Source organism: Carya illinoinensis, chromosome 4 (assembly GCF_018687715.1).
Source record: "Carya illinoinensis cultivar Pawnee chromosome 4, C.illinoinensisPawnee_v1, whole genome shotgun sequence".
NCBI classification, from domain to species: domain Eukaryota; kingdom Viridiplantae; phylum Streptophyta; class Magnoliopsida; order Fagales; family Juglandaceae; genus Carya; species Carya illinoinensis.
This window is the reverse complement of record NC_056755.1, coordinates 39,655,824-39,727,912: the sequence shown is the minus strand read 5'-3', so window position 1 is coordinate 39,727,912 and position 72,089 is coordinate 39,655,824. Positions and strand designations below refer to the sequence as shown.

The 72,089-nt window shown below is 38.4% G+C and overlaps 5 protein-coding genes across 6 annotated transcripts; 1 reads left to right on the top strand and 4 right to left on the bottom strand.

The window, feature by feature from the left end:
* Positions 1-19,872: 19,872 nt before the first annotated feature.
* Positions 19,873-21,639, top strand: LOC122308341 (GDP-fucose transporter 1-like). The gene has a single exon (XM_043121613.1). The coding sequence runs from the start codon at positions 20,416-20,418 to the stop codon at positions 21,430-21,432; it is 1,017 nt and encodes a 338-aa protein (XP_042977547.1). The 5' UTR covers positions 19,873-20,415; the 3' UTR covers positions 21,433-21,639.
* An 11,715-nt stretch (positions 21,640-33,354) lies between these two features.
* Positions 33,355-34,679, bottom strand: LOC122307756. Of its 2 annotated transcripts, none has more exons than XM_043120838.1 (3): positions 34,307-34,679; positions 33,727-34,075; positions 33,355-33,621 (listed from the first exon to the last, which is right to left on the bottom strand). In XM_043120838.1, the coding sequence occupies exons 2-3, from the start codon at positions 34,050-34,052 to the stop codon at positions 33,567-33,569; spliced, it is 381 nt and encodes a 126-aa protein (XP_042976772.1). In that variant the 5' UTR covers positions 34,053-34,075; positions 34,307-34,679; the 3' UTR covers positions 33,355-33,566. The 2 variants fall into 2 exon arrangements, with proteins under 2 accessions (XP_042976772.1, XP_042976771.1); XM_043120837.1 differs by having other exon boundaries at positions 34,271-34,676.
* A 14,202-nt stretch (positions 34,680-48,881) lies between these two features.
* LOC122307079 lies at positions 48,882-49,593 on the bottom strand. The gene is made up of 2 exons (XM_043119694.1): positions 49,458-49,593; positions 48,882-49,328 (listed from the first exon to the last, which is right to left on the bottom strand). Exons 1-2 carry the CDS (start codon positions 49,473-49,475, stop codon positions 48,981-48,983), a joined length of 366 nt encoding a protein of 121 aa, XP_042975628.1. The 5' UTR covers positions 49,476-49,593; the 3' UTR covers positions 48,882-48,980.
* A 3,369-nt stretch (positions 49,594-52,962) lies between these two features.
* LOC122306501 lies at positions 52,963-54,063 on the bottom strand. Its single transcript, XM_043118929.1, has one exon. The coding sequence runs from the start codon at positions 54,061-54,063 to the stop codon at positions 52,963-52,965; it is 1,101 nt and encodes a 366-aa protein (XP_042974863.1).
* Positions 54,064-58,068: 4,005 nt separating this feature from the next.
* LOC122306500 lies at positions 58,069-58,485 on the bottom strand. The gene has a single exon (XM_043118928.1). It carries the CDS (start codon positions 58,483-58,485, stop codon positions 58,069-58,071), a length of 417 nt encoding a protein of 138 aa, XP_042974862.1.
* Between the last annotated feature and the right edge of the window lie 13,604 nt (positions 58,486-72,089).

Below are 72,089 nucleotides of genomic sequence, written 5' to 3'. Positions count from 1 at the left end.
AGGGGGGGCGTTGATCACCTATTACGCGTTCAGCCGTGTTTTTGCATATGCCCCTTAAGTGGCTATTCCTGATTGGTCTCTGATAATTAGAGATAAAAGGTGGCACCGGTCAGAAGCGTTTCTCTATATATATACATATATATATATATAAAGATGTTCAATTTTTTAAAAAAATATCATTAAATTAGAATTTCTGCTAAAAAAATTCCTCCAACATTAAGACACTGAAACGTACCAAAGGTAACAATTTTAAAACACTTCAGACTCTCTCTCTCTCTCTCTCTCTCTCTCTCTCTCTCTCTCTATATATATATATATATATATTTATATATGTCTACATCTAGCTTTTCCAAACACACACCAAATCTATCATTTTAAACTATTTTAAGCTTTTGAAATAATATATATTTGTATGTATTGTGGGATGTCGCCGGCCGATTAGCTAGCTAGCTACAGTTCCTTGCACCCTTCTTTGTCTGGTGTCACTCAACACACAATTAAAGTATTATTGGCTACAGTTTGACACCAGGACAACTGGCCTTAATTAATTTGCTAATGGAGCTGTTAGCTATCATTCTCTTGAGCAAATTGCCAAATCCTAAGCCCAAAATATTCCAAAGTTATAAAGTAGTGCATGCCATGCATGCATCATGCATTCAACAAAAAGTAGTGCCAAGAAGGATTACTGATTGAAGATGCAAAAGATATGCTCAACTTCTTTGCTCCGTGGTACTCTACTGGCCACATTAAGAGAGAGGCTAACAGGGCTGCACATAACTTAGTTAGAGATGCTCTTAAGTTGAGGGAAGACTGTATGATTTGGTAGAAATTCCTTCATGTATTCAGTCTACTGTGATCTTAAATGACACGTTATAAGTCTTCTTTCAGTACTTAATAATATTACTACTTGAAAAAAACATGTTATATATATATATAATTAGGTTTCCTTACCTATACATAATTCTTTATACGTAGCCAATCTGACAAATGACATGTCGTACGCTCCTTGGACACATTATAACATGGCCAACCCGAAACGTACACACCCTAGAAGCTTAACGTATACATCCTTAATTAACACTGACCATCCAAATCGACGTATTATAATATATTGTTGGGAATAATATTGTTTACATATAATCAGCAACGTCGAGCTGTCGAGCAGTACTTTTTTCACCATTGGTACGTTCAGCTTCTTTACTAGCAAGCTAGAAGATATTAGCTCAAATGCCCACGTACGATTTCAGTTCGTGGTTTGAGGTGGAGGAAATCTCTTTGATTATTCAATATACCTTATAACGAGCTTCGACCTAAAATTAAATCAGGTCATGACCTTTTGATCTCGATTTCCTTATTATATAAGATGATGATCATCTAGTACTGTTTTCAAATCCAAAAAAGTGAAGCCGAATCTTTGCAACTTTTTTTGACGATTTACCAATCCCACCCTGCAATATGCCAAATATACACACTTTGTATGACCCAACAATGCAACAAAAAGTCTAAAGATGCTCAGCCACTCATCCAGTCTAGCTAACCACTTTTAACTGCTATCTCCAACGTGTTTGCTGAACTGTCAACAGGGATTTTCCATGTGTCTAAACCAGAAATTAAGCACATGGCACTACAAAAAAATTAGATTTTTGTGATTAATTTATTACAATCAAAAGACTATTTGTAACCAATTTTAACTGAAAATAGTTATTTCGCTGGAATTAACTAGTTACAAATAAGTAATTTTCTTGTAATGTGCATTTGGCATTGAGTCATGCACACTCTTCAAGCATCACTCCACACTCCACCTCGTGGATTACTTGTGCCAAAAATGAGTCCAATTCTTTCTCTTGAATCTCTTCCCTATATATAAGCACCACCTCTTATCCCCTTGAAACGCACTGACAGTACTTGGCTTCTATTTCTAGCTCTCTTGAAAAGAAACCCAAGTGTTCTTAATTTTCCTTCTCATTCTATCTTTGTTACAAAAAGAGAAAGGCAGACAATGTTAATCATCTCAAAGGCCATTGCCCCATGGTGCAAGATGCATGCAGATGGAGATCATGATGATATTGGTGGTGATGGAACATATGATTACAATGCCCCTGCAGCGCCAAGTACTGTACCGGATGGCGATGATGATGATGGAGATTATGACTATGCTCCAGCAGCATCCATGGAGGGTGATGATGATGATGGAGATTATGACTATGCTCCAGCAGCATGAATACTGGCATGTTTAATTTAGTACTGTTAGTATTACGTACGTACAGCTTCCTGCAACTAGATAGAAAACTCCAAATTAATCTCAATTATGTATGGCGTCCCTACCTATCTGCTACTAAATAGATTCCCAAATAGCTCCAAATATTTAATTTTGGGATTCCTACCCAATTAGATACCCCAAAGTTTGTTGGTCGTCGAGACCTATATATATATATGTACGTATGTCTGTATATATGTTTATTGCCAAGTTGATCTCTCAGTGCTAGCTAGTTCACGATGACAACAATTAAGCATGCAAGTAACTGCAATGTTTTTCATGTTAATCTGCATGCTAATTATAAATTAATGATAGATGCTCATTATTAAATATTATCCATTACTCGATTAAGGCTGCCTTGACGTAGTTGTTTCAGCTTATGCTATGTTAAGTAGTGCTTAATTGATATGAATAATAGTTGTTTCAGCTTATGTTAAGTAGAATATATCTATATACCTTTAATTTGTTCTTAAGCAAAATGAAGTTTCTCATGAGGAGAATGTTCTCTAGCTAGCTTTTCAGTTTTCAGCTTCTATGATGATTAAAATATCTGTATTTTGTGAACAGAAAATTGGAAAGTTAGCGATCTATGCTCGTAGGGACCCCAATTAATACTATCTGATCCAATCAGACTAATTTGTGAATGTATTAAATTATATATTCTGCAAATTAACAAATATCTCCCTAAGAGTACTACATGAGTTATCTTGTACACATGAATATCTGGCGGACCATGTAATATTAGATATTGCCATCCACAAGCGATAAGCCAAAGCCAACGCCATTCATATATAAATATGGTGGATCGATGAGCTAGCTAGCTTAATTGATATTGATTTCTTGATGTCGTTGTTCAGATGTAAGTATTAATATTATCATAAAGAGCTGAAGTTGCACACGATCTTCAAGATCACGATTTAAGGGATTCTTTAATTTGTATGTACATCCATGTATATATTTATGCAAATTATAACAGTACTACTCTGTTGATCAAGTACGGGTCCAGCAAAGTTGTTTAAACTTGCTCAATTTAGCATCTCTACCACTCCTTTAGTCCTTTACGATATGCGGCATACACTTTTTAATTCCAAATACAATCTAAGCAAATGGCTGCAATTTCTCTCATGGAATTCTACGATTTTTGTCAAAAGCACTAGTAGTAATTGTCCTAGAAGATTCATTTTTTACTTTTATCTGACATGTAAATCTGTACACGTCAATAGGTTTGTTAGTATTGTCCTTTTTATTCTCCGCATCAGTGTTGAGCACGCAGAGGACACCAAAGTTGTATATAATGGCCATATAGTGGTTGCTGTGTAATGGGTATTCTGAATTCTGAGTGGAAAGATTATTTTCCCATAACTATCTTTTTTCTATTTTTGTCATGGTATTAGAGAATTCTTGGGAAAAGAGTTTTTCCTTCCTTTCTTCTTCATCTTCATTCCTTTTCATGGATACTTCTAACAATCCCTCACCTCTTCCTCCACTTGCTACGAACACAGATCACCCTTCTAATCCCTATTATCTCCATCATTCTGAGAGCGTTGGTGCCATGCTTGTGTCTCAACCTCTCTCTATTTCAAGAGAAAATTAACATAGCTTGCGCCAATCCATGCTGATTGCATTGGAGGCCAAAAATAAACACATTTTCTTGATGGGTCAATATCTCGTCCCTCTGATGTTGACTCTTTCTTTGGTGCTTGGTGCCGTTGCAACAAGATGATTTTTTCTTAGCTTTTGAATGCTGTTTGCAAAGAAATTGCAAATAGTGTCCTCTATATTGTCAATGCTCAGGAAGTATGGAATGATTTACGTGAACCTTTTTCTCAAGCCAATGGTTAGCGAATCTTCCAGCTTCAATGTCAAATTCCTGGCCTCTCTCAAGGCTCTCTCTTTGTCTTTGCATATTACAAAATTCTTAAAGCCTTATGGGATGAGCTCAGTAACTATAAGCCTTTACCTGTTTGTTCTTGTGGTGCATTAAAGGAGGTTGTTTCTGCCCAACGCTGAATATGTTATGCAGCTTCTTGTTGGCTTTAATGAATCATTTTCTTTAGTCATAGCTCAAATTCTGCTTATGGTCCCTTTACCTTCCATTAACTAGGGTTTTTTTTTTTTTTTTTTTTTTGGGTTCACCAAGAGGAGAAGCAATGTGAAATTCTCTCAACCCCACCTGTTGAATCCATGGCTTTATTGTCTCATCAAGATCTTGCTTGATCAACCAAACCCCCTCCTTCTCGTGGCAACGACATGCCTCTATGCTGTCATTGTGGCATATTGGCACACACTGTGGACAACTACTATAAACTCCATGGCTATCCTCTAGGTTTTAAATTTAAGAACAAGACCTCTATAGCTTCTGTTAATGTTGCTTCAACTCCTACCATGTCCTTCACCAATGAGCAATACCAACAACTCATAGCCATGCTCAATTCCACCTTTGTGAAGCCAACAAGTGCTTAATTTGCCAATTTAGCCTTTTTCTCACAACATTTCAGGTACTGCATGTCTCTCATCTTCTCAACTTTTTTTACCTTCTTTTCCTCCCACTTGGATCCTTGACATAGGTGCCTTGGATCACATGACAAATGATCTAGCTCTTTTTACCTCTTATTCTTCCACCTCCTCACTTGTTAAACTCCCAAATAATTCTTCTATTTCTATCTCCCACATAGGAACAGTTCAACTTACCCCTAATTGCTTTTACTTAATGTTCTTTATGTTCCCTCTTTTCATTTCAACTTAATTTCTGCTAGCAAACTAGCTAGTCATTCTAATTGTTCTCTTATTTTCTTACCTCATACCTGTTGGACTCAGGACCTTATCGGCAAGAGGATGATTGGAGTGGGTGAAGAATGAGATGGCCTTTAGTTTTTCAAACCAGCAGCCTTCAATAATTCTGTTATAGTATTCCTATTGCACATTCCTTTTTTGACTTATGGCATTTTAGACTTGGACATGTTTTAGCCTCTAGAATTAGTTTACTACACAAACTAGATTCCACAATTCACCGTTCAGACTCTTTTCATTTTACTACATGTCCTCTAGCAAAACAAAAACGTTTACCTTTTAATGTCAGCACCTCTATTGCTTCTAATCTCTTTGATCTTATCCATTGTGATATTTGGGGGCCATTTTCTATGCCCACTTAATCTGGTTTCAAGTATTTTCTTTGTATTGTGGATGACTGTACATGATGCACATGGACCTATTAATTGAAACACAAATTAGATAGTAGGTCCATTTTGCATTCCTTTTTTTCTCTTATTTCAACTCAGTTTGGTCTTATCATTAAAAATATTCGAATTGACAATGGAATTGAGTTCCTCATGCCTAAATTTTACATTTCTCAAGGTTGTGTTCATCAAACATCCTGTATTGAAACACCATAGTAAAATGCTATGGTAGAAAGCATTAGCACCTTTTAAATATTGGTAGATCCCTCCATTTTCATCTAGTGTTCCACTTTCATTTTTGGGTGATTGCATTATGACAACAACATATATTATTAATAGGATACCCTCTCCTGTTATAAGTGATATCTCACCTTATGTTGCCCTTTATAAACACAGCCACACTTTGGTCACTTAAGGGTGTTTGGATATCTTTGCTATGCTACTCCCCCTTTTAGTCATAGACATAAATTTTCTCATTGTGCTAGACAATGCATTTTCATTGGTTATCCCTATGCCACAAAAGGTTACAAACTCTTTGACCTCACTACTAAAACAATTTTTGTATCTTGAGATGTGGTCTTTCATGAGTCTATTTTTCCTTTTCTAACTTCTGTTTTACCACCTCCACCATCATTTGAATATTCCTCACTTGTTCTCCCTTTATCATTACTTGATCTTCCTGATGTTTCTATTGATGAATCTCTAACTAACACTAATTCTTCATCTCATGATGCTTTTCCTGCTGATTCTACTACTTCTACTGATCCTACTGATGCTTCATCTTCCCCTTTTATACCTCCTGTCATCCCTGCTTGTAACTCCACTAGAATCCAAAAAATTCCAAGCTACTTGCCTGATTTTCATCACAAGCTCCTTCCCTCTCAGACCTCACTCCAACCTTCCCCTTCTGCCAATGGTCCTTTGCAAGTAGGTAATCCTCACCCTTTAGCTTCTACTCTTTCTTATGGTAATCTTTTACCTTTTCATAGAACCTTCACTTTAAATTTATCAAGCATTTCTATTTTTTCATGAGGCTGTGTGTCAACCTCACTGGAGAAAGGCTGTGGTAGATGAGGTAGCAACCCTAGAAGCCAATCAGACTTAGGAACTCACTACACTATTTGCTAATAAAATTCATATTGGCTGTCATTGGGTTTATAAGGTTAAACTTAAGTTTGATGGGTCCATTGAGAGGCACAAGGCCAGAATTGTGGCCAAGGGTTATACCCAACAAGAGGGATCCAATTATTATGAGATGTTTTGACTTGTTGCCAAAATGGTAACTGTTAGGAGAGTGTTGGCTCATGCTTCAGTTTATAATTGGCACCTCATTCAATTAAATGTTAACAATATATTTTTGCATGGTGAGCTTCATGAGGAAGTGTATATGAGTTTGCCTCCAGGCTTTGCTAAACAGGGGGAGCCTTAGCAAGTGTGCAAGTTACTCAAGTATCTCTATGGCTTAAAGCAAGCCTTGAGATAATGGTTTAGCAAATTCTAAAGGACCCTTATCGCTCATCGCTTCATTCAGTCCACTGCAAATTACTCTCTCTTCACCAAAGTCTCTTCACCAAAGTTACTAGATCATCATTTATAGCCTTGCTTGTGTATTTAGATGATATATTAATAGCCTCTAATGACATGAGGGCAGTTGAGAAACTCAAACCGTTTTTGGATAGCAAGTTCAAGTTGAAAGATTTGGGTCCTCTAAAATATTTCTTGGGTATTGAGATGGCTAGAACTACAAAAGGGATTACTCTTAGTTAGAGGAAATATGCTTTAGAAATCCTTGAAGATAGTGGGACGTTAGGAAGTAAGGTACAGAAATTCCCTATGGAGCAGAATTTAAAATTAAGCATAACAGAAGACAACTTGCTAGATGATCCTACAACATACATAAGATTGATAGGCAGACTAATATACCTTACCATTACAAGGCCATATATCTCATATGTGGTTCAAGTGTTTTCTCAGTTTAAGGACAAGCCTAGGCATACACACCTTGCAACATCAATTACAGTGCTGCAATACATTAAGGAAACCCCAGGGTAGGGTCTTTTTCTATCTTCTAAGTCAAAATTGCATTTAAAAGGCTTTGCAGATGTGGATTGGGCTGGGTGCATAGATACCAAAAGAAGTGTTACTGGTTTTTGCATATTTCTTGGAGATTCTTTGATTTCATAGAGGTCCAAAAAGCAGTATACTATTTCTAGAAGTTCTACAGAGGCTGAATATAGATCAATGGCATCAATAGTTTATGAATTAATGTGGCTAGTTCAACTACTTAAGGATTTGCATGTTCCTCATCCACATCTTGCATTCATGTTTTGTGATAACCAAGTAGCCTTTCACATAGCTGCTAACCTCGTGTTTCATGAAAGGACAAAACACATAGCCATCAATTGCCATATAGTGAGGGAAAAGTTTCAAGCAAGACTAATCAAGACACTGCATGTCAAGAGTAATATGTAGTTGGTAGATGTTTTCACCAAGGCTTTAGGACAGTAACAATTTGAAGCCATAATCTCCAAGATGAGACTATTAAACATCTATAGTCCATCTTGAGGGGGAGTGTTAAAAGCACTAGTAGTAATTGTTCTAGAAGATTCCATTTTTATTTTTGTCTTACATGTAAATCTGTACACGTCAATAGGTTTGTTAGTATTTTCCTTTTTATTCTCTGCATCAGTGTTGAGCGGAAAACACCAAAGTTGTATATAACGGCCGTAGTGGTTGCTGTGTAATGGGTATTCTAAATCCTTGGTGGAAAGAATATTTTCCTACAACTGACTTCTTTCTATTTTTGTCACTACGATTTTTGTCAAAAGTTGCTTGAAATACTTATATGGCTAAATTAGGACATGACCAAATCAAGAGCCAAATTAATAATAGCTTTTCTAAATCTAGCCTCTTTTTTATTTTTTATTTTTTGCAATTGTTAATGCTCTAATCAACAATACATAAGGTGTTTATAATCAAATTAGTCAGGGGTGGAATTAACCTTTGTACTTGATCAAGATTTTATCCATGTATAGTAAGTTCTAGTTCCTAATTAGAGATCATGGGTCTGTGCAGAAGATTTGGTTTAAGATTCAATGGATTTGCTTGAGTTGGCTCGTGATTATGGATTTGTAGTGTTGGATCAGGAGCTGGATGCATGCATGATCTCTTCATTTAAACGCATGCATGGCTCTTATCAGATCTTTGTGATTGGATTCTTTTGGTTATGAATTTATATCCAATCGTTAATGGAAGTTAGATCTTTATTTTTTCCACGCATATGGGATGTGTAATGCTAGAGCTGTTATTCACAAACTTGGAGTTAAATAAGCCCAAATCATTTTTTCTAGCCCCAATTTTCACCATCACTGGAAAAAGTCAATTCCGTCGATTTTTTAGCTTTTTCACTTGGCCACTGTTAAAGTTCCTGAATTAATCTGTTATAGAGATTTTATAAAACATGTTGCAAATATTAAATTATTACTGTCGCTTATTGTTGGTAGCAATTAATCCTAAAAGAAGTCGCAAATAAGGCATTAGATGAGACATAAATCACCTAGAATAATCATTTTGCGGTGATAAAAATAGCCAAAAAATATTATTCATGGCGATGTGTTATGGCTGCTATAACGTTTTTACGACGTATTGTCCTCGCCGCTAAATTATTTCCATCTATTACCTTAGTGTCAATTAATCTTAAAAGATGTCCTAAATAATATGTTGCAAAGGTGCTAGGGTTTTTTGAATTTTCTCATTCTTGCTACTACAGTCCGTCTACATGGCAGCCGGTGAGGCCTTGCTGCTTATGGTAGGCCATCAATGCTCTTTCGCTAATCTCATCTCTACAATGCTGCAACCTCTGTCAGAAGTGGGCGTGGCCTTCCGAGCACCAAAGATAATAGATGAAGAATGATGTTTTATGTTTTCTATAGAGGAATTAGATAAAATTGCCCAACCTTTTTCCGTTTTCCTTGGTCTTGAAATTCCTTTGTCAAAGACCTTTATTGGAATCTATCAGAGCTTTTATCCGTGGACACTGGGGGTTGTCGACTTGGTTTCTAATATGAGATGTCCAAGGAATGTGTTTATTCGGCTATCAAATGAGAATGACTTTCATAAGGCTGTCCCAAGAATCATGCAAGGTTAATGGTGTGCCATATCGAGCTTTTTGCTTGGGCGCTAGAGTTTGATGAAGAATATGAACCTGTGTGCATGCCAGTGTGGGTGTTCTTACCAGGTTTGCTGCCTTATCTCTACCATAATTCAGTTCTTAAGAGTCTTACGATGCCGATTGGTTAGTTTATTTGTAGTGATAATCCCACCCTTTGTGCAATAAGAACTGATGGAGCATGTGTCTATTCTGAGGTTGATGCCTTTAGAGAACCTATTTCACATTTTTGGATTGAAATATTTGGTTTTCTCTTAGTAGAAAACAAGAAGTTGTATACGAGACCCTCCCTGCTTATTGCCTTAAGGGCAAACTTCAGGGGCATAACTTGCAGACTTGCAGAGTTAGGGAGGAAAATAGAAAAAAGAAGATGAAGGGAGGGAGATTTGGGTGAAGCATGGGGAGAATATGGTGTCGGGTGAAGACTGCACAGAACTGAAGAAGAAATACATTGAGCAGTCGATGTTGGAGAAGGGATCGTTGAGTATTTCTCAGGTGGATGGCAGTGCAATAAAAGTACCAATTATTGAGGACCATGTAGTTTTGAGGGCTGGTTCATCTGGACCTATTATGGATGTGGACATGGAGAAGGAACCTTGTGTTTTAGTGCAGGAAAATGAAGGACTTGCTACGCCGAATAGTAGCATGCAAGGATAGGTGTTATTCTTTGGGCCTCAACATATAGTATCACCTAGTGAGGTTGTTACACTTGTTTTGGATGGGCCTCTTGGGCAGGTATTGAAGGAGTCGTCTCTGGTTGGCCTAGAAGAGTCTCTTAGTACTTGTGTTTTGGTGCAGGAAAACATGTTGCACCCATTAGTTGCATGCAAGTGCAAGTGTCATCCAATGAGCCTCAATCCTATGGGGTTGCTTCCTTTAGTGAGGTTGTTGCTACTGTTTCAGGTGGGCCATTTGTGCAGGGCTCAAAGGAGATGTCCTCTGATGCAAGTGATAGTTGTGTTGCAGAGGATTTTATTTCGGGTGGGGATTGTGTTCAGAAGATGCAAGACATGCAGAAACTATCAAGTAGTCAGCCTACTATTGTTCAACAAGGGGGCACTGGAGATGGTAATGAGATAATTAATTTGGAAGGTGTTGTTGTTGCCATTCCTAAAGAATTTCATTCCGAATATGAAGTTGAGAGAGATAAAATTAGAGAAGATATGCAAAAGGATACAATACAGATTCTGAAATTCCTAAAAAAACCTAATGGCAAGATTTTGAAAAGGAGCTCCACTAGGGTGGTGATTCGCCCTTCTAAACTCAACTTATGATTAGTCCTATATTGTTTTGGAATATAAGGGGTGTAAGAACCTCTCATTCGCATTTGAGAAAAATTATTTCTAAGTACAAATCTAATATTTTAGACTTGGCTGAGCCCTTCTTGATGGAGGAATGAATTCCTAGTTATTTGAGAAAGTTTTCTTGTGATTTTTTTTCTTACTAATTAAGAGTATGGTGGTAAAATCTAGATTATGTGGAACTCATCAGTTTCAGTGCTTAGAGTGGCAGGATCTAATTAGTTTGTGAGTGTGTAAGTAGAGGAGAATGGTCGTGTTTTCTCTCTCACTTTTGTTTATGCAAAGTGTAGTCAATCAGAGAGGAAACTCCTTTGGGTAGATCTGGAGGCGAGTAGCAATGGTAACCTTCTATGGAATATTTGTGGTGACTTCAATATTATTAAAGATGATTCTGAAAGAAGAGGTGGATATCCTAGTCAATTTGCTGTGATAGAATACTTTTATCTCTGTATTTAGAATGGTGGCCTGTTGGAGTTTTTTCCAAAGGACTGAGGATGACTTGGTGTAATAGATAAAGTGGTTTGGCTCGAAGTTGGGCAAGGTTAGATAGATGCTTTATTGATTCTAATTTTCTTACTTGTTTTCCTAATATTTTTTTACCAGGTTTTGGCGCATACTACTTTAGATCATTCATCTTTGATCATACAAATGGGAGAGGACCATTTAGGTATAGGCCTAGCCCATTTAGATTTTAGTTTATGTGGACAAATCATTTGAATTTTCTTAGTATGATGGAGGATGTGTGGAAGCAGGAGTTACTGCTTTTGGGATTCATAAGTTGTCTTTTAAATTGAAGAGGGATAAGGTGGTTTTAAGGGAGTGGAACCAGCGTGTGTTTGGTAGGACTAATGTCATTATTCAGAAATTAGAGCAACATTTTGAAAGATTGGAAAACAATATTCAAGGTTGCTTTAATTCCGAGGACTATAATGATCTTATGGCATCGAAGATGGAGCTTTCTACTTGGATGGGGAGAGAGGATATGAGACTTTCTCACGTGGCTAAAAAGAATTGGTTAAAAGACGGGGATCAAAACTCTAAATTCTTTCATGCTATATTGAATGCTAAGAAGTATAATCGAGTTAATGAAATGTGTGTTACGAATGGAGACAATAATTAATGGGTCAATGGGTCATGCATTACATATGCTTATTTAATGCACTGAAAGGCACCCACCCACCATTTAGTTTTCTTGGTTTATTAGGCACACACACAACCCACGTAATTGATGCAGCAAATTGCTACACCGAAAGTGGGTTGCTCTCCTCTAAATAGGAGAGCTTAATTGTGCAGAGTATGTGTGTGGGAGAGAAAGAAGATAGGAAGAGAGTGGATGAGCAGAGAGAGTTTACAGAGAGAGGCTTTTGTAAAAATTGTTTTATAGTGAAGTTACAGCAGCTGTGGATGTAGGTAATTGCAGAACTACGTTAAATTTCGTCTCTCATTTTATTTAAAATCACCTCTATCTCTGACTAGTCCCTATCAACTGGTATCAGAGCTCTGGTTCAAGCTGTCCGAAAATTCAAGTTGGTCAAAATTAATTTTGGACAACTCCAGAGTGTTCCTCGAGTCGAGACGAATCTGTTGTCACAAATGGAATCAGAAACGGAGGTCGGAGGAGTCCACACGCGCCCCAAGAAGATCGGCGTGTGCATCTACTGCAACTCATGCGCCCTCACGTGCACTTGAGATTAAAGACGACTGAACCTCATGCTCCCATGCGCTCCCACGCGCCCTAGAGGACGAAGACGTGTGAAACCCAGTCTCCCAAGCGCCCTAGAGGTGTTCTGCACTTGTCTTTCAAGCGCCAGAGCCGAGCCGAGCCGTGACTGAGCCGAGCCGTGTTCCTGAGCCGAGCCGATGCCATCCTGCCACTTGTTGCACTCTGGTTGGCCAAAACTGTTTTAGCTTGTTTAAACTCAATTTCAATCCAATTTTGATGATTCCGAACTCGTTTCCAGCTAATTCAAGTGTTTCGGACGCTACGGTGATCTTTGTTTGTTCAAATTTGAACTCATTTATAAAGTTATGTCTGGAGAAGAAGCTAAAGGTGCTGGTATCGAGAAACTTGACGGTATAAACTTTACCTACTGGAGAATGCAGATAGAGGATTATCTTTATGGGAAGAAACTACATCTTCCACTCCTAGGAAGAAAGCCAGATGACATGAGCAATAAAGATTGGAGTTTCCTTGATAGACAAGTGTTGGGAGTCATTCGACTAACACTGTCAAGATCAATTGCACACAATGTGGGAAAAGAAGGACCACAACAGATTTGATGAAGGCTCTATCAGACATGTACGAGCAGCCATCAGCTAATAACAAAGTGCATTTAATGTACAAGCTATTCTACTTGAGAATGGCAGAAGGAACTCCAGTTATTCAGTATCTGAATGAGTTCAACACCATCATCAATCAATTAGCTTCAATGGGGATTGAATTTGATGATGAAGTACTTGCACTGATTGCTCTGGCTCAATTGCTAAAAAGTTGGGAGGTCATGAGAATAGCTGTTAGCAATTCTTATGGCAAAACAAAGATGAAGTATCAAGATATCCGGGACCATATTCTTAGAGAGGAAGTTCGCAGAAGAGATACAGGTGAAGCATCAACTTCCAGTTCTGCCTTAAACCTCGAGACGAGAGGTAGAGGAGCTAGTAAAAGTTCAAATTGGGGCAGGTCAAAGTCCCGAAGAGGCAAAAGTAAATCTAGGTCCGGAAAACAAGTACAATGTTGAAATCGTGGCAAGATTGGCCACTTCAAAAATAATTGCAAGGAAGCAAAGAAGAAGAATGAGCATGACTATGCTAATGCCACAGCAGAAGACCTCCAAGATGCCTTACTCCTTTCAGTCGACAACCAAATTGAATCTTGGGTGTTAGATTCAGGAGCCTCATTTCACACTACAGCACACCGAGAAATCATGCATAATTATGTCACTGGTGATTTCGGGAAGGTGTACTTAGCAGATGGTGAAGTGTTGGAAATCGAAAGCATGGGAGATGTACGTATCAATCTGCCCAATGGAAGTGCATGGTTGCTAAAGAAGGTGCAACATGTTTCCAAACTCATGAGAAACCTGATTTATGTAGGATAACTTGATGTTGATGGGCATTCGGTACTATTTACCAGTGACACATGGAAGATAACAAAAGAAGCTATGGTAGTAGCTCAAGGCACAAAAACAGGTACTCTATACATGACTTCAAGCATTAGAGATATTGTTGCAATTGCTGACTCAAATGCCAATCTATGGCATCAAAGGCTTGGTCACATAAGTGAAAAAGGAATGAAGTACTATTATCCAAGGGGAAGTTACCAAAGTTGGAATCAACTGATTTCGACATGTGTGAAGGTTGCATTTTTGAGAAGTAGAAAAAAGTTAGTTTCTTGAAAAATGGCAGAACTCCAAAGTCTACAAAGTTGGAGTTAGTGCACACAGATTTGTAGGGGTCATCCCCAGTCACTTCTCTTGGAGGATCGCGGTACTATATTTCTTTTATTGATGACTCAAGCAGGAAAGTATGGGTTTATTTTTTGAAAAATAAATCTGACACATTTGACACTTTCAAGAAGTGGAGAGCCATGGTTGAAAATGAAACAGGTTTGAAGTTGAAATGTCTGAGGTCAGACAATGGCAAAGAGTACATCAACGGAGGCTTCAAAGAATTCTGTGCTGCAAATAGGATTAGATTTCAGAAGACTATTCTCGGGACATCGCAGCAGAATGGCGTAGCTGAACGCATAAACAGAACTCTCAATGAACGTGCTTCTAATTCAGGATTGCCTGAATGTTTTTGGGTTGATGCAGTTAACACTGTAGCCTATTTGATTAATCGGGGACCTTCAGTTCCCTTAAAGTTGGATCTACCAGAAGAAGTCTGGAGCAGAAAGAAGGTAAATCTTTCACATTTGAAAGTTTTTGGCTGTGTATCATATGTTCACATAGATTCTACTGATCGTAACAAGTTAGAAGCCAAATCTAGAAAATATTTTTTCATCGGTTATGGTGATGAAGAATTTGGCTATCGATTTTGGGATGATAAAAATCGCAAAATCATCAGAAGTAGAAATGTGATATTCAATGAGCAGATTCTGTACAAAGCTAAGTCACAAGCTGAACCTGAGGAGCAGCCAAAGAAACCTGAGGTTGTTGACTTTGATGTTACTCGAGTCAACACTGATCAAAACAAGGATCAAGAGAATGATGATACACAGATCGAACAACGTACACCACTCACTATTATTCGAAGATATTCAGGGACAATCAGGCCACCACAACGGTTCTCACCATCTCTACACTACATCCTGCTAACAGATAATGGTGAACCGAAAAGTTATGATGAAGATCTATGAATTGAAGATTCGATCAAGTGGGAGAAAGCCATGCAAGATGAGATGGAGTCACTGATGTCAAATTAGACATGGGAGCTCACTAAGCTTCCAAAAGGCAAGAAGGCTTTGCACAACAAATGGGTGTACAGAATTAAGGAAGAGCACAATGGTAGCAAGCGCTACAAAGCTAGAATGGTTGTGAAGGGGTTTCAACAAAAGGAAGGTGTCGACTACATAGACATTTTCTCCCCAATTATAAAATTGACTACGATCAGGCTAGTGTTGGCAATTATGGCTGTAGAGAATCTACATCTTGAGCAGTTAGATGTGAAGACTGCATTCCTTCATGGTGATTTGGAGGAAGACATCTATATGCACCAGCCACAAGGATTCTCAGTGAAGGGAAAAGAGAATCTAGTTTGTAAACTAAAGAAGAGCTTGTATTGCCTAAAACAAGCTCCACGACAATGGTACCGAAAATTTGACAACTTCATGTGTAGTAATGGATTTACAAAACTACAGGCTGACCATTGTTGCTATATGAAGAATTTTGACAACTCTTATATTATCCTACTGTTGTATGTGGATGATATACCCGTTGCAGGGTCAAGCATCGAGGAGATCAATAAACTGAAGAAGCAATTGTCAAAGCGGTTTGAGATGAAGGATTTGGGTGCTGCAAAACAAATCCTTGGTATGAAAATTATTAGAGACAAGGCTAATGATACTCTTAAGCTCTCACAGGAGGAGTATGTGAAGAAGGTACTCAGAAGGTTTAAAATGGACAAGGCGAAACCAGTGAGCACACCTTTAGCTAGTTACTTTCGACTAACTAAGGATCAGTAGCCAAAGACGGAGGAAGAGCAAGAATGCATGAACAGAATACCTTATGCATCTGCTATTGGTAGTCTTATGTACGCCATGGTCTGTACAAGGCCAGATATTGCACAAGCAGTGGGAGCTGTGAGCAGGTACATGAATAATCCAGGAAAGCAGCATTTGGAAGCAGTCAAGTGGATTTTAAGATATCTACAAGGCTCTTTAGATATGTCACTATGCTTTACAAAAGCAAGTTTAAAGCTACAGGGATATGTAGATGCTGATTTAGCAGGTGACGTTGACAGCAGAAAAAGTACTACTAGATTTGTGTATACGCAGGTTGGTACAGCTGTATCATGGGCTTCTAAGTTACAGAAGATTGTTGCTCTCTCAACTACAGAAGCGGAATACGTTGCTATAACTGAAGCGGGGAAGGAAATGGTTTGGTTGCAGTCATTCTTGGAAGAATTGGGAAAGAAGAATGAAAAAGGTATTCTGCACAGTGATAGTCAGAGTGCTATTTTTCTTGCAAAGAATCCAACCTTTCATTCCAGAAAGAAACACATACAGTTGCGATACCATTTTATCCGATCTCTTCTCGATAGTGGACAGTTGATACTTGAGAAGATTCGAGGAGCAAAGAACCCAGCAGACATGCTCACAAAAGTAGTTACTGCTGACAAACTGAAGCTGTGTGTAGCTTCAGTTGGCCTCTGTACTTAAAGGCATAACTTGAAGTTGCTGTGATGGTTGCTATGAAGATGTGTAGACTCATTTGTCTCCAAGTGGGAGATTGTTATGAATGGAGACAATAAGTAGTGGGTCAATGGGTCATGCATTACATATGCTTATTTAATGCACCGAAAGGCACCCACCCACCATTTAGTTTTCTTGGTTTATTAGGTACACACACAACCCACGTAATTGATGCAGCAAATTCTTGCATTGAAAGTGGGTTGCTCTCCTATAAATAGGAGAGCTTAATTGTGCAGAGTGTGTGTGTGGGAGAGAAAGAAGAGAGGAAGAGAGTGGATGGGCAGAGAGAGTTTACAGAGAGAGGCTTTTGTAAAAATTGTTTCATAGTGAAGTTACAGCAGCTGTGGACATAGGTAATTGCCGAACCACATTAAATTTCGTCTCTCCTTTTATTTAAAATCATTTCTGTCTCCAACCAGTCCCTATCAATGTGCTTATTAGATGGTACTTTGTTAAGCAATCATGATGAGTGTGTGAAAGTACACTCTAAATACCCTATTATTGGATTAAAATGCTAAAATGTGAATAAAAATCATAGAAATTAATGTGTATTCTTAAATTGAGTTTCTATTTACGTTGGGATACCTCTAAGCAGTTTTTTTATATTTCATTTCAGAGTTTATAAAAAAGCAGGTCAAACCCAATCAAATTCAAAGGAGGACATTCATGGGGTTTGAAAGCAATTTAGAAGAAAAGAAAAAGAAAAAAAAATTACAAAATGAAACCACAAGAAGTCCAAATTCGAAATTCGCAATCTGGACATACTTTAGTTTTTTTACTGTAACTTTTTATTCACATATCAGATTGATGCTATTCTTGAAGCATTAGAAAGATATCGTAAAGGGATATAACTTTGTCTCTAACAAGGATTTCCAAATTCGAACTCCTGAAGGGCATACGTGGCTGCCAAGATGAGTCCTAAAATTTAAGAAAGCGATTTTTTTGTGCGGAACTTAAGAGGACATTAGGGTTTCTTTCCTACCATATATAAATATATCATTAGCACAAAATAAAAAGGTAGAGAGGCACAAGAGGCAAATTTGAAGAGATGAGAAAATCACTTCCATGACCACCGTTCGTTTCAGTTTTCTCTGGATATTTTTATTGTCCAGTATATTTATAGGTAACTAAATTTTCAAGTAGGGTTAGGGATGAACTTATACATTAGATGATATTTTTAATTTATGTATTTGATCTTTAATTACTAAAACTCTTTTGTTTTATTATTCTCAATTCATCGTTGATATTTTCTTCTCCGAATAATCATAGAATTTATTTTGTTTGTGGACTCAGTCATGCTTTTTCTATTGAATGGATTAGTTCTTTGATTATATTTGGATCAATTATCTATCTATATTGATTTAATGTTTTACTGCAATATCGCTCCCTGAGTATATTGTCGTCGTTGGATTTTCTCAATAGGGATAGTAATTTATATATTTTAAAAGTTGTGAATGATTTTTTAAAGAGTTATATTTGATTTAATTTTGGTTTATAAATCTATACCTTCTGATTGGAAATTTCGAGAATTGAGTTCCCAATTGAGTTATCTAATGAATTAAGATAATTAAAATACCAGATTTGTGTCAGGGATTCTCGACACTCTACTATTCGTCAAATTTGAGTACTTTTTCGATTAATCACTTTACTTCATTTTAATTTACATTTAAAATTCATCTTTGTTCTCTATTAATCATTTCATATTTTTCTTTGTTCTCTAATGACAATACTTTGTGATAATTCTGTGGCCCTTTTTTTCTCTTGGAGCATTAGAAGCTCTTTACGTTCTAAGCATATTGATATAAAATATTTTTTATATGGGAGAAAGTAGTGGAATCTCATGATTTTGTGGTGTACATCCCCACAAAACTTATGTTGGCTGACCCACGAACTAAGGGTTTGGCTCTAAGGATGTTTTGAGAGCATGTGACAAATATGAGGTTGTTAAGAGTTTTTTATTTTATGAAATTAGTGGGAGATGTATTTTTATATTTATTGTTAGCATTTGGTTGCAACATTTCATTGTGCTTATATTTTGAGTTAATTATGGGATCTTTTGTGTTTTAAACTGAGACACTATGAATTAGTCTCATTGGGCTTCATTTGAAAATCTAGCAATTACCTTTGTGTTATATGTGTGTTGTACTTCCATATTATTTGTCTAGATATCGTGATTGTAGGTACTTGTTTTGTGTTGTATTTTATTCAACTTTTAAATTTCATCCCATCTCATCTCAACCTCTCTCTCTCACACACACATATAAATGGAGTTAGCCCATGAAAAAACCATTTTCTATCACAAAGGGAAGAGAGTAAAACTTTCCTCATCATACAAATGCCAGATTATTTAGGAATCCACTAAAGTGATGGCTAGCTCATTTTCTAACCATAGAGGAGGTATGTTTTCTTCTATTCAGTTTAGATATACTATGATAATAGACAAACAAGATTTTATTTTAAATATTTAACATTATCACAGGAATTTGTGTCTATTTCTCTTCCAATATAAAAAGATGAGGACATCAATGTTACTCCTTTTTTTTTTAAAAAAAACAAAGAAAGATAATCATTTTTTTTATTCTGTTTTGGTTGAGAGAGATTTAATTCTTACCTTATATTCTCAATGCTTTACAACTTTTATTCATTAGTTTGTAAAAAGGGAGATAAGCAAAAATGTATGGACTCTATAAAATTTAATATTAAGATCTACATTCCTAATGAAACTGAACAATAAATGTTATAAAATGTATTACATAAGAAACACTCTTAACCTTAGATTGGCATTTGATTGGGTATTTCTCTGTTAAATTTTGGCTAAAGAATTTAAAACTATTAAAATAATATTTTTTTATTTTATTTTATTCAACAATCATATTTTCGAAATTTAACTAACGTTGTTCTAAAACAAAATGAAATGAAAATAAACTCTATATCATTCCAATAGAACCATCAGTGTTCCAAAACAAAGAGCATTCAAACAAAAATATTGGAATGGAAACGAAGTCGTTTAACATCCAATTAGCCGACCGACTTCCCATGTTAACTACCTAATCAACGCCAAAGAATTTCTTCCAGCTGCTCCATTGGATGGGAATACAAAACCCTCTTCATCACCCCCGTCTCGCTGTCTGTCTCTCTCTCTCTCGCACGCACTTCACCCATTTCCTCTTGCAAAGCTTTTGTCTGTCTTTCACTTGAGCAATAGGTGTCTCAGATTCTCAATCTCTCACCAGTTTGTTCAAGATCGATTATCCTGTCTCTGTCGGTGATGTGTACCTCACCTCTCTCTTGGGTTTCATTTTCATGCTTTAATCTCTGATTTAGTTCTGTTGTTGCTGATCTTAATCTGAAAGGGTTGTGAAATTCAGCTGAATTTATCAGGTTTTTATCGTATGAATTTGCTCCCATTGTATCAGATCGTGTCTTGATTGTATTTACCCCACCTCTCAGATTTTGCTATGAACTGGTTTACAACTTCATTTACCTTCAATTTTGATTTATTTAGCTCTCTCAGAGTGCAATCTTGTTTTATGGCTCTTTAAATTGTTGAAGATCTTCTAGATTTAGCACTTAATTTGGTTCAGATTTTAGTCGAATTAATAATGTCTTCTATTCGATTCGATGCCACGAAGCAGTACTATGCCACGAGCAGTCTCGTACTTGGGTATGCGCTTTGTTCGAGCTTGCTTGCTGTGATAAACAAGTTTGCCATAACCAAATTCAACTATCCTGGCCTTTTGACTGCGTTGCAGTATCTAACTTCTGCTCTTGGAGTTTGGGTTTTAGGGAAACTAGGATTTCTACACCACGATCAATTTACATTTGAGATTGCCAAGAAGTTTTTACCCGCTGCTATGGTTTTCTATCTGGCAATCTTTACAAACACTAATCTTCTTCGTCACGCGAATGTTGATACATTTATAGTGTTTAGATCCTTGACACCCCTTTTGGTTGCTTTAGCAGATACAACATTTAGGAGACAGCCGTGCCCATCAAAGCTCACCTTTGTGTCTTTGTTGATCATATTGGGTGGAGCTGTTGGGTATGTGGCCACGGATTCGGCTTTTACTTTGACTGCATACTCATGGGCATTTGCTTATTTGGTGACAATTACTACTGAGATGGTTTATATCAAACATATGGTGACAAATCTTGGGTTGAACACTTGGGGTTTTGTGTTTTATAACAATTTGTTATCATTGATGATTGCTCCAGTGTTTTGGTTTCTTACCGGAGAGTATGTCGATGTGTTTGCCACATTGGGATCTAATTCTGGGAATTGGTTTGAACCCATTGCATTCTTTGCCGTATCATTGTCTTGCGTTTTTGGACTGGCCATCAGTTTCTTTGGGTTTGCTGCAAGGAAGGCAATCTCTGCTACAGCTTTTACAGTGACTGGTGTTGTTAATAAGTTTCTTACGGTTGCCATCAATGTGCTAATTTGGGATAAGCATGCCAGTCCTTTTGGTTTGCTATGCCTCCTCTTCACACTTGCCGGTGGAGTTCTTTATCAGCAGTCAGTTACTGGAGCTGGCGGTGCTCCAGCACAGCGTGAGTCAACAGCATTGAAGCAAACTGATTGTGAGAATGACGGTGATGATTTTCGAGATGAGAATTAGTAAAGGGCCTGTCTGGTAAACTTGCTTCTGTATGAGGATTTCTATGCTCTATGTTTCTTTTTCTTTTTTTCTTTTTTGTCCATTGAAGAAGAAGATAAGTAGGTGCTTGAAGTTTGATGTCAAGTATATTCTTTTTTCCATGATTTAAGAAACTCTCTGTATGAGATCAATTTATTATATATGGTCATTAGAATTGTACTTCTTTTAGCTTTCCGGGCATGTTTCAACAGGTACAAATGATTGTGATTTTTGTTATCTTTTACGATTATATGGTGCTTTCTTATTGATTTTATGGCGTAATGTTTGCATGTACTTCTTTCTTTCTACGTTCACCCTTCCCTCTTCTTGTGTTATTAAGCTTTTTATTTATTGAAAACAAAAGTCATGTTTTGCCCAACTGAACTGAGGACCTTTCATGCATGCACCTTGTCGTCAAATCACTCAAAGCAGCTGAGTAAGCTTGTTGATTGTGGAACTTTTGGTTGTTTCTTCTCTCTGTAAGGGAAACATCATTACATCAGATTATTCTCAGACGTAAAAAAATGTTCTGTTCCTGTTATAACGAATACCATGTAGTTATCTCCAAGAACATAATAGGGTAGTTCGAGTCTTTGCCTTCTATAATAAGGATGAAATCTTACTGTGTCACTGAGCAAATTGTCTGTAACGGCAAAGTGTTGGGAAATCTTGCTGTTTAATTTTAACCGTGAAGTGTTCAGTTCAGCTTATTGGTGATGCGTGAGAACTGAGACGAGTGGAAAACTAGTTTCCAAATTTATCTTCTTGCATGCCATTGCATAGTTTCTCTAGGGTGCTTTTACAAGTTTTTTCATAATTTCAGGGGTAATTGTTAAATTCAGTAGCTTGTGGAGTGATTAAAAGTTGGATGGTAGTTTGAGGGAATTCGTGTAACTGGCGAAGTTTGAGGGGTAAGTTCCAAAGGCAGCATGAGCTGCTTACCACGGCTTCATCATAAGGTTATTCAGGCTATAAACATAATCTGGGACAAAATTTCCTAGATTTTCCGTTACTATGACAAGTTATATTTCAAATAGGCAAGCTCGGGCACAGACATGATGGCGCAGGACACTTGCTACGTAACAGAATTATTTGCACAATTTTCTTTCGTCTCACTGGTTGAATCCCGTCTCAGGATCAAAACATGCACTTTATTAATTAATTAAAAACTCTCTTCAAATCGTACAGTTAGATCCTTGAATAGGCCCATCAAAGTGCCTGACTATAAAAACAATCAAAAGATGAACTAGGACTCAAATATGATAAAACACCTGGGAATTATCCCTTATTAAATCAACTTAAACTAGGACTCAATTATGATAAAATTGATATGGGAATTATCCCTTATTGAATAAACTTAAAATAACTATTGGCTAAGCCTGATTGATAACTACTACGTAACTCCATCAAATTATCCATTCAACGCCGTTGAGTCCTTCTTGCCCTTGGACTCCGTCAATTCTCTTCGCCTCCAAAAGAATCCGACTCCGATGAATGCCGAGATTGATAAAACTTGGTACAAATTAGGAGCAAGACGTTGAACTTCCTCTGATTTTAACCAGCAACAATCGGATAATGGTCTATTCTTCCACTTGACCAGAAATTTCTGATATCCACCGCGCCTTGTTGACACTACTTGATCATCTACAATATCTTCGATGGCCTCGTTGCAATTCTTGGGCAGCGTCACTGTTGTGGTTTCCTCCCCTGGCATGGAATCATCCCCTGAATAAGGAGTCAAATCCTCCACATTGAAAATGGGACTAAACTACATTTCCACTGGAAGTTAGAGTAGGTATGCTTTTGGACCCAAACGTCGCAGCACCTTGAAGGGTCCAGCTTGTCGGGAATGCAGCTTGGTCAGAGGTACTCATGGGAATCTCTCAGGCCAGATTTTAGTGAGAACAAAGCCTCCAGGATGGAACTCAACATGCCTACGTCGACTATCTACACGTTGGTTATATTTTTCATTGCTGCGGCTATGCGATCACGCGCTTCTTGATGGATTTCCTGTAAGTGCTTACAGAAATCAGTGGCTACTTCGCTAACTCTTGGAGGTAATAGCAGTAGGACAAGATCCAAAGGCGCTCTCGGCTTAAGCCCTGTGACTATTTCAAAAGGTGACCGACCCGTGCTGCGATTAACTGAATTATTAATAAGTGAATTCAGCATGTGGAAGGAGGAGATCCCAAGTGGCACCATGGTCTGTAACAAGCTAGAGCAGCAAGTTTCCTAGACTCCTGTTGACGGTCTCCATTTGTTCATCGGTCTGTGGGTGAAATGCACTAGAGAATTGAAACTTGATTCCCGTCTTGTGCCCATAGTGTTTTCCAGAAAAAACTAACAAATTTAACATCACGGTCGGATGTGATTGTTTTGGGTATGCCATGCAAACGCACCACTTCTGAAAAAATATAGCAGCTCTCGGTAAGACCTTAGTTCTTGATTCCTTTTGTGAAAATATTAAATGCCAAAAAACTTAAATTGGTGTAAAGAATAAATTTTATGATTTATATCTTTTAGCACTTCTCATGTGTAATTCAAACTACACTTCGATAAATAAATTCAAAGCATAACATATTTAATTAATTAAATAAAATATAGAATCCTGATTTAATCTTATGATCATTAATTCTGGTATACATGAAAGAAATTATCGGTTTTTATTTTTGGAAGATTTGGATAGTGAGCATTCACATCCGAGTGAACAGATTTTTCCTCAAATTTTAGCTTCCCTAAATTTTTTCCTCAATTTTGCTAATCTTTTCAAAACCTTCTACATCTTACTTCCTATTCTTTCTTTATTCTATTAAAATAATATTTCTTTATTTTTTCTACTCATTTATTTGTACATCTTTAACTACTTTTTTTTTTGCTTTCGGGGAAAGAGTGGAAGAAATTTTTTAACTTTTGTTTTTCATATTTTCGTAATTATTTAATTATTTGTTTACCCATATTTTCAATTTTTCATCTATAACGATTTTTTTAAATTACTTATCTTTCTAAAGGATAATATTTTTTAAAATTAGTACTTTTGTAACAATAATATTTAAAAAATCATACTTTCACAAATGGTTAAAAGAAATTTTGATCATCTCTATGGTGACATTTGTTTTTTCAAATTTCAATTATAACAAATATGAGTATGAGAGAAACTATATATGATTGGAAGAAGAATTTGTTTTATGGATTAGAATAAAATATTTATAAAAATGATTTAGTGATGATTTAGAGAGCTATTGTTCAAATCCTAAACCCTTTCCTTAAAATAGGCAATCGGATGGATATAGATTTTTGTCAAAAAGTTAAAATCTTTTACTAAAGTTTAGAGAATTCGATGGTATAGTCATTTAGATATTCTGAGATGAGTTAAAATGAAAGTTAAAAATTAAATAATGAGTAAGATTTGACACTTTGAATATAAAAAATGATTTGACACTAGGACACCAATCACGAGTCACCACCCTTTGCAAACGAGCATCAAGCAATGATTGAGGATCCAACGATGACTCTGAATAAAAAGAAAGGAAATGACTCTACATAAGGTGGTCACCGCCGATTGAATTTTTTATATTTATTATTTATTTAATAGTTAAGAGTATTTTTTTAATAAATTTATAATTTCTATTTTCTTAAATATTTAATAAATTTAAAAAATATTAAAATAAAAAATAAATAAAAGACAAAAAACTTTTACCTTTTTGGTCACTCTTGCGGTCGCCTCCCACTAGCACCACTCAAAAGAATTATAATTCTGTATGGTAAAATACTATTCTCACATAAATTTCTTATCGAAAGTTTTTACCAAATTGTATTTTATTTTTTTAAATAGGTTTTTACTTCATGATTAGGAAATTGTTTTTAAATAAATTTGTGATTTTTTTTTTATTTTTAAAAAATATTTAGATAGTTTTAAAAAATATATATATATTTTTTTTTTATAGAAAAAAGGAAACAAATGATGTTGTTCGGTGAGGATTATAGAATCCTATGTGGGCATAGCACTTCCCATTGTGTATACTTCCTAGTCAATGCGCTGGCCCAGTCGACAGCTATGGCCACCGCATCAGTTTTTGAAACTGAGGTTGTCATTAGATTAAACCAAAGATTGAATACAAGAGGGGATAGCATCCACAGTCACGATGCTATTACTAATGCTTAGAGCATCTTTACACAACACGTGAGCTAAGTTGTTACAAGTTCTTCTAGTGTGCCTGGCAGACCAGTTGGTGAAGGAATTCAGAGTGATCTTGGTGTCTCTGATTATAATTCCTGTGTATACGTCTGTTTCAGATGGGGACATCAGGCCATTTACCACTTGTAGAGAGTCTGCTTCTTTTATCACTTCTTGCCACCCGAGTGTTTTGAGGAACATAGAAGCTTGATATGCTGCAAAGGCTTCAGCTAGAAGAGGTTTTGGGAAAAGACTATGGCTCATTCTTAAAGTAGCAAGCACCTTCCCTTCCCAGTCATGTATTACTGCCCTTACTCCCACCTTGCAGTTGAGTTTTTCAATTCCAGCATCCCAATTAAGCTTCAATTTCCCTTGTGGAGGGGCTTCCCATTGAGCCTTAGCATTTGAGTGAGTGGAAACTGCCTGAGCTGGCTGCTGAGATTGGTGAAGATCTACAGTGAGTGACTTGACAGCTTGAGTGATAGAGTTGGGATGTGAGAACTGATTATTGAAGACCAGGTCATTTCTTCTTTTCCAAATAAACCATGCAGTAAGAGCAAATTCTTAGCATATCTTCATCTTCAAGGGACTCGAGTAGGGATTCCAATAGAGCTTTGAAAGACTGGAAAAAGAGGTTGGTTTTTTGTATCTTTTTCCCACATTGACTCCAAACATCTTGGGCAGAGGGGCACTCCCATAAAGCGTGCTCAATAGTTTCAGGTTGGAGTTTGCATATGGGGTAGACATCTTCTTTAGTGACCTTCCTCTGGTAGAGATTGGTTTTGGTAGGGATGGCATTTAAGCATGCTCTCCACAGGAAGGTCTTGTTTGCAGGTGGAGTCTTAAGGTGCCAAATCTTTGTCCAGGGCAACTCTTCACTTGGTCCATCTAAGGATTGTCCCTTCCTTTGGTTCTCCATCTCTATTCTAAGGTGGTATGCTGACTTGACTGTAAAGGAGCCTGTGGTGGTGCATCTCCAGATCATCCTATCTGGTGTAGGGTAAGGACTAAGAGGAATCCTTTTGAGGATATCAACTTCTGCCCTGTTGAAAATGGCTTCTACTAATGGAAGATTCCATTGGTGGGAGGTCTTGTCGATGAGGATGGCAACCTTTGAGTCAGTTGAGAGGAACCTGATGGTGCTCTGAGGTTGGTAGGATGTCTTCTATGGAAACCATTTATCATTCCATATTTCCACTGACTCTCCATCTCCCACACGCCAGATTAATCCTTCCTTCAGTAAGGGTCTTGCTGAGGTGAAGCTTTGCCATAGGAAAGAGGAGTTGTGTCTAGTTTTTACAGAGAGAAAGGAGCTATGTTTGAAGTACTTCTCTTTTAGAACCTTGGCAGCAAGGGAATTAGGGGTAGTTGTAACTCTCCAACCTTGTTTTGCTAGGAGGGCACAATTGAAGTTCTCAAAGTCCCTAAGACCCAGCCCTCCTAAGGTCTTTGATTTAGACATTTGGCTCCATGGTACCCAGTGTATCTTGTGTTCTTGAGCTTTTTGTCCCCACCAGAAGGACCTCACTAGCTTGTTTAATTCCATAAGAAGCTGTTTGGGTAACTTGAAGATCCCCATGTTGTACGTTGGGATTGCTTGGATGACTGCCTTGATGAGGGTTTCCTTGCCTGCCTGAGAAAGCAACTTTGTTTTCCAGCTACTTAGTCTTGCTTGAACTCTATCCAGTATGCCCTTGAAAGACTGAGATCTGGATCTTCCTACAAGGGCTAGCAAGCCCAAGTATTTCTCATATGAGTTGGTCCCTCGGATCCCTGCAATGCTTGTTACTATCTCTCTGGTGTGTTCTCTGGTATTAGAGCTGAAGAAAATTGAGGTCTTGTCCTTGTTCAGTCTCTGTCCTGATGCTTTTTCATAGGAGTCCAGTAGAGAGTAGAGTTGACTCCATTCAATGGAGTTTGCTTTACAAAAAAGGAAGGAGTCATCTGCAAAGAAAAGGTGGTTAATGTGTAGGTGGTGTTTCCTGATAGGCAGACTTGTGATCAGCTTGTTGTGTTCAGCTTGGTTCAAGAGACAACTGAGAGCTTCAGTGCATAAAATGAAAAGGTAGGGGGAGAGGGGATCCCCTTGCCTTATGCCTCGGGAGGGCCAGAAGAAAGGTTGTGCCTCTCCATTGATGATGAGGGAGTAGGACACTGATGACACACACTTCATGATAAGACCAATCCAAGTTGCATAAAACTCCATCTTCTTCATGACAGCTTCCAAGAAGATCCATTCTATCCTATCATAGGCCTTGCTCATGTCTAGTTTTAAAGCCATGAAACCCTCTCTACCTTTCAATCTTGCTTTCATGGTGTGTAGAGATTCATAAGCCACAATGATGTTATCCGTGATGAGCCTTCCAGGCACAAAGGCAGTTTGAGTAGGGGCGATGATGCTTGGTAAAACTGTTTTCAGCCTATTTGCCAAGGTCTTTGCAATAATCTTGTAAAAGACATTGCATAGGCTAATTGGTCTAAAATCTGTGACTGTAGATGGGTTTAGCTTCTTTGGGATGAGAGCTATGAAGGTTTCATTGACTTTTTTTTCCCACACTCCTCCATTTAAGACCTCTAGAGTTGCCTTACAGACACTAGTGTTCACTGTCTCCCAGTATTTTTGGAAAAATAAAGGCAGGGAACCCATTAACCCTAGGGGATCCGAGAGGATTCATGCTGAAGATGGCCTCCTTGATTTCCAATTCAGTGAATTCAGCTGAGAGTTTTAAGTTCATGTATTCTGTAACTGATTGCTTCATGTGGGAAATGCAGTACTCAATGCCTATAGGATGTGAGGTTGAGAAGAGGTTTGTGAAGAAGCTCTGAAGTACATTACATATTTCCTGGAGGTCCTAGGTAATAAGTCCTGACTCTAATTGGATCCTACTGATTGTGTTGGTTTTTTTCCTCTGACTTGAGCACTGTGGAAGTACTTAGTATTTTGATCACCATCTTTTAACCATGCCTGTTTAGCTCTTTGCTTCCACTTTAGATTTTCTTCATCCATGATAACATTTATCTCTTGTTGAACCTTCTTTATTTCCTTATACAAATTGCCTTGGTTTGACTCTTGCAGGTGTTTTAGGAGTTCTGATTTCTCTGTTAACCCTTTCCTTTGGTCCCTTTTTCTGGTTTTACTCCATGACTTTAGTCTGTCTTTGCAGAGGTTGAGTCCTTGTAAGGTCCTATGTAATCTATTTGGGTGGGTTAAAGGGGAGTCCCATGCTTTTTTTATAAGGCTAGTGTAGTCATCATGTATAGTCCAGGCTGCTTCAAATCTAAAAATTCTCTTCTTTTTCCCTCTATGTGATTGGCCTTTGGTCTGGACAAGGATAGGTTTGTGGTCTGATTGTGTGCAATCTAGGTGGTTCACTGAGTTATTGGCAAAATGGTTGATCCAGAGGGTATTCCCACATGCCCTATCAAGCCTTTCCTTAGTGAGTGAATTGCCCTCTCTATTGTTAGACCATGTGAATCTGTCTCCACTAAAGCCCAGGTCATACAGGTTGCAATAGGAGAGTGCATTTCTGAAATGCACCATTTGTCTATAAGGTCTGAAAGAGGTACCAAATTTCTCTCTTTGGTATGTGATTTCATTGAAGTCACCTAAGCACAGCCATGGGTTTACTGCAGGTTTTAACCCCATAAGTAGGTCCCAGCTTCCTTGTCTTTTGGCTGTGTTAGGATGGCCATAAAAACTTGTGACTTGCCATTTGAAAGAGTCAGACGGGTGATTTACCATTGCTGAGATGTGCCAATTAGTGTAATTAAGCACCTCTACCATTCCATTATCATTCCACAATAAGGTTATACCCCCACTTCTACCTCTGCTGTCTACACTGAAACAACTATCAAAACCCAGTCTTGTTTTAATTCTTTCCATTTTGCCTCTTGAGCATTTGGTTTATGTGAGAAAAACCAAATGGGGCTGCTTTGTTTTCACCAAATGGTGTAGTTCCTGGACTGTACGAGGGTTCTCAAGCTCTCTACAGTTCCAGCTCAAGCAGTTCATTTGGGAAGGTGGGGCTGCACTGCAGCCTCCACCAATGTAATTTGAGTTGAGATCATGTCTTGTTGGAGCAGAGTTTTCTGTTTCTTATGTAACATGTTTGCACGGGTGCTAACCCTTCCATGAAAAGTCCTCTTTGTTTTGGTGACCAAAGGGGGATCATTGGTTGTGTTTGTAACTTCAGAGAGGGGGGATGAGAAGGATCGGGCTTTCCTCTTCCATGTTTTGCCTGTGACAGGCTGGCAGGAGGGGTTTTCTTTATTCCCAGGGGTATTCTTGGGAGAGTTGGCCCCTTTGTTTGACTTTTGTAGACCATTTGAAGGAGTAGTCTCAGAAATAAGCATTACTAAATCATCAACAGGAGGGGCTATAGGGTGTAAGGGTATGGGCTAATCACGAAGTGTGGGTGGATCCTTTGAAATTCTAACCTGAGCTAGAGTATGGGGTTCATGTAAGGAGTATATCACATGATCTCTAAGATCAGGAGGGTTACTTGTTGCTGACATCTTCAGGCCTTCCTTGGTATGAGTCGCACCTTCATGGTCCTGGTTGACTCCCTTAAATCCTGCTGCCACTGTCAGGATAGGTGCCTCAGCTGCTGACTTTGACATGGCCTCACCATGACAGGGGCTGCAGTCTCCTTCCCCCTCTGTGCTTCTTCTCCAAGAAGAACTACTGTGCTCTTGGTCTATTGATCCACCGTACTTCTTGAGGAAAGCTCCTTTAGCTAAAAACAGACTAGCTCGAAGCCATTGTTCATATTGCTCCTTTGCTTGATGCTCTGATGGCCTTTCTGTGCAGCTCCCTTTTGCATGTAGTAGGCAACCACATTTGAAACAAAACATGGGAAGCCTTTCGTATTTGAAGGAGAGCCAGTACTGTTTGCTGCCAATCTTCAAGAAACGGCCTCTTGGGAGAGGCTTAGTGATGTTGATTTCAGACTTAATCCTTAAGAAACAACCCCATCCATAACCCTCTGTATCGACTTCCACTTCAAGGACTTTGCCTAGACCAGTCCCCACTATTAAACCGACTTATTTGTTCATACCAGCGAAAGGGAGGTTATGAACTTGAACCCATAAAGGTTCAGAATGGAACTGTAGTTCAGCAAGGGATAGAGTTCCCTCAAATTCTTTCATGCAGACGAGATGTCGGTCAAAAGACCATGGCCTTCCCAGCAGAACCTTTTGCTTGTCGAGTATAGTTGGAACTCAATGAGGAACTGGTTTGCTCCCAGTTCTTTGAAGGTGATCCATCCCTCAGTGTTCCAAAGCTTGGACATAGTTGTTTTAAAAGCTTCTCTGTTTGCAATTATGTCGTTGCAGATCATGCCAAGGAGACAAAGTTCTCCCTTGATGTTTGTGGATAAGACTGCTTCTTCTGGAAGAATAATTTATTCTTGTTCTTCTTCTGTAAGTTTTAGAGATTCCCAACGTCTTGTAAGATCTTTTGCCATAGTCCCAAACTCTCTACAGACTCATGCCTTAAAGACTAATACCAGCACTTCCCGAAAATGGAAAGAGCTGAAGCAAAACCTCATCCTAACGAGGGGAGAGGACCAAAATACTGTTTCGGCCACTGCATCAGTTGGCAGACTACTTTGTTGAAAATTATATATATAGTACTACAGTGACGCTAGAATTCCTTTCAAATATATTCATTTTTTATTTTTAGAATTTTTAAGGTTAAGTTTAGATATTAAACTATTGAGCTGATATTAGATAATCTAAATTAATTTGTAAATAATATTGAAATGTATTTGAATATAAATAAATTAATGTACGTATAAAATAAGTTAAGATGAGTTTAACCGTTCTATAAAAATTTGAAAAGTAATAAATTTTATCAATGATTGATTTTCACATTAGTTGAGTTACTTTTAACAACTAAACACACACTAGTTTCAGTGTATTTTGATTTTTTTTCCTAATATTAAAAAATATACATACAAACAAATTTACTAGTAATAACTTTTTTAAATATTAAAAGAAGAAGAAGAAGCACAAACACAATGAGACACTTTGGGGGGCACATTTGGAGGGCACCCAACCATTTTTCATACTAATAACAAGTGTTACATTCACAAAACATTTCACAAACATAAACTCATAAATTAATATGACTTCATATCATACACTATCTACTTTATAATAAAAGTATTTTTACAATCTAATGTACTATATGAAACCATTTGTTTGTGAATTTACTTTTATGAAATCTCTTTATAATTATAATATTTCTTTATAGTAAGACTAAGGGGATGCTTGAGAAATGAGATGAGATAAGAAATCTGTTAATGGTAATAAAATGGTTTAAATTATGATGTTTTATGGAGTTTTGGAAAATAAGAGAGAAAAAGTTAAATAAAAATATTTTAAAGCTAAATAATTGTTTGAGTATTATTTTTAATATTATTTTTGTTTTAGGATGAAAAAAATTGATTTTTTTTGTTTAAAAATTTTAAAAAATTATAATGATTAGATAATAATTAGATTAAAAATTTAAAAATTTAAATTTAAAAGTGTATATTTGAGTGGTGTTTTGATATTGAGATGTGACGAGATGAAACCATCTCAAATCCATGGGACCAAATGATGATTTTGAATAAAAAGAATTATAAATTGAAAAAACTATAAAGAATTATAATCTTGTCAATTTTAAATGAATATAAATAATAATTGTTGTCAAATTCGTAAATGGTTTTGCTACACATGATCGTAGTAATACTACACATGTTTTAAGTTTTTTTACTTTTTTTTTATTTTAATGTGTAGATTATTGAAAATTAAGAAAAGTAAAATAAAAAGTTAGATAAAAAAATATAAAAGATTAAAAAACTCTAAAGAAATAATAATATTCATTTTTATAATTAGTGATACGCCTAATTCAATGTATAATATAAAATTATTGTAGATAGAAAAAAAGGTAAAACGTAATATTTTATCCAAAATTTGCCTAAAAATTTAACTGCATCAATACAAATGCTGTCATCTAGTTAGAAAAGTAATTAGCGTAATCGGTAGTATTCATGACAATGGGTCCCTCGGTGTGTAAAATTTCTAGAAAAAAAGTAATATGATTGATTAATTAAATGATTTTAATTGGTCAAAAGAACTGAAAACTAGGACCCAAGGTAATGAAGAGAAAAGAGTTACGGACTAGGATTAGAAATTTGAGGTTTGGGACAAATATAGACCCTATCATACGTACGTATCGTGAGAATGATGGATTGACTGGAAACTAATGTTATGTGGAGGAGGTTCGACTTAAAGCAAGAAAGAAATTGAGTATGAGAAATTATTCATGTTTTAGAGACAGAGTTGAATTAATCACGATTAGTTGCGGCAGAATAATACCTCTTGCAATAAACAGTCTAGAAATATCAAAAGAATCCCAAATTAACTAATAAGAGAAGACTAATTCCCAGTGTCATAAGTTGGGTATTTCTTACCAATCGTACCATTAAAGAATATTTTTACGCTGTATGAACCTTGTTAGACGTGTTAATTGGTCACAATTTATAGTGTACATTTATTACGATAGTCCATATTAAGCTTACTTAGGTTTAGTTTATTTTAGTTTATGACTAATTAGTTTATTATGAGCCCACGTGTACGTTTTCTTTTCCCACTCTGTGATAAACTCTGGATTTGAAATAGAAACGAAAGGTCGATTGGCCTCGGTCAAACTTAAGTATCCTAGTGGATAAAGATAAAGATATTTGAAAAGTAATATAAAATGATTTTATAAAAATAAATTTATAGCTGTACATACTGTTGACCAACAAATACACGAAACATTCGATGACTATCACTCTTCCCATGACTCTGGTACAAAACCACAGACTAGTTAGTCCCTCGCGAGGCTAAAGGACTCACGTAGAATGCTTGTCGTCGTCATGTTCAATCACACCAACGGGTATTCGAAACCAATCTACTTCAGAAATGACTTCATCTTTTTCACCGCGCCTTTCATCGATATAACCATCCTGTAACTCAAAAAATAACAGAGCAATCTCTCTCAATCAAAATTCCATCTCCGAAAATTTTATTAGTTGTCCCATCTGAACAAGTTATATTATAAAGGTAATTACCCGTTCATCTGGATCATACTCCCCTGGATCAGATTGTGGGCGATGGTTCCATCCTCGCGTTTGAAGAATATGATTTTCGCATGGTCCCTTATCTGCGATGTCAATATAGGTTCCGTCTGCCGGTCTCCGAGGTAAAAAAGCACTTCTACTAGACGTCCACCACTGTAATCAATCCCCAAATCGGCGTAGCTAATGTAACTGTGCTCACCCGGTTGGATGATTATGTCATCCAACAATTGAAATATGCGATCCACTGTCGCAGTTACCTTCAGTGGTTCGTCAGAATGGTTTTCGAGTCTGGTGTTTCTCGAGAAATAGTTCACCATTAGATCCTGGACAAAACAAACAACTGCAAAACAAAAAATGAGACCGTACTCATCAACGGTAAAATATATATAATTATTGATAACGTTGCAGTGCTTTGCGAAAGGTTACAGGAAGAGGAAAACCAGAGCATGCTAGAGAGAGAGAGGAGACGGGGCATGGGGCTCCGAGGGACCCAGGGCTCCGAGGAATTGAATTGGAAAAGGATAAAAGTAACTACCGAGACAAGGCCACAGAGACTTCCGATGGTTCTGGCCTTAAAAAGTATTTGGTTGCCCAGACAACACCACAGGGACTTCCGATGGTTTGCAAATGTTGCCCGTTGCTTGTTGTTAAGGTTGAATCTTCGGCTTAGATCCGGTTGAAGATCAGACCGGATCTGCGGTAATTTCGTGGGTGACAGAGCTCTCTTGTTTCCGACTGTAAATTCTTTGAGGATGGTAAACCCTCACTTTGATTGGTTGCTGAATAGGTTTTATGTAAGATGGAAGAGGATAGTCATTCACAATAGAAAATTGAACTGGGGGGGTTCCGTGGGCGGGGGCAGAAGGCTTAAGAACCAAGAAGCAGAGGAAGAAAGAAAATGGAGTGAGAGGGATACAATTTCAGTTTACAGAGAAAGCAAGAGATGGTGAGTAAAATATTTATAACAGGAAAATTGAAGAAATTCGTTCAAAAAGTTTTAAAATTTGACATTTATCATTTGATTATATAATAGCCATATATTTTGAGAGTTTAGCTTTACCAAAGGAATATAAAAATAAGGTGATAAATTGACGTGATTTAATATATTAATTCAAATTAATTTATTATAAAATAAATTTTTACAACATGATCTATTACATCTAATCATATTAATTTTATTTATGAGGTAGTTTTTTGAGATTTTTTTTTTAAATTATGTGAATATTACGTAATTAATAAAAAATTATAAATTTAGGTTATATTTGGCTAGTGAGATTGCCTCATACTACTTCATAATTATTCACTATTTTTTCTATACAAAAAAACATTATTCACTATTTTTATTATTATTTACAGATAATTTGTAATCACATTAACATTCACATATGACCTTATTGGTTGAGTGGAGTTAAAATGACTTGTAAATTTCTTAGCTAAAAAATAAAAAAGAATAAAAAATTAAAAAAGAAAAATTAAAATTTGAAAAAAAAAAAAAGAAAAAAAAGAAAAAGGAGATGAGAGTTAGGTTGAGCTGTCAATTTGTGAGAGCAAACTTGTTGCTCAAGTTTGTGGACTTCCAGAATTAATATTAATGTGAAGATTAAAAAAAAAAAAAATAGTGCCGACTGATATCCAGATGGCAAATGTCTCTCCCAAAGTAGGTGGATGGTAGACAATTTTTATTTTTATTTTTTATTTAATAATCAAGTAAATATTTTTAATGAATTTATAACTTTTTTTAAAAAAAAATATTTAATGAGTTGGCTAAACTGGGAAAAGCTGAGTTGGAAACTAATTCATGGTTTAGAAATTGAGTTTAATTATATTACAGTACATTTTACAAATTGATTTAAATTTAGTAAAAAAAAAATCACCAAAATATATACGACTAAAAAACCGTATGGATATGATCTTTTTATTTATTAATCACAAATAAAATCTTCTATTTATTTATTCAATATTAATTATTACGTGTTTTATAGTTTTTTTTTTATATTAGATATATGCCCTTTTTTAATTTTACCAAAAAAAATATTGATGTTTTAATTTTTCATAATTATAATGGATCCAAGATAAAGTGATGCGTGCATTGATACACGACCTTTCAAATAGCAAAAATGATTAATTTTTTTTTATTTGAATTTAATTATTACATGATCACTCTAAATTAAAAATATAATTATAATATATATCTACACACATAGAGGCGGTGCATTGCCAATTTTTCTGGTCAAAATAGCACAGCTAGCTGCTCTCTTCCAACCAATCAATTCCAATGCCATTTTATGAAACCTTCACACGTTTACAAAATGGGAAATACCCCTCAAAATTTGCAATGATGTAACAAAAGGATGATCATCTGGAAATTGTATGCATACGTGGCCCACTGTTATTTTGATAAGACCTTGATATATTCATGAGATATAATTATATATATTTTTAGGATCTTCAATTTGATTTGTCATTTATCCCTTCCGTTATAGTTATTAAAATGACATCCATTCAATCCGAATTACGTCAACTAGAAATCAAAATCATACGCAATATTTTCTCTAAATTTTTTTGTTTTGTTTTGACCCTCTCTCGACGTTCACTACTTTAAGAACATTCGTGGCCTTAAATAAACAAGCTCTAATCTAGACCACTAGGAGAAGAGAGTGGCTAGAAAATGTCATCTTTGACCAATATTCTACCATATCCATGTAAGAAAGTACATTTCACGATTTGAATGGAAGTATTCATGTGACGCCCCCAAATTCCCACGTCCGAATACGGGGAAATCGAGACGTCTGGATGGTGACAACCCGGGTCACCATCCCATCGACGGTGCCAAGTGTGTGCAGAAGCAACAAATGTGCACGGAAGAACACGCAGCGGATAACGAAAGTCATAACTAAGTACCAGAATTTTTCTCAACGTAATACAAGCTGTTTAAAATGTACATAGATAAAATATTACAAAACACGCATATAATAAAATATCAAATACGAAGCATAACTTCAGCAACCCGGCGGAGCCGCATCTTCGGGCTCAGCCTCCTCCTCCTCCTCGAACTCTGCACCAAAAGCTACGGAACCAAAAATGGTACCGCAGGTAAGTAAAACCCAAACACCACCAGATAAAAACACATAGAACTCAAACAACATGGATGCAAGAAAAACCAATGCACATGCCCCGTAAAACCACATTTTTTTCACGCACGCCAAAAACTCATTTGGCCCAATAAAAACATATTCTTAAAAACCACGCCTCGCCATTATCCCAGATAATGGCCCAAACCACCATTTTCCCAGAAAATGGATCAAAAGCCTCAAAACCAAAACTCGCCATTTTCCCAGAAAATGGCCCGCATCCGAAAACCATAAAAACAAACCGGTTATGCATGCACCATGATCTCCCCTAAGGATCATCCGCACACCCTGGCTCCGTGCCACACCACAGGTAACGACTACGCATGTGACACCTAAACGAGCGATGCCCAGACTCGCGCCCTGCGCGTACCTGGCCGGGCCATCCTCTAGCCCCGCTCCCGTCATCGCCCAGCGACAACTCAGGGGACGTCACTCAGTATTATCCACTCCCGAGTGACCAGAGGAGCTCCACCAAGATAATATCCCATCCCGGGTTGGGCTCGTGAGACACACGCACCCGAAAATCCAATCCCGCCAGCAAAACAGGGTTTCTCAAATAAAATAAAATACCCGTGCATGCACCATGCAAATGCAATTATCAATGTACAAAACAAACAACTAACCATAAAACAATAAATCAAGCAACTCCGTCCTCCATCCATCCGACCCCCGAACTCCTCGGACTCAGTCCAGAATCAACCAACCAACAACAATTAAATATTGAAAGAGCAATATATATTTAAATCCGAAAATAGGGTTTGAAAAGTACTTACAGCGCTATATGGCAATTTTAGAAAACACGCGGCGTTGCAAACGGCGCCGGAAAAGCAACGTCACAGTGAAAATTCACTGTGGCCGTGGGTTGTGAAAAATCTACTTTTAAACGAGGACAAACTAGGGCTTGAGATTGATAGGGAATGGTCTAGGGATGGTTGTGAAGCTATTGGAAGTGGTGGTTGGCTGTGGGTGGCGGCGGAATCGCCGGAAAGAGGTCGGATTTCCCAAAAAGGAAAGCTAGCTCGTGGGAGCTATTCCGGTGGTCGTTGGAGGCCGGAAATGGGTGGGTTAGGATGGCAAGGGACCGGTGATGAAGTGGTGAAGAAATGGTGGCCGGAGGTGGAGCGACGGCGGCGGATCGGGGCAAAAGCAGTGCGGCTTTGTTGGGCGTTTTCCGGCCAAACGGCCGGCCGGATGGGGCTGAGGTTCGGTGGGGTGGTGCGCCGGAGGGAGACGAACCGAACGGTGGGGGTGGTGTCGCCCACGGTGGCCGGACGGCGATGGGTCGACGGTGAGAAGCTTCCGGCGTGAGGGAGAGAGAAGAGAGAGAGCGGCCGGGGGGGGGTGCTCGAGCGGGAAGAAAGAAGAAAAAAAAAGAAAAGAAAGAAAAAAGAAAAAGAAAGGAAAAAGAAAGAAGGAAAAAGAGAAAAAGAAAAAGGAAAAAGAAGAGAAAAAGGAAAAGAGATGTAGGGAAAAGATGAGGTCCAATCCTCATTCTGGGAAACGAAACTAAACCGCCAAAAAGAGATTAAAACCCACAAAACAACTAAAAGAAAAAAAAACACAACATCAAATAAATTAAAAACAATTTTAAAACGCAAATAAATTAAAATAAATAACTAAAATATTAATTAAAATAAAAACAATTATTTCAGCGAAAATACACTCAAAAGCGGGTCATCACATCCTCCCCTCCTTAAAAACAATTTCGTCCTCGAAATTGCAGATCAATCACCAACTTAAAGCAAGCCACAAGTAAGCACATAAACCAACTGTGATCAAGATTAAGATACATATCTCCTCTATTCGAACAAGTACGGGTACTGCTCCCTCATGTCCGCTGCTCGCTCCCAAGAGAAGTCTTGAGCTAACGGATCTCCCCAAGCCACTTTAACCAAAGGTATCGTCTTGGACCTCAACTGTTGCTCCTTCCAATCCAAAATCTGCGACGGAACAACTTCATAAGTGAGATTCGGTTGCAACTGAATACCCGCTGGGTCGACGAAGCGTGGTTCTTGCTGTCCAAAGCTCTTCTTCAGGGATGATACGTGGAAGACATCATGAACATCCCAAAAATAATCTGGCAAAGCAACTTTATAGGCGACGGACCCTACTCTCTCCAGAATCTGAAAAGGGCCAACGTACCTCGGATCTAGCTTCCTTTTCTTACCAAAACGCTTAACACCTCTCATGGGAGAGACTTTAAGGTAAACCCAATCACCAACTTCAAAAGATAACTCTCTCCTCCTGGTGTCAGCATAACTCTTCTGGCGACTCTGAGCTGCCGCCATTTTATCTCTGATGATCCGGACTTGGCTTTGCATCTCTTGAATTATTTCGGGTCCAATTATCTCACTCTCCCCAACTTCATCCCAACACAAGGGCGACCTGCACTTTCTCCCATAAAGAGCTTCATAGGGAGCCATCTGAATGGTCGCATGGAAGCTGTTATTGTATGCAAACTCGATGAGCGGCAAATGGTTTTCCCAACTTCCTTGGAATTCCATGACACATGCTCGCAGCATGTCTTCCAGGGTCTGTATTGTGCACTCTGACTGGCCGTCTGTTTGCGGGTGATAAGCAGTACTGAACTTCAACTTAGTACCCAAAGCTGCCTGCAAACTCTTCCAGAACTGCGACGTAAACCTCGGGTCTCGATCCGACACTATACTCTTTGGTACGCCGTGCAGCCGCACTATCTCTTTGACATACAAACGGGTCAACTTACCCAAAGAGTCGGTGTTATTAACAGGCAGAAAATGAGCACTCTTCGTTAACCAGTCCACAATCACCCAAACAGAATTCTTCCCACTAGGCGTTCTCGGCAAACCCACTACGAAATCCATCGTGATGTCATCCCATTTCCACTCAGGAATAGGGAGGGGTTGGAGCATACCTGCAGGTCTCTGATGCTCGGCCTTCACCTGACGGCATGTGTGGCATTTCTCCACATATAAGGCAACGTCCTTCTTCATTCCATCCCACCAGTAATTTTTCTTCAAGTCCCGATACATCTTTGTACTGCCGGGATGAACTGAATACGGGGCCGCATGAGCTTCTGCCATGATCCGTTCTTTGAAATCTGAGTCCTTTGGGACCACTCTGCGATCTCGGAACCGAAGTATCCCATCATTATCCATGCTATAGTGCAACGGCCCTCGAGATTTTCTGACTCTCTTCTTGATGTTCAGCAGCTTCGGATCCTTTCTTTGGAGAGTTTTCAATTCTTCAAAATCGGTTACCCGAATATCGAGAACTGAAGACAAAATCTCCACTTGCTGCGAACTCTCTATAAGGAGCCTTCTCATCCCACAAAACAACGACTCCAATTCTGACGGCTCGGCTACATCTTCCAAGTGTGACTTCCGGCTCAAAGCATCAGCAACTATATTAGCCTTCCCCGGGTGGTACTTGATCTCACACTGATAGTCACTGATTAGCTTCAGCCCTCGCCTCTGCCTCATATTCAGATTTTTCTGGGAAAACAAATGCTTCAAACTCTTGTGATCAGTAAATACCTCGCAAGCTTCCCCATACAAGAAGTGCCGCCAGATTTTGAGGGCAAAAACAATCGCAACCAATTCTAGATCGTGCGTCGGATAATTCTTTTCATGGTCCTTTAGCTGACGAGATGCATAGGCTACAACCCGTCCTTCCTGCATAAGGACACAACCCAAACCAAACTTAGACGCATCACTGAAGACTACGAATGGCTTGTGCGGTTCTGGGAGTGCTAGCACTGGTGCCGTTGTCAACCTGTTCTTTAATTCCTGGAAGCTTCCCTCACATTTTTCTGACCAAACAAATTCTGTATTCTTCCGAGTCAAAGCTGTGAGAGGTCCGGATAGGCGAGCAAAACCCTCTACAAATCTTCGGTAGTAACCGGCGAGCCCCAAGAAACTCCTGACCTCGCGCACTGTTGTCGGGCGCTGCCATGACAAAATGGCTTCTACCTTACTAGGATCAACTGCCACTCCGCCCCGGGAAATTACGTGCCCAAGAAATTTGACTTCTTTCAACCAGAATTCACACTTGCTGAGCTTGGCGTATAGCTGGTGTTCTCTCAACCTCTCAAGTACCAGACTAAGATGATACACATGCTCTTCAACATCTCGGGAATAAATCAGTATATCATCAATGAACACTACCACAAAGGAATCCAGATAAGGTCGAAACACTCGATTCATCAAATCCATGAAGGCTGCAGGGGCATTAGCTAACCCAAACGGCATCACTTTAAATTCATAATGCCCATACCTCGACCTGAAAGCAGTTTTAGGCACATCCTGGTCTCTGATTCTCAGCTGGTAGTATCCTGACCTCAGATCAATTTTAGAGAACACGGCTGCTCCTTGAAGCTGATCAAACAAATCATCAATCCGCGGGAGAGGATATTTATTTTTGATGGTCACCTTGTTTAATTCCCGATAGTCAATGCACATACGGAGGGTTCCATCTTTCTTTTTAACAAATAAAACTGGTGCACCCCACGGCGACGTACTAGGCTGAATAAATCCCTTCTCTACCAGTTCTTGCAACTGAGTCTTCAACTCTTTCAATTCAGCCGGGGCCATGCGATAAGGATCTTTATGTACAGGAGCCGCTCCAGGTTCCAAGTCTATAACAAACTCCATCTCTCGCACAGGGGGTAGTCCGGGCAAGTCATCCACAAACACATCAGGGAATTCTTCCACAACTGGAATGTCTGCCAAGGACTTCTTCTCAGACGGCGTGGACACCATCTGAACCAAGAATGCATCCGCTCCCCATGCAATCTCTCTCCTTGCCTGAATCGCCGATATAATCATTGGCTTTTCTTTTAATCTACTCCCCGCAAACTCCAGACAATCACCATCTGGAAGCTGAAAGCTAATTATCCGACTTCTGCAATTAATACTCGCAGAATATCGGTATAGCCAATCCATCCCGAGGATGATATCAAAACCCAATAGCTTGAACACCACCAAATCAGCATCCAGGAATCTTCCCTTAAAATTTAACGGGCATCCCAAAGCAACCTTGGAACACCATACCATCTCACCATCGGGTAGAGCCACTACCATAGCCTTCGGCAACGGTTCCGTGACCAAATCACACACCCGTGCAAACGTGGAAGATACAAACGATTGTGAAGCACCGTAATCAAACAAGGTACAAGCATAAAACTCATACAAACGGACTCTTCCTGAACCAAACACACAACCCATGAAATCCAAAAAGCAAAGAATAAACCAAAAACACCAAAAGAAATAAATCCAACTTAAAATTAAATTAATCCATACATGTGATTACTCCAGCATCATGGGTCGCTGGTGCCTCATCATCCACCTCTCCGGGTGTGACAGCATAAACCCGGGCTTGCACTGTTTGTCTCGGGTTTGTTCTTCCACCGCGTCTACCTCCACGGCTTCCTTGAGCTGCTCTTGGACATTCTCGGGCAAAGTGACCCTGCTGGCCACAATTATAACATCGAGCCCCACCAGAAGGGCACTCACCCACATGGGCTCTATTACAAACTCCGCATACAGGCACACGTCCTCCCATGCGAACACTTGAGGATGCTTGCGGTCGAGTCCCGGTCCGCTGAACAAATTTCTGAGGCGAACCCGAGCTGCTTCCTTCACCAGAAAAACTCTGCCTCTTATGCCTTGGAGGGGAGCCCATACTCAGATTGTTTTCTCGTTCCACCAGGGTGGCCACATCCACTAATTCCTGAAAAGTGGATATCCGATGGCTGACCACCATACGGCGTATATCAGGGCGCAGTCCCTCCTGAAAACGATCAGCTCGCATCTCCTCTGTGGCGATAAGGTGAGGAGCAAATCGTTCAAGTTCGATGAACCTCCGAGCGTATTGTTCCACTGTCGCGCCCCCTTAGACCAGATTGGAGAACTCTCTTGCCTTTTGCTTCCTTACCGATGCGGGAAAGAAGCGGTCATTGAACTCCTTCTTGAAACGCTGCCAGGTCACCGCAGCGAAAGATCCCAGTTCAGATTCCAGCAACACCCTCTTGGTATCCCACCAATCAGAAGCGGTACCTTGCAAGAGATAGCTGGCGTAGAGTACTTGTTGCGCCTCAGTGCATCCACACACCTCAAAGGTTTTCTCCAGATCTTTGATCCATTTCCCAGCCTGAAGTGGATCCTCATTTCCAGTGAAGTGTGGAGTCCTATGCGCCAGGAAGCGCTCATAGGTGCATCCGGCTTGCACCATGCTACTGGACCCTCCTGGATACATCCAAGGCCCTCCCTGATATGGCCAATGACCTCCTGGTTGTGGCCAAAACCCTCCTTGTTGCGGACAAGACTCTCCTGACGGTGGATAAGGTCCTCCTGATGGTGGCTAAGGACCCCCTTGTTGTGGCCAAGGTCCTTGTTGTGGCCAAGGCCCTGTCTGTTGAGACCTCGCACTCTGCTGCATAAATTCTGTCATCTGCCGTATTGCTTTGGCTAGGGAGTCATCCCTGGAGGTATTGTCCCGTGGTTCCTGGGTAGATTTCCTTGGTCTCCCCATATTCCTACCACAACACCACTCTTGACCCTCCTTTAAGAAAACAAATAAAACCATCATAAAACCAACAAAAACAAAACCACACCCCACAGCAAGAAACAAAAGAACCCAGCTTGCAAAAACATAACCAAATAAATACAAACAAACAAACAAACTCAAACAAATAAAACAACTGTACTTAACAAAATTTTTAAAGCACAACTTTAAAAAGCATTCTGGTACTGCCTACGGGACATGTGGTTTTACCCAGAGCCAAACCGCTCTGATACCACCTGTGACGCCCCCAAATCCCCACGCCCGAACACGGGAAAATCGAGACGTCCGGATGGTGACAACCCGGGTCACCATCCCATCGACGGTGCCAAGTGTGTGCAGAAGCAACAAATGTGCACGGAAGAACACGCAGCGGATAACGAAAGTCATAACTAAGTACCAGAATTTTTCTCAACGTAATACAAGCTGTTTAAAATGTACATAGATAAAATATTACAAAACACGCATATAATAAAATATCAAATACGAAGCATAACTTCAGCAACCCGGCGGAGCCGCATCCTCGGGCTCAGCCTCCTCCTCCTCCTCGAACTCTGCACCAAAAGCTACGGAACCAAAAATGGTACCGCAGGTAAGTAAAACCCAAATACCACCAGATAAAAACACATAGAACTCAAACAACATGGATGCAAGAAAAACCAATGCACATGCCCCGCAAAACCACATTTTTTTCATGCACGCCAAAAACCTATTTGGCCCAATAAAAACATATTCTTAAAAACCACGCCTCGCCATTATCCCAGATAATGACCCAAACCACCATTTTCCCAGAAAATGGATCAAAAGCCTCAAAACCAAAACTCGCCATTTTCCCAGAAAATGGCCCGCATCCGAAAACCATAAAAACAAACCGGTTATGCATGCACCATGATCTCCCCTAGGGATCATCCGCACACCCTGGCTCCGTGCCACACCGCAGGTAACGACTACGCATGTGACACCTAAACGAGCGATGCCCAGACTCGGGCCCCGCGCGTACCTGGCCAGGCCATCCTCTAGCCCTCGCCAACGAAGGGCCACGGAGTCGGTGAGTAGAGCGATGCCCAGACTCGCGCCCTGCGCATACTTGGCCGGGCCATCCTCTAGCCCCGCTCCCGTCGTCGCCCAGCGACAACTCAGGGGACTTCACTCAGTATTATCCACTCCCGAGTGACCAGAGGAGCTCCACCGAGATAATAACCCATCCCGGCTTGGGCTCGTGAGACACATGCACCCGAAAATCTAATCCCGCCAGCAAAACAGGGTTTCTCAAATAAAATAAAATACCCATGCATGCACCATGCAAATGCAATTATCAATGCATAAAACAAACAACCAACCATAAAACAATAAATCAAGCAACTCCGTCCTCCATCCATCCGACTCCCGAACTCCTCGGACTCAGTCCGGAATCAACCAACCAACAACAATTAAATATTGAAAGAGCAATATATATTTAAATCTGAAAATAGGGTTTGGAAAATACTTACAGCGCTATATGGCAATTTTAGAAAACACGCGGCGTTGCAAACGGCACCGGAAAAGCAACGTCACAGTGAAAATTCACTGTGGCCGTGGGTTGTGAAAAACTCACTTTTAAACGGGGACAAACTAGGGCTTGAGATTGATAGGGAATGGTCTAGGGATGGTTGTGAAGCTATTGGAAGTGGTGGTTGGCTGTGGGTGGCGGCGGAATTGCCGGAAAGAGGCCGGATTTCCCAAAAAGGAAAGCTAGCTCGTGGGAGTTGTTCCGGTGGTCGTTGGAGGCCGGAAATGGGTGGGTTAGGACGGCAAGGGACTGGTGATGAAGTGGTGAAGAAATGGTGGCCGGAGGTGGAGCGACGGCGGCGGATCGGGGCAAAAGCCGTGCGGCTTTGTTGGGCGTTTTCCGGCCAAACGGCCTGCCGGATGGGACTAAGGTTCGGTGGGGTGGTGCGCCGGAGGGAGACGAACTGAACGGTGGGGGTGGTGTCGCCCACGGTGGCCGGACGGCGATGGGTCGACGGTGAGAAGCTTCCAGCGTGAGGGAGAGAGAAGAGAGAGAGAGGCCGGGGGGTGCTCGAGCTGGAAGAAAGAAGAAAAAAAAAAAGAAAAGAAAGAAAAAAGAAAAAGAAAGGAAAAAGAAAGAAGGAAAAAGAGAAAAAGAAAAAGGAAAAAGAAGAGAAAAAGGAAAAGAGATGTAGGGAAAAGATGAGGTCCAATCCTCATTCCGGGAAACGAAACTAAACCGCCAAAAAGAGATTAAAACCCACAAAACAACTAAAAGAAAAAAACACAACATCAAATAAATTAAAAACAATTTTAAAACGCAAATAAATTAAAATAAATAACTAAAATATTAATTAAAATAAAAATAATTATTTCAGCAAAAATACACTCAAAAGTGAGTCATCACAATTCACCTGATCATTTCATATTTCATTAACCGATCAAAACGTATATATATAAGATCCTTACAAATTAAAACTATTTCACTATACGGTTTATTCTGTTTTGCGGGATGCGAGGAGGCCGCAATTCCCCTGCTTTTTCGCAGATTCAGATGTAAAGCTGCAATTTCCGTTCACCGCAAATTGGTCGGGAGTAATGCGTCTGGTCCGAGTACTTTCGGTGAATCCATGAAGTTGGCCGCAGTTGCGATGGATTTTACTGCGGATCTTCCCCGCAGTAGAAGTCGATGGACAATGAGGGTTTGAAGGGCAATTTCGGTGGATAATCGTCGAGTACACTGGTACTTACGGCCATCAAAAGGGGCACCGCAAATGCAACGAATCGGTGAGGTTTGGGTCACCGAAATTGATCATCCTGTTGCCGTCGACTGGTCCCGCAGCAATGGTCCCGCGAATGTGTTCTATTCGGGCAATTACCGCCACACCTTGTGACGCTGCCATTGCAAACTTTCTACGAGTTATTGGGTCACCGCAAGAGGTACAACTGTAGACGAAAAGGGCATGCGGTGGATTTGCTTACGCCAGAATTCATCATGAGTGCATGCGGGCAGCGGTAAATCCGCAGGAAATGCCAAAAGCTAACCGCCACGTTAAAACCAAATGTAAGTCGGTATTTGGGGTGAATGATTTCTCAGTGGCAGCTTCAAACCAATGCAAAATTATTTTTTTCCTTAAATCAATCAAAATATCAATAAAAATATTGTTTGTTGGATGCAGAAAGTGATCTATGTCTGGATTTGTTTGCTTTTTTCCAAATTCATGAGCCATAATACGTACGTATGTTATATGGTTGGAATTGAATGATCTCATGCATGTATCCAACCATTAATGTTGTCTGATGCTGTCACCAATTTCTGAATAAACTGCTGTCACCAATTTCAGTTAGTTTTCATACCATAGATTTGTTGTCCAGATCTGTACAATATTGATTCTTTGGCAATATACCCATTCTTGCTCTATGTATCAATTGAATTGAATCTATGTAAGTAAATCAATTATTTCTTTATGGCGAAATGATCAACAGCCCATCTTGTATGATCAATTTCCTAGCATTTTTTTCAAATGCCAAAGCTTTTTTTTTTATTAGTTATTTGTTTGTGATTTAATGTAGGAAATTGGCAGCATGTTTGCAAACAACCTAAGCACCCTATATTGAAAACATGCATTTTAATGTATAATACTACCATCCAGTTTAATTACAAGCTTGAATCAACATCTCATTTATTGGAACATCATTCATTACAGCAGGTACAACTCTTAAATGTCATGCAAAATCAAGCTTATATTCCCCTATACATACTTATACTAAACACTAGAAATATCATGTGCCACTCATTGGTGAAAGGATCAACATTTCTATACATTTAAACCTGGGAGTGAAGTCTATAACTAGCATCTTGCAAAAAGGCTCATTGGTGCATCAAAACATTACAAGCTTCCCTAAGATCATCCTGTGAGAGGTACCTGCAATTTACAGAGATGAAAACAGTTACAGTCAAAACTTTAATTGTAGACTATATGACGAAAATGAGATATGCTTATTGATCAAAAAAATCATTCGGCTATACTCCACCTATACTTAGACAAAATAGGATTCAGTCCTATTAAGATATATTCCCTCAAGTTGCAGGTTTTACATTCTGCATTTTCCTCATGAAACCTTGTTATTCCTCCTTGTACTTGGCATCACATGAGTATCCAAGGTAGAGAGATACTTATACTGACATTAGAGAAGCTTTAAAATGTGGGAATGTACTGACTGAAAGTTTAAAACTGCATCTAGTATTAACAAGTCCCTAAGTGGCTTCTAGAGATTGATCGTTAAATTTTAACAATAAATTTTAACAAGTAAATTGATTGAGAATAAGGGAACTAATTATTCCATCTCGGCAATGTATTTCCTTTTAAAAAAAGCAAGCTGCTAGAATTAAAATATCTAGCAATCCTACATGCATGTTAGTGTATAAATGCAATATTTATAGCATAGTGAAAGTTCCACATGGATACTTTTCACACCAAACATCCTCAGGAGTTAGAGAAATGCAGGTCACAACAATTGCCACCTTACTTTTAAAAAATCCATCATTATACTCCATTAATATAATGTAAAAACAAAATAGGATTTGGAGGTATTGAGCTATATTCTCTCAAGTTGCAGTTCTTACATTCAAGCCCCCAGTATCTCACCCCATGTCTTACTACTTGTGCTTGGTAGAACTTGGATGAGTATCTTCATAAAACTAGCTAGATATACTGACATTAGAAATGTCAGTGAAATGTTGGAATTGCTCTATATGAAGCTTTATGTTACTACACCTACTATTAACAAATTCTATAAGTGCCTTCTAGAGAAACTTGGGGCCCATTAAAACAACATTGTTTGAGAAAAGTCCCTACGTGGTTATTCAACAATCGGGTCAAAAAAATCCTTGTTCATAAATCAGGATTTTATTGGAAGAACTAGCAATCTCCCATGTACCTAGATAAATGCAATATTTAGAACAGTGAACGTCACATCATCCTTTCTGAAAACAATTTACCCAAGACAGGAACTCAGATCCAAGGTCAAAACATCTACATGCATAGTGATAATAAAATCCTCCTCCTATACTCCATTACATATACACTTATACAAAATAGGCTTTTGTATAAGTTAATCTATATTCTCTCAACTTGCAATTTTTTTTTCCCTTCAAACATTGTCTTACTAGCAATAAGTTCCTTTAAACAATCATAAAATCCATTATAGAAAATAATCATATATGACAGTGATTTTTACCTAGTAAGCTAGATGTGTTAAAATTGGACGTTTTCATATCACAAATTCCAGAAATATACATCTCTCTTAACCATTAAACCTAAATACTTCCATAGGAAGGGGTTTTAGAGAATACTTACAAAGTGTTGCACAAACCTTTAATAAAATGAACCACATATCCCTTTTCCATCAATATGATCTTTAGACTCTGCTGTTATGGCATTCTCGTAAAACTACACTAGCTGAATTCACCTGCACCATTTGAACTTTACAAAACATGTAACTAAATAAATTCCTGCCACCAATTAATTACTAAGACTTCTTAACAAAATATCAAAATAACTCCCAGTTCATAAATCCTTCCAGCTAAAGATCATCTCCTTGAGTGCCAGGATTAGACACTCTTTGAGATGTTGAGTCATTCATCCTCTGGTCATAGGACATTTGCCAAACCAATAATTGTCGTACATCCCTTTTCATCTCATCCAATTCGGTCTTGTACTTCAATGCCTCATTTTTATTCTTCTCATTTTCTTGAGCCAGCTGCTCAAGTTGTGCTGACATAGCTGACGGTCTATTCTCAGGTATAATTGAACCACCAAGTCCTCTTGTATAACCAGACCTGTGTCCAAGCACATCTCTGAATATCACTTTTGCAGCCTCATCTGTGCGCTCCTCAGGCTGAATCTCATCTAATTTCTCACACATCGTATTCTGATGCAAACATGTAGGATGATATGAGTTCTAGTTACTAGAAGTAGAGTAAACTATTTAAAAACTGATCTATGAATGCATGTAAAATATCAAAATATCACTTAAATTTTTAAGTTCTTGAGCACGTACATAGTAAGTTTCTGTCATGGGAGTGAAAAATGCCCCTTTCTTCTTTGACCAATGAGTTTCTTTATAGAATTTAACCAAGTTTGATGTGCTTGGACCCTTCAATCACATACATAAATATTACCCACACCTCTTTCACAAACACACTAGAACTGACCATTCAGCTTGACTGTTATTAAAATAAATAAAATCTTACCATCTCTTGTATTAACCTCATAAAAGATTTTCTGCCTGCAGTGTGGTTCACCCGCTGCATTTTCCTATTGGCCGTATTTTACTTACTTTTTTTCTGCAATATAATTATTGATAAAGTTAAGTCCATACTCAACTTTATATCACTTTCTAATTACCTATCATCAAATCTAATACTATATAAATCAGCACATTGTTACTTTTACACGGGTTTGTTACCTTGAAATCATCGCTTCCCCATCTCTCACATAGCTTTTTCCATACATCTGGTTCCACCAATGAAGTTGACTTCATTAATGCCTCCTGGTGTGTTGCACAACCCCTGTAAATTTTATGAAGCTGGTAGTGGTAGTCATTGAACTTCTTCCCAAAGTTCTTCTCTACCATCTCACGATGATTCCTTTTGCTCCAATCTAGAATGAAATCAGCCTACAACATTACACAAATTAAAGCCTCAGCACATATACATAAAGTCCTTTAAACCAGTTATTGTTTGGAATACGCAATTAACTTCCCAAATAAATTACTCTAGCTCAATACCCTAACACGATTGATTAGCTCCTCTTTCTCTTGAGCATCTACAAGATCCCAACTATTTTGAATCATGGTTGCATGGTGTTTGATAATCCAAGTAACTCTTGTTGTAAAGAACACGGCATTCTCACATGATGGTGCCCTCTCACCATCATTAATTTGCAATGGAATGAGACCATGTTTTCGAAGCTTCATAAACTCAGTGCACCCAGCTGGTCCACGACACCGCCGCATTGCAAGTTTCCCTGCCATTTATAGAAATGACAATTAAATTCTGAAATGTACTCCAACACCAAAACAGTTCACTGTAACCAAATAATAACTTGCAATTTATTTGGCCAAAACTGTATGATAGCTCAATGAATAAGATCCTATTTTTTTAGAATTTTCACATGTGACCTCTTGTATTACCATTATTGTTTTGCTGAGTATCTGGAGTACCATTATTCTCAAGCTGAGTATCTGGAGTTCGACTGCTAATTTCATTAAACTGAGTTGCCAAAACCATATCTGGGGGCTGTGTTGAGTCATCCGATGATGAACTTTGCTCAACCATTCGTGTCCACCTACTAGGCTGCTCTTGAAGAGTTGGACCACTCCATGTGCAGCCATAACTTGGGGGTATGCGAGATTGTGTCATTCGGCCAGCTCCACCAACTCCTCTTCTTGTTCCTCTCATGGCAACTGAGACTTACAGTGTAGGCAATATCTAATCTATTGACACGAATTGGAAAATAATTACTGCCATGAAACTAAATGCATAGAGGATGGGTTAACATCATCAATCTATATAGATGTCCTACACATGATATAAGCAACTACGTACATGTTTTAACAATGCACTTTCCTCTTTAATGAGTTTACATTAAGTTTAACACAAACTTTAATCATCAGCAATCTTCCAAGATTTCATTCAAACAATGCAACTTACAAATAACGACGATTCAGCATATATATCATTATTTTACTACTGAGTTTTTCCACAGAAGCACCCAATAAAAACATCAATAATTTAAACTTTCTTTGTGCCTTGTGATAAGCTGTAAATGATGCATAATTTTCACACCTTTCATATACTATGTTAAAGCCTGCATGCTAGTAGACCTTTTTCATTATCTATTACCAAATAGCCATGCTGGAATGCACATTTTTCAGCACAAAAAAATGTGTTACTTCAACCTGGTAGACCATGTTTCCTCTGTGGCTGTAGAGAATAACATGTACTCAGTGCTGTAGGTGAAATGCAGGTGACTTATAAACTGTAAAGTTAATGCATATTTTAAAGCACTTGACTACACCTCTATTAAAATCCATCAACCAATGATTTTTCATTCACCCTAAAACATATTGGTGAATGTACTCAGCAAACCATATACCCAACCTTCCCAAATATTGTGTTTTACATCTATAGCATTCAGGCATGATGAAAAAGGGTTGAGTACAGAGGATGCCAATGTAATCTTCCATCCACGACTTTTTGTCCCAACTTTTCTCCTCTTTCTGTTCAAACAGTCATAAAAAAAAGTCTCTTCCTGAGCCCCAGTTCTAGTCATTGGGGATTGAACTCAGATTATAATTTAGAATGTGCAGTTAAACTTTGAACCACAGAATGAAAGTATTCACAAACTGATTTCAGGTTACCTAACACGAGGATGCAACTCAGTTTCATTCGAATCTGACCTGGAACTGAAGCAACTCAGAAAATCCAAGAATGAACTTTTGAGAAAAATGTTCACTTTCTTTGTATATATCTATACTATCTTCTTGAGTGAGAAACTACATTGCAAGGAAATAACAGTAACTAACCTTTTAACGTTGAAGGTGAATTTGTAAAGAAAATCCAAGAACTCACTTTTTGAGTAAGAAAGTGACTTGTCGTAAATCCAAGTTATAACTTTTTGAGGTCAGCTAATAGAAAGTGGCACTTTCTATTTTACTTTATCTTGATATTTTACAGAAAAAGTTTGTGTCATTACCTTTTCCCCCCCCCCCCCCCCCCCCCCCCCCACTTTTTGCCGCTTAGAAATTTGGTGGTGTTCTTGGCTTTTGGTGACTACTGTGCTCCACCTTTTTTATACAGGCCGTGGGACCCAATACATGGAACTTTAAAAAACTGCAATTTGGTAAAATTGCCTCTTTGCTGGTTACAGAGATACAAACATTCAGCGGATGTAAAAAAGTCAGAATCTTTTTTTTATTAATTATAAGTGCCACACCTTCAGTATATATTAATTTATTACATCTTTATTCTTTAACCAAAAACATCCGAATGACTATTCTCAACTTATGTATTTATATATATTGTGATATATATCAATACATTTCGACATATACTAAGTCCATGTTATAAAACTGATAACTAATTCATCATTCATATGGCTTTCGGTGTAGATCCTTGCATGAGTGAAGAAATGGACCCACAATGCTCTACAACAATGGTGTGGATGTCAACATTTCTTTGATTATTTATATAAGTTACCAAATCAATATGTAAAGTATGTGATCTATATTGATGAGCATCTTATGGGTGAAGGTCACGGACAGATACAATATTTTGTGCATATGTCACAATTTGATATGGTTTTATGATGATACTTTATTATTTCAATTTGGAGATATTATAGATGGAGTGCCAATTTTTTTAATATATCAAGCCCCAATTTCCACTTAAAAATCCAGGAATTTCCGGTTCATAAATGAATTAAGTAAATAGACCTAATAATCCATATGGCTTTCAATATGCAGATTTTTTTTTTTTTTGAAGTAAAGATAGTATTCATTTCTATTCAAAAGAATTACAGTATTTCTCCCTCATCACAGAATTCATTATCTGTAAGGGACCCTCCTCCATCCAAACATTCTCCTCATTACAATTAATTCCTAACTTTGCAAGTATATGAGCTGTATTATTGGCTTTCCTGTATGTAAACTGTACAGACCATTGCGGTTTGTCACCCAACATCTTCCTAATATCTTCTATGACAACCCCGTGCTCTGCCCAGACCTCCTCTTTGCCATTCGCATCATTCACTACAATCTGGGAATCCCCTTCAAAGCATGCTGAAGAAATCACCACTTCCTGACAAAAGAACATAGCCCTTCTCAAGGCTAATGCTTCAGCCAAAACTGGCTTCACACTAGCTTGAATCCCCGAGCTCAAACATGCCAGAATATCCCCATCAACATTCCTCGCAATCACACCAATTCCCACCTTCTTTTCCTGCACACTGATTGATGCGTCCCAATTAAACTTGCCGAGCACATTTGTTGGTTTTTGCCACTTAACTTCTCCTCTATCTGGTTTACTTTTGAAATTCTGAAGATTGGCAGCAATAAACTCATCCCTTCCTTGCTTTGCAGCACTCAAGATTCTTTTCGGGCTCTCAAATTTCTTTTCAAAAATTAATAAGTTTCTTCTCAGCCAAATACCTCTTAGAGTGCAAGCTACTAACTCAATCTCATCTCCATCCAAGCTGGAATTCAGCTTCTTCCACAGCTCTATAAACTCCAGTTTTGCAACAGCCCACTTCTGCACTGGGCTATCACTTTCTGCCCATACATCAGAGGCCGTTGGACAACACCACACCGCATGGATAGTTGTCTCCACCTCATTCTCACAAACTGGACATTTGTTGCATTCAATGACAAGCTTCTTAAACAAATTCAATCTTGTGGGTAATAAATCATGACAAGCTTTCCATAAAAAGAGCTTCACAACCCCTTGTACATTCAACTTCCAGATTGATTCCCAAACTTGTTCAGCCTCAGCCATCATTGAATACTCACCTTTGCCCGCTCTAACCCTCGAGTGCTCTAGATGGTAAGCACTTCTAATTGAAAACAAACCTTTAGCCGAGCCACTCCACATCATTCTATCCACCATACCCAGCCTACTAAGTGGAATACTGCAGATTATTTCAGCCTCGTCTTCATTAAAAATCTACTCTATCAAATCCTTCTTCCAGGTACCCATGCTCCCCTCAATTAGCTGTTGAACACAAGCATCTTCCTGCAATATGGACACATTAGATAGAACTTTAGGATTTGAAGACCGTGGCAACCAGCAATCCTTCCATATCTTAATCTTGCTTCCATCCCCCACCCTCCATACCACCCTTTCCCTTATCAAACTAAGAGAATACCACAAGCTTCTCTATATTAAAGATGGGCCATAACCTATCTTAGCTTTCAGCAAATCCCCATGCTTGAAGTATTTTTCTTTCATAACTCTCGCAACCAAGGAAGTTGGGTTATTAAAGATCCTCCAACATTGCTTGGCCAGCAAGGCTTTATTGAAGCTTTCAAGATCCCTAAAACCCAAACCCCCTCTCTTCTTAGAATCTCCCAGCTTAAACCAACTCCTTCATTGTATTCTTTTGTCAGTTTGCATGTGACCCGACCAGAACCGAGCCATAACTGAGGAGATATCTTTGCAAAGTTGTCTAGGCATTCTGAAAACACTCATGGAATACGTTGGTATCGCTTGAATGACTGCCTTGAGAAGGATTTCCTTTCCAGCTTGAGACAGAAAATTGTTCTTCCAACTATTAACTTTCACCCATACCCTTTCCTTTAAACTCTTGAAGGTATTGTACCTAGACCTTCCAACCAAAGCTGGAAGTCCTAAGAACTTTTCATAGCTTCCGCAAGTTGCTACTCCTGCCATCTGCTGAATTTGAGATCTCACTAACATAGGGGTATTCGAACTGAAGAATATAGTGGTTTTCTTTTTGTTAAGACATTGTCCCGATGCCTTTTCATACATATCCAACAGTCCCTGGATCCTCCCCCATTCTGCAATACTTGCTCTTCCAAAGATAACAGAATCATCAGCAAATAACAAATGGTTAACATGTACCCCACCCTTCGCAAAAGCTACTCCCCTTATCTCTCCTTGTCTTTCAGCTGATTCTAAAAGAGAACTCAACCCCTCAACACACAATAGAAAAAGGTATGGAGATATTGGATCTCCTTGGCAAATCCCTCTTTCAGGTTTTAGGACTTCCCCTGGTTGACCATTCACCAACACAGAGTAAGAAACAGTTTTTACACACTCCATCACCAAAGAAATCCATCTCGCTGCAAAACCAAGCTTTTCCATCATCATCTCCAAGAAACTCCATTCAATTTTATCATACGCCTTAGAAATGTCCAGCTTTATTGCCATTCTTCCCATCTTCCCTTTCAGCCTTGTCTTCATGGTGTGTAGCACCTCATAAGCTACCATTATGTTGTCCGTGATCAATCTACCAGGGATGAAAGCACTCTAGCTATTTGAGATAATAAAAGGAAGGATTTTCTTCACCCTGTTAGCTAGCACTTTGGACACAAGCTTATACAAAGTATTACATAGGCTGATGGGTCGGAAATCACTAGCTTCAACAAGATTTTCTATCTTAGGGATTAAAGCAATATAAGTAAAATTTATCCCACAATCCAAACCCCCCCTCCCATTAAGAAAATTAAGAATGGCTTCACATACCTCCTTCCCGATGATATTCCAATAAGCCTGGTAGAAACATGCCCCAAAGCCATCTGGCCCTGGGGATTTGAGAGGTCCAATCTGTTTTAGTGCTTCCTCAACTTCAGTTATATGAAACTCTTTCAGCAATTCAGCATTCATATCACATGTTACTCTCGGTTCAACAACTCTTACACATTCTGCAATGTCTACTTCTGATGGTCTTGATGAACTAAAAATACTTGTGAAATGCTGGAAAAAAACCTCCTCAATCTGCTGCTGTTCTGACAGTATCTGGCCTTGGGTATTCTTTATTTCCTTTATCCAATTCTTCTTCCTTCTTTGACTTGCACAAACATGGAAAAACTTAGTGTTTTTATCCCCATGCTGGTACCAGTTCCTTTTCGCACGTTGCTTCCATTTCAAATCTTCTTTCTCCAGTAATACACCCAATTCCTCCTGCAGTTCCCTAATCAGAACTGTGTTAAGTGGTCCCTCTATCTCCTGTTCTTTTTTGAGTTTCTCAGTTATAAGCCCAATCTCCTTTTCTCCATCATTTTTTTGTGAGCTCCATCTAGTAAGCCCCCCACTACACCACTTCAATTTTTCCTGGACCTCAACTAAGGACTTGTTTGCACTAAGCCTTCTCACCCATGAATCTTTAACTATCTTTCCCCCCTCCTCCTCCAAGGTCCATTTTACCTCAAATCTAAAACATCTCTTTCTGCATTTTGTAGTAACAACCTCATCTCTCATGGTCACCATTATAGGTAAATGGTCTGATTGACTTGTAGAAAGGGTCTCCACTTGACTTTCATAACATAACTCCATCCATCTATTATTTCCCAATGCTCGATCAAGTCTTTCTTTAGTAAAGGATTCATCCGAGTGTTTATTACTCCAAGTAAATATCAATCCCTTCCATCCTAGATCATAAAGACCATTCCCTTCCAAACATTGTCTAAAATCTTCCATTTGGCTCTCCGATCTAGGTCTGCCCCCTTCCTTTTCTACTTGACTAATAATCTCGTTGAAATCCCTAATTACACACCATGCAAGATCATTGGTAGGTTTCAGGATGAATAGCAAGTCCCAAGTGTATTTCCTTCTACTAACCTCAGGGTGTCCATAGAACCCACTTAAAATCCATGGCATTCTTCTCCTTCCAAACAGTACCTGAGCATTTATGTGATGCCGAGAGAAATTAATAATTTCTAGTTCCACCTCTTCCCTCCATAACAATGCCAATCCCCCACTCTTCCCCTTAGGCTCCACTACAAAACAGCCTGTGCACTGCAATCTCCTCTTAATACTATCAAATTTTCTGGCAACTAATTTAGTCTCCATTAAAAGGACTATGTTGGGTCTCTTCTCCTTTACCAACAGGTAAAGATCTTGAACTGTCCGGGGGTTCCCAAGCCCCCGGCAGTTCCAACTCAATATTTTCATGATGTTTGGAGGGCTGTCTAGCAGCCTCCACCAATAATTCAATACATTCATTCCCCTCTCCTTCATCACTCCACTTCCCTTTTTTCAGAGTTTTTTCTGCATCCCCACTTCCACCTTCCAAAACCATCCCATGTTTACCCCTTACTGCCCTCACCCTATCCACAGGAACCCTTGCCCTCACCCCATCCACATGAGCCACTGCCTCCCGAGCCCTTCTTTTCCATTTTCCACTTTTCACTAGACCATCATCTCCCTTTTCTTCCCTTATCACAATCTGGTTTTTTATTGTTTCTTCCTTCTTTTGAACTTTTTCCATAAGGGGACCAGTAGTAACTAACTCCTTTACTACCACATTCTGCTCCACCATTTCTACCTCAACTCTCTTACAATTTTTTTCAAACACCTAGCCCACCATATTCTGCTCCACCATTTCTACACCCCTTTCAACACTCTCCACTCCCTTTTCGGTCTCTCCATTATTACCATCACTACCTAGATCCTTCTCCTCCTTCCCCATTCCCTTACTCGACCCCCTAACCTCCTCTTGAAAAAATTCAGATCTAGAAGAGCCTTCCCACTCCTTCCCTACGTTCCCCTCATCCCTGAAGTCACCATAATCATCCACATTTTTAGGAATAAACCTCTCACTCTTCCTTCCCATACCATTATCAGCACGAAGCCATGATCCATATTGCATTTTTTCACCATTATAATCGGCAAGTTTAACCCCCATCCTACTACATATCTTACCACCATGTGTTATCCACCCACATTTAAAACAAATCTTAGGTAGTTTTTCATATTTCAGTGGGATCCAGTGCTTCTGTCCTAGCAAGTTAATAGTTCTTCCTCTCGTAATAGGCCTCATCAATATTAGCTTATTCTAACTCGTAAGAATCCTCCCCATCCCGTACCATCCTCCTTAACATCTACATCCAAAACTTCACCCAACGAACCCCCTAACTGCTTGCCGATCTCTCAGTTCATAAGAGCAAGAGGCAAATTGTTCAACCTCACCCAAAAAACTTCCTTATCAAAGTTCATCCACTGAGGAGAAACAAAGCCATCAAATGGTTTCAAAACAAATAGCCAGTTATCGAACAGCCAAGGTCTACCTTCCAGGATTCTAAGTTTGTCCTCCTGGTTCTCGAACATTATAACAAACAGGTTAGTTGCAATTTCTTGAAAACCAAATCCCCTTCCTACTCTCCATATCTTTGCCATGGTGGATCTGATAACCTCCTTCCCCACCCTACGTTCAGCCCACAACCTCCCTACTAGACTCCTAGCTCCTCTTTCCTCAGATAGATCCACACTTGCAGGTTCGAGCTCAATAATGGAATTCTCCTCCTCCGTGAGGCTGAGATGATCCCATTTAGACTCCAATTCCTCCATACATTCTACTTCCCAAACTCCACAACCTCCCTGCCAAATCAAGATGGGAGAATTTACCTCACTCACTCCAAGAGCAACGAGACGGCCACTCCACCTATTTTCCTCTCAGAGAGAAAACGTAGAGGAGACTTTGACGTTATGCATATGCAGAATTGATGCATAACATTCAATAAATATACCTAACAAATATTTCAATTTGGTAGGTATATATGGCCGACTTCTGCCAAGAATGATTTTTTGCCCAACCTATGCAAAAAAAAGATAATCCCTGGAATAATTGAGATTTTTTTGATAATGAATATGTATGCGCTTGGATCATCCCTGTAGTGAACAGATTCTGATAATCTCACACAATGACTTTCAACCTTGGATGATCCTTGTAATGGCAAATGTTACTATAATAATGGAATAAATAAATGGTAAAAATGCCATTTATCAACTTTGAAGTAAAATTATCTGGTACATATATATGCATAACATTCCCATCATATTACATGATCCATCAAATATACACATATGAAGAACTAATAACAAAGGTTTAGACTGAGTAAGTAAACTAACATTCAAAGTCAGTTGTTGATATAGGTTACAATTGAAAAACCATTATTACTGAAAACCAGCAGAAACCTATAATTAAAGAAGCTAGCACTATGCTCCTCTCATTGTACTGCTCCACCATTTTCTCCAATATTTGTCAACTTCCATTGGCACTGTGGAATACCATCAATATTCTGTGTGAATAAAAAACTTTGATACACATGACAATAATAGCAGCAATTGTATAACTTAATGAATTGAAATAATTTGTATTTGACTTATCATGGCTATTACCTCACTATAACCAAGAATAATATGTTATTGGTTTCCTTTACAATAAGATCAATATAGCATATTTTCAGGTGATGGAGAAACTTGTAGAATGTGTCCATTTCTTACATACAGAGATTCATGCAACGTGATGTAATATGACAAAGTGTGTAAACACTAATGAATATTCTTATTACATCATACTGCCAAGGCTTGTCTTGATCTTCTAAGGGAACCTTGTGAGAAGCAACTTTGTACTGCCTGTCTAATTAACTAAACTTCTTATGTTATGTCCTCATCAGCAGTAAATGATGACAAGGCAGTCAAGCCATAGGACCTCAAAACCTTCCTATGTAGAGTTTCTCGATAGATAAAAAAATAATGTGTCAATATCATGGCTTATAAAAAAAATGCCATTTATTTAGACATGATTGTTTCCCTTTATTTATCATGGCAACAACTCCCTTTATTTCCGTCACATTCACAAGTTCAGCTCAATAAATGCAACTACTATTTTTCCATCACATGCACAAGTTCACCCCAATAAATTACAGTACTATCACATGTCATATGCCTATTGACTATTCTAATTAAAAATGTAGCTGAGTATAGAATAGCATACATGAGCCAGTAAACTGCTTCAGCTGCATTTGTTACTATATTTTGAAAACCTATAGTATTTTTCACAAAATATGAGTTTCCTATTTGTATTTCTCATCACCATAGTGTACGTTAAACATTATATATATGCAACTGACCAATTCCATTCCCATTTGCACAAAAATGGCAACTGCAATAGTTGAAAGCATTTGAGTCTCTGCACAACGATTGCATCACTGCAATACCAACCAACTCGGATAACCTGCCAAATGAAAAGAACGACCACAAATTAAACATATTCGATCCTGGGGGGGGGGGGGGGGGGGGACCTAGCTGAATTCATACTTATGCATGGTACACACACACACACATTAAATGTTAGCAAATATCTACGTTATCTATAGGCAAAAGTAAAATTAGCATATGATGCTAATACAATAGCAATGAATATAGAAGTAAACATTCCATGCTTACTTAATGATTAGAGTCCGTTTCATGATGATTGTCTCCATCCTCTCCGCTTGACTCAGATGTGTTGTCACTATTCCAATCACTTTCCTCCAAGGAAGAGTCTATACTAAAAAACTCATCCTCCGTCCCTATTGGATTAGGGTGGTCTAACATCACTGTCTCATCAAGTACAATCGGGTCTATATCTACTCGATGCAAAGGCATATCTACGCATATATCATCTTGATGTACAAAATGGGCCGATGGAGAATATTCTTCATCTTGGTATGCTTCTTCCTCAGCCTCCTCATCATCATCTTGATCGCCAACTGTTGTGCTGGGGATGTCATAAACATTCCTAGTGGTGATCTTTTGTACTACTAGCCAATTTCTCCCTAAACTCGTATCTTTCAGATAAAAGACTTGAGATGCTTGGCATCCAGGTACAAAAGGGTCTTACGAGTAAGATTTTTGAGTTGAGTCGAGACTTGTAAAGTGACTGCCAACACGAATTCCTCTTCTCATATCACATACATCAAACCAATCACATTTGAACAAATATACATGGCGCCATCCCAGGTAGTTGAGTTCAATAACGTCCATTAAAACTCCGTAGAAGTCTATAGGGCTACCTTGATGTTCCCCAGGAACAACCACACCGCTGTTTTGTGTAAGACGATGTTCTTCACGGTGCTTTGTGTGGAACCTGGTTCCATTCATAATGCAACCAGTATATGATGCAACCCATGGGTCAGGTCCACATGCTAGCGCGTAAAGATCATTGGACACCTCATCAGGGCTTGATTTACGCAATTGCCTAATCTGATTAAAATAAACAAAATGTTAGACATTGTTTATTTGCCGCAAAAGTAAAAAAGCAACAAAATCCTGTTGCTAATAATCCATGTTACCAACAAGGCACTCACGCGCTCCTTGAACCATAATGGAAATTGATTTTCTTGCACTGAGTCAATGTTAATTACACATTCATCTCTCAATTTGTTGTAATGCTCCCTGCATTAATGCATTGAAAGGACTTGTCAAATTCCATTAGGCATTATGGATAATAAGCAACTATTTATTGGGCAACAATTAAGAAAAGAGAAAGATGATACTTACTCGAGGTAGTGGGTAATGTCAGGACAATTGTTGAGGACATACCAACATTGTTTGGCAAAAGTTTTCTTATCTGGTCGAGTTGGACTTGAAGCACCCAATGGCCGCACCTTTTGTGTGAATATTGAAAACTCTGATTTCTGACCTCCTTCACAAACATCTACATTGCGTTCTTCTCCATGATATCTAGTTTCAATATCATGGAGATACATGGAGCAAAAAGTCAAACACTCGATGTGAATGTAAGCCTCAGCAATGGACCCTTCAACACGAGCCTTATTTCTGACATATCGCTTAAATTTACCCAAATACCTCTCAAATGGATACATCCACCTATACTGGACAGGCCCAGCATACAATGCCTCACGTGGTAGATGAATAGCTAGGTGCACCATTACATCAAAGAATGCAGGTGGGAGTATCATCTCAAGTTTGCAAAGGATGATTGAAATATCATCCTCAAGACACTTCAAGACATCTACAGCCAATGTGCGTGTGCACAACTGTCTGAAAAATGTGCTTAGTTCAGTCAAAGCCAACCGGATGTCAGGTCGCAAGTACTCAGCAATAGAGACAGGAAGTAGTCTTTGTAAGAAGATATGACAGTCATGACTCTTCATTCCAGATATTTTACAACCATTTAACATAACACATCTAGCAATATTTCCAGCAAATCCATCTAGGAATTTCACAGCTTGTAGCCACTCACATAAGCTTCTCCTCTCATCTCCGTGTAACGTGTAAGACGCAGGTGGCATAATCAGTTTTTGTCCATGTTCTTGTAAATGTAATTCCTTCTTTATACCAAGAAGCATCAAGTCCCTACGTGCATTAACTGAATCTTTTGTTTTACCCGGAATCGTCATCAATGTTCCTAACACATTGTCACAAATGTTCTTCTCAATATGCATGACGTCAAGATTATGTCAAATTTTTAATGTTGACCAATAAAGTAATTGGAAAAAGATACTGGTTTTTGTCCAATTAAGTTCATCAAGTCACCGCTTTCTCTTCCTTACACCTTTTCCAAATACTACATCTCCAACATTGCCGAGTTGATTAAGTAGATCGTGGCCAGATAATTCACAAGGTGTGGTGTGGTGCTCAGTATTGCCATTAAAATTAGCCTTGTTCTTCCTCCAAGAATGATCTAGAGATAGGAAATGACGATGACCCATGTAACAATGTTTTCGACCATATTTCAACCACAAAGAATCAGTTTCACCATTACAAGTTGGACATGCCAATTTTCCTTTCGTGCTCCATCCAGAAAGATTTCCATATGCAGGGAAGTCATTGATCGTCCATAATAATGCTGCATGTAATTGAAACAATTGTTTTCTCGATGCATCATATGTCTCAACACCATTTTCCCACAAATCAATTAATTCATCAATAAATGGCCGCAAATACACATCGATCTCATTGCCCGGGGCCTTCGGTCCAGGAATTAAAAGAGATAGCATAAAGAACTGGTCTTTCATGCACAACCATGGCGGCAAGTTGTAAGGTACAAGTATTACTGGCCATACACTATAAGGTTTACTCATATTATTGAAAGGGTTGAATCCACCACTGGCTAGATCAAGGCGCACGTTACGAGCATCAACAGAAAATGAGATATGCTCTTGATCAAATTCCTTCCACCCAACTGAGTCACGTGGATGCCTCATCACATTCTCATCCTCGACACGGTGTTCTTTGTGCCATCGCATGGCTACAGCTGTATCTTTTGACATAAACAACCTTTTCAATCTTGGTTTTAATGGAAAATATCGAAGTACTTTGTGGGGGACTTTTTTCTCTTTAGTTGTGTGCGTTACCCATCTTGACAAACTACATTTGGGACAATCATGCTTGTCAGCATTCTCCTTCCAGTATAGTATACAATCATTTCGACATACATCAATCTTTATATAGTTAAAACCAAGGGCCCGCTCCATCCGTCATGACTCGCGGTATGAGTCAGGCAAAAGTGCATCCGGAAATGAAGCTTTCAACAACTTTAGTAGCATGTCAAATGATTTAACACTCCACCCCCCAATCGTCCTTATATGCAACAACTTTACAATGAATGATAACTTTGAGAACTTAGCACATCCTGGGTAGAGTGGACGTTTAGCATCTTCCAATAATTGATCAAAGTTTTTTGCCCTAGGGTCCACATAGTTGGGTCCTTCCCCGGTAAATTGTCCAACTGGCTCCACATTCGTAAATGACCCAAGACGGATGTCATCTAACATTTCATCCATGTCATCAACGTACTCGTCATTTTGCAGTTCATTGACATCATCATCAGGTCATTACCATCCCAAGTCTCTTCCTCCCCATGAAAAATCCATTCGGTGTAGTTTTCATCAATTCCTATGGTGAATAGGTGTCTTTGCACGAAGTCTATATTGTGGAAATAGTTATTACGACAGTTACGACAGGGACACCTGATATTGTTTGTTGTTGCATAAGCTTGGGCAAGTGACATGAATTGATGTACCCCTTCCCGATATTCTGTGGACCTAAATCGGTCAGTAATATGCATCCAGCTTTTATCCATGTCAAACTCACTGTAAGATGAAAGTAGTGGAGTTGGATAGTTGTCAACTTATTCTAAACAATCTTACATGTGAAAGTCTTACTACACAAAAGATTTATAAATTGATATAATGCAATTAAACCATGCCACATGCTATAGAATGTGAGTAATGGCCCATATAAAATTCAGTAGTCAGTTGTGTCATGCTACACAGATTGGTGAAAGGATTGTAAAAGGTTGACAGCACAGCTGTTGCAATAAATACAAACTAAAACTGTAAGCACAGTAATTGGCATGTATAATTAATATACTGAAAAATTTATATTTCTCACTAACAAACTAAAACTAACAACCTAAACAAAAAAACATAGTAAGTTTATTGAGTGGAAAAATGTAATTCTCAAACTGCAATCAAGCCACTTGTACAAACTCATTGCAGATAACTGAATTTCTAGGCCTAATTCAGAATGATAACATGTAAATTAATGTCATCATGGTCTAATCATGTTCAAAAGTTGTGAACTTTTTCGTTTTGTATTTACTAAGACATCAACCTTTAGGATGTTCTATTTGGCATTTTCCGTTTAGTCACTGCTCTAAAATTTTACTTAAGCATACAAACATTCAAATGGTTGATGATCTTCAAACATGCCTATTTCTAGTGCAAGTATAAAAAGATTAATTGTTTTTCTGCTCACAAATTCAAAAAGTGCTCCACCCATGGGGTCCAAAAATTTTGGTGGGTCTAAAATACTGCAACTCTCTTACTGTATGCTATAAAATTTCAGTATTCCAGGCTCTCAAGTTGTCCTGGAGATTCATCATGCCACTTTGAGCCACATGATCAAAAAAGCAAAAAAGATAAATATGGAAACTTGTTACTTTTTTAGAATGTTGTACAATGTTTGATTTTAACCTTGTAGATAGTTTCCCTGAGGCTATACTATCTATTGTTGAACAACACTTAATGCTAGTTAGTCCTATGTAAAATCAAGATCCAATAGTTTAATGAAATCGGCAATAATCATAGAAGTTTGGAAGTTTGAAATTTGAGACATTTCAATGGCTTTAATTGGAAAAAAAAATGAAAGATGCGTTATTAAACATAATCGAAAATAAAGAAAATAAAAAAAGACCAATGTTGTCAGATTATCTTGAGAAAAATCAGAAAAATACCAAACAGATGAAAGCTAGAGAGAGAAGTAAAATTATGGACAAGCATCTGGATGCAAAAGCCATAGATTCAGTGATCCAAATGAAGATTCACAATCAATTTAATCTGAATTTCAACTAGTATCTGAAAACAATAATACAAATGGAAATGAAACCATATATATCTAGCAAAATACATATATCAATAACAGAGAGACAGTCTCAAACTGCAATGAAGGAATTCATACCACAGATTGGTGAAAGGAAAAAAATCAGACCTTGCTGAGATTGGGACCAAGTGGAGAAGCCGTGTGGGATGGTGGGACACGATGGGGCAGCCTATAGAGAGAGAGGGAGTGAGTGAGATCAGAAAGAGAGAGAGAGATCGAGAGAGACGGACGGTGAGAAATAAAGAGAGAGACAAAGTGGAGGAAACTTACCGGCTAGGCGAGGAGAAGACGGCGTGCAGCAGGGAAGTCGATCTGCCACAGCGAAGAATGAAATTTCAGTAGAGATCGAGGCAAAAATCTAAGACGTTGTTTTCTCAGACAGTTTTCAACGTGAACGAAGTAAACAACTGATGAAGGGGGTTTTGCTTTGTTTCGGTGGTGAAGGCAGGTGTGCTCCGCACGGCACCTGGTTCGTGCTTGGTGGTGGAGGCTCTTTTTGACTATTTTCATGAAGCTTCCTGGTGCTCTGCAAGGTTGCTCCGAGACTGGTGGGCAGTGAACACAGACCGACGAACGTTGCTAATTCGGTTGGGAATTGCAGATGATTTTGCGGAGAGAGGAAAATTGCGGAGAGGGTGAATTTGCACGCTTCTAGCATCACGTGGCAATAAAGATGTCGCCGTAACAAAATTAGTAACCATTCCACGCTTGAACAACAGTATTATTAGTTGTGATGAATCGAAGTGGCCGTAATAAATATATTTGATGGCGAATGTCTCTCTCGCCACAACAGAAATGCCGCTACAGTAACTACTGGGCTGTTACTAGGAAACCTACCTCGCCCTTTCTAAATTTGGCAACAACAACTAATAATTCTTGTAGTGTTTTAAGAAATAATTACAGGACATTTAAACTATACAAGAGTACTGCTAATAACTACACAATCAGTTTTGATTTATAACATATCAGAACATTAGTCACACGGCTTGATTTGAGGCTAGAATTACGGACTTTTGACTTGAGCTTGATTTTGGCAATCTTCGTTAATACACCTCTACAAGATTGAGCTTCCATCAGCAAGACCAATCTCGTTGCATAGCATTTCTATCCATAGTGGTGACAAAGGTTTGGTCAGCAGATCAGCAAGCTGATCTTGAGTGTGAACATGGCGGACATGAAGTGTCCCACTTTGAACAAGTACTCTTATAAAGTGCAAGTCAATCTGAATATGTTTTATTCTAGAATGATTGATTGGATTAAAACTTAAATGTGTGGCACTAAGGTTGTCACACAGCAGCAATGGTGGCGCCTTTAGTGGAAATCCAAGTTCATGGAGTAATGAACTTAGCCACTTTGTTTCAGATGTTGCATTGGCAAGAGTACAGTATTTAGCTTCCATCGATGATCGTGCAACAGCTCGTTGCTTCTTTAAGCTCCAGGAAATGGGGTTTGAGCCGATGAAACTGATGTAAGCTAAAGTAGAGGTTATGTCGTCAACATTGCCTGCCTAGTATGCATCAGAAAAAGTCGTTAAAACTAAATTTGCATTTTTATTGAGTTGAATACCATGAAATAGGGTTTGTTTCAAGTAACAAAGTAGCCTCTTTGTAGCTATTCAATGTGTTGTGGTTGGCTTATGCATGAATTGAGAGAGCTTATTAACAACAAACGAGATGTTCGGACGTGTCAGTGAGAGATATTCAAGGCTGCCTATGACACATCGAAATTCAGTGCCATCAACTGATGTTGTGCCATCAATCAATTTCAAAGAATTAGTTGTGGATAAAGGTGTGGACACATCTTTGGCTCCAAGCATATTTGTGGTGGACAGCAGGTTATGAATGTATTGATGTTGTGATAAAAAGAGGCCAGCTCGAGTAGGGTAACTTCCACTCCTAGAAAAAAACTTAGAGTGCCCATGTCCTTTAGTGAAAACTTTTCACCCAGTTGCTGAATAATGGAATCCACAAACTGAATGTCACTTCCAATAATTACAAGATCATCAATGTAGACAAGAAAATAATATGTGATGGAGCCATTTTTATAGAGAATTAGAGAAGAATCAGCCTTGGAATTTTGAAACCCAAATTGTAAAAGAGCATTTCTCAAGGCTGTGTACCATGCCTGAGGGGCTTGTCAAAGCCCATAAATTGCTTTTCTCAACCGACACACATGACTAGGCTTATTCACATCTTTGAACCCTGGAGGTTGCATTATATAAACTATTTCAGTGAGGGTTCCATGCAAGAAAGCATTGTTAATGTCCATTTGCTTAAACTCCCACCCATTCATCACAGCTATAGTCAAAACACATTTAATGGTGGCTGGTTTAACAACTTGACTAAAAGTTTCTTTGTAATTGAGTCCAGGTCTTTGATTATAGCCTTTTGCCACAAGTCTGGCTTTAAACTTATCCACCAAACCGTTAGCTTTTCTTTTTACTCTAAACACCCATTTACAGTCCACTAGTTTACAGCTTGAGCGGGGTGGAACTAAATCCCAAGTTCCATGTCTTATAAGAGTAGTAAGCTCATTTGACATTGCATCACGCCATTGAGGGTGGGTACTACTTGACTCATACAAGTTGGTTCAATTGCTTGGGGAGTAGGGTGTTTGGAAACCAAATGGAGTTGTTTGGGCTTAAAGATGTTATTCATGGACCGTGTTATCATCTTGCGAAGGTGATGGTTTTTAGGTTCAACACATGAAGTGGGTGTTGGTTGAGACTGGCCTAGACTAGGAGTGATAACTGTGTGTGGTTGATTCAAAGTGATTGATGAAGAAAAATTTCGAATCAAAGCATGATTAGGAGATAATGGTGCATTTGAAATAGAATCATGTAAACCATCAGATGAACATAAAGGAAGAGATGAGACACAGGGGTTACCCAAAGGTGATGTGAGATCGGCATAAGCATCTTCCAAAAGCATAGGTGTCGAATCGTGATGTTGCAGAAATGGATATGCTTGCAGGGGCACATGTGTGGGTTGAGAAGGTAAGGAAACGAGGGTATAAGGGCACATATGCAAGCATGAGTATGGGCTATGGGTTGGGTTGGGTTTTGGTCTATCACAGACTGAAATGCGCTTTAGGTTTCATTAAACAACTCATGTCGAGATATGTAGGTTTTTTGTGTCTTGAGGTCCAAATAGATGTAAGCATTTTGGGTTTGGGAGTATCCAAGAAAGAGACATGGAGTAGATTTGAGCTGCATCTTATAAGTGTTATAGGGCCTTGCGAGTGGATAACAGAGGGACCCAAAAGTTTTAAGTTTGAGATAATTTGGTTTTTGTCCAAAAATGGTCTCAAAGGGAGATTTGTTGTTGAGAAGAGGAGTTGGTTTCCTATTGATGAGATACGTGGCGGTCTGAAATGCATGGGGCCAATAGGAAAGAGGTAAGGAGGCATCAAAAAGTAATGTAAGACCGAAATCAACAAGATGACAGTGATGACATTCAAAAACTCTATTTTGTTGAGGTGTATGAGGGGCAATTGTATAATGACTAATGCCACAAAGTTTCAAGAAAGGTTTGAGAGTGTTGAATTCACCACCATTGTTGGAGTAAAGTGTTTTTATTTTGACTTGAAAACGGTTTTCAACAAATTTTTGAATTGTGAAAAAATATTGGACACACTCGATTTTGTAACCATGGGGTAAAACCACATGTATTTCATGTAGTAGTCCACAAAAATAAGATAATAACGTGAACCATCAAGACCGGTAGAATGTGCGAGTCCCCAAACATCCGTATAAATAATTTCAAGCAGACCATTGCTTGAAAGACTAGTGGTACCAAATAGTTGTTTATGAGCTTTAATGATAGAACAAGAGGTACATAACATGGACATTTTATTTCTTGTGGTAGGATGAGAGAAATTGGTAACAAGATTTTGAATAACTTTGTAGGAGGGATGTCCAAGACGCTTGTGCCACCCGTCAAGCGATGTCCATTCATGCACATTAGCAACCATTTTTGAAAAATTTACCACTAGTGATTCCAGAAAGATATAGATATCATTCTCACATGAACCTCTTAGTAGGATCGCTTCCGTAGTCGATTCCTTCACAAGAAAATAGGAGGGGTGAAATTCAACATAGACATTATTTTGTGTTGTAAAATGGTGAATTGAGATCTTTTTTTTTTTTTTTTTTTTTTTTTTAAGATTTGGAACACAAAGTATCATGCAAAATAAATGTCCATTTGGGTGAGTGTATAGCTAAAGAACCAACATGTGAAATAGACAAACCTAAACTATCACCCAAAACCACTTCATCAGTGCCATCATATTCTGAATGAATAGACAGATTTTGGAGATCACCAGTAATATTGTGTGAGGCAACAGAGTCGAGAAGCCATTTTTGCTCTTTTGTTGTAGAAATGGTTGCACTATTTGCTGTGATTTCATTGTACTACAACTGCGGAAAATTTTGGCCATATGGCCCAACTCATCACAGAATTGGCATTTGGGGTTGTATGGCCACTGGTTGTTATTGGGCCGACTAGACCCATTTGAGCGGTGTCCATCATGGTTTCCATTTTGGGCTTGGCCTTGCGTAGGCTGGCATTGCTGTCCAGATTGCTTGTTAAAGCTCCTCTATTGTCCTCTTGATGAACCAAGCTTTCTGGTTGTGTAATTTGCAGCTTCTACCAACTGCTAAGTTGCAGCTTCTCACATGTCCATATAAGGCAGGTAGCAACCCAACTTTTTTCCCATCCAAACGCCTCTAACCCATGCCTTCATCCCATCGAAACTCTGCTCCATCCAAGTCGTCCTAGTCACCAACGACAATAGAGATACTGAAGCCAAGGGACAACTCCCACTCTCCATTGTTGTCTTCAACACCCAAGTGATCCTTCTAGACATGCCCACTCTCCAATCAAGACCCTTCTTCATTGGCTTACTACAACCTAGGTGCATGCCTAGAGCATATATTTAGGTCCCGTTTGGACAATGAAAAATATCTTATAATATATGTAAATAATAATAAAATAGTTTAAATTAAGATGTTTTATTATGTTTTAAAAAATGAGAGAGGAAAACTTGAATAAAAATATTATAAAGTTAAAAAAAAAGGTTGAATATAATTTTTTAGTATTATTTTTGTTATAAATTTTGAAAAAGTTATATTACTTTTTGTGTTTTGTTTGAAAGTTTGAAAAAAATTGTATTGAGTTTTGTATTTGGTTAATGATTAGATAAAAAAATTTGAAGATTTAGAATTGAAATTATTTTGTATTTGAGCGATATTTAGGAAAAAAAAAATCTAAGAATATGTTAGAATACCTTGTTACACAAACAAGGTCTTACTTTGACCTCATTACTCATTTGTGATTTTGCTGCTATGGCTAACTTTCAACCTTCATCTAGACTGGGAAAAGAAAATAAATATAGTGTGTTCATCTAGACTAGCAAATGGACCTACTTCGGCAACCATCCCAAGTCCTTGCCAGTGGGAGATTTACTCCCACCTGAGCTTGAGATCACAAACTCTGAAATGGTGGGGTGAGCGAGACTTCAATAACCTACACTAAACGCATCTAGGCCTTGGACTCGAGCTCGACCACTGAATCCTCCTTGGCTGCCTCTGACCCCATCTCGACATCAATCTTAGGTAGGGTAGGCAAGACTTTGACGTTGACCAATATTATCCCTGCCCTAGGCTCTAAAATTTGAAAAGATTTAAATTATTTATCGTATTTTATGCAAAAATTTAAAATAATTATAATAATTAATATAATTAAATGAGAGGAATTAAAAGATTGTTTTATCCAAACCTTCTTTTGTAAAGAATGATTGAGATTTGACACTTTGAATATATAGTCTATCCTATGTGGACACTAGGACAACAGTTAGGAGTCACGACCCTATGCGAACAAGCATCTGGCGGTCGTGATAATTTTAAAAAAGAATGGAAATGCTTCTATCACGTAAGGTCATTGATGGGAATAGAATTTTTTTTAATTTTTACTTAATACTAAGTAAATAATTTTTAATAAATTTATAATTCTCATTTTTTTAAAAAAAGTATTTAATAAGTTTAAAAAATATTAAAATTAAAAAAAAAAAAACTACCTATTCAATGACTCTCTCATTGCCTCTTACAAGTAGCACCAACCAAAAGAATTATAATTGTGCATTCTTCCTAGTCAATAATAGGGTTGTCAAATCGTGTTAACAGGTCGTGTTCGTGTTGTGTCAAAGCATATATATTATATTATATAGCTCAACCCTAACCCGACCTGTTAAGCTTATCATATCAAAATCTCAAATCCTAACACGACCCATTAACATAACGGGTCATGTCAACCCGTTTTGACCTATTAGTGAATATTACAAAATAAATTAACACGACACAATACGACCCGTTTCAAACTGTTTATGTGAATGGGTTGAAGATGCCGGAAATTAAACCATTTGACCTAATTGAATTTAGCATAATTTTATATAAATTTTAAAATCACAATATTTGTAAAAATTAAAAAGCTAACTACAAGTCTAAAATTACAATCCAAACAATAGAATATAGAAATTGAAATTATAACGATTTTACTTTTAGGTATAAGGGTATAATTGTAAATTTAATTTTCTTAACCTGTCATAACGAGTTATAATTGGTTGACCTGTTAAGCAATCGTGTCTTAACAGGTCAACTCGTTTTGACCGGAATCCGTTAAAACTAAACTCTAATCCACTATTATTGTGTCGTGTTCGTATTAGATTAACGAGTCATATAACATATTGTCACCCCTAGTCAATAGTTATGCCACTGCATATGT

Coding starts and splice junctions, on each gene's coding strand:
- LOC122308341 (XM_043121613.1), top strand. CDS start 20,416: ATGTCTTCTATTCGATTCGATGCCACGAAGCAGTACTATGCCACGAGC.
- LOC122307756 (XM_043120838.1), bottom strand. CDS start 34,052: ATGGTGAACTATTTCTCGAGAAACACCAGACTCGAAAACCATTCTGAC. Junction 33,622..33,726: donor AGTATGATCCAGATGAACGG/GTAATTACCTTT, acceptor TTTGAGTTACAG/GATGGTTATATCGATGAAAG.
- LOC122306501 (XM_043118929.1), bottom strand. CDS start 54,063: ATGGTGGATAGAATGATGTGGAGTGGCTCGGCTAAAGGTTTGTTTTCA.
- LOC122306500 (XM_043118928.1), bottom strand. CDS start 58,485: ATGGAGGAATTGGAGTCTAAATGGGATCATCTCAGCCTCACGGAGGAG.